Source organism: Beta vulgaris, chromosome 3 (assembly GCF_026745355.1).
Source record: "Beta vulgaris subsp. vulgaris cultivar EL10 chromosome 3, EL10.2, whole genome shotgun sequence".
NCBI classification, from domain to species: domain Eukaryota; kingdom Viridiplantae; phylum Streptophyta; class Magnoliopsida; order Caryophyllales; family Amaranthaceae; genus Beta; species Beta vulgaris.
In genome coordinates, this window is record NC_079204.1 from 35,297,999 (window position 1) to 35,369,823 (window position 71,825).

General features: G+C 36.1%; 1 protein-coding gene and 1 pseudogene across 2 annotated transcripts; both read left to right on the top strand.

Annotated features, from left to right (window-relative positions):
- Positions 1–25,083: 25,083 nt before the first annotated feature.
- LOC130590802 (uncharacterized) lies at positions 25,084–29,421 on the top strand (annotated as a pseudogene).
- An 18,301-nt stretch (positions 29,422–47,722) lies between these two features.
- Positions 47,723–60,043, top strand: LOC104884946 (uncharacterized). 2 transcript variants are annotated; one of them, XM_010669656.4, is made up of 4 exons: positions 47,726–48,005; positions 49,107–49,208; positions 59,107–59,233; positions 59,572–60,043. In XM_010669656.4, exons 1-4 carry the CDS (start codon positions 47,778–47,780, stop codon positions 59,844–59,846), a joined length of 732 nt encoding a protein of 243 aa, XP_010667958.1. In that variant the 5' UTR covers positions 47,726–47,777; the 3' UTR covers positions 59,847–60,043. The 2 variants fall into 2 exon arrangements, with proteins under 2 accessions (XP_048497369.1, XP_010667958.1); XM_048641412.2 differs by lacking the exon at positions 49,107–49,208 and having other exon boundaries at positions 47,723–48,005.
- Positions 60,044–71,825: the final 11,782 nt, after the last annotated feature.

Consider the following 71,825-nt stretch of genomic DNA (forward strand, 5'->3'; position numbering starts at 1 on the left):
TCTATCTTAGGTTACCGTGTGATATAGTTCTCACAAAGGTTGATTTGTTAAGTTGTAAGGAGTCCTAGCTTAGATAAGACTATTCATGCTTATCTTTGTTTAGTCGTGGCTTTGCTTGTTTAGCATAACTAGGAGTCTTGGTTATTTATCTTCTTAGTAGTTGTGTATAATATATATAATATTTATATATATATATATATGTATATATATATATATGTATGTGTATATATATATATATAGTATATATATATATATATATGTTATATTATATATATATATGTATATATATATATATATATATGTATATATATATATATATATATGTATATATATATATATATAATGTATATATATATTATATATATATGTAATATATATATATATATATGTATTATATATATATATATATATATGTATATATTATTAATAATATATTATGTATATATATATATATATGTATATATATATATATATATATGTATATATATATATATATATATGTATATATATATTTTCGTTCTATCATTAATAAAATTCTTTGTGTGTTTTAAATTAACAATTCGAGTGCATTTTTTTGAATTTTTGGTTGTCGTATCAAGATCATAGGATTTGAGGTCTGTGTGTATGCGTATGAGAACTGTTAATTATGTAGTATTCTAAATCTGTTAGAACTCTATGTAATTTAGGAGTTTTAAATTTTAGTTTGTTAAGAGTTTGTTTGTTTCCTAATTCTAGTAGGAATAGGACTCTTACAATCCTAATCCTAGTAAGATTAGAACTCCTAGTTTTTTTAGGAGTATATTAGTTTATGAATTCTAGTTAAGTTAGAAATCCAAATCCTAGTTGGATTAGGATTCCTAATTGGATTAGAATTATAGTTAAGTTAGAATTCTAGTTTTAAAATTTAACAAGGAAAATTTCACAATTTTATGAATCTTTTTCCTCCCACTGTGGTCGCCAAAAAAACTTGTTGGTGCAAATTTAGTTGGATGACCTTGCAAACAAGTTAATGCACACCCAATAGTTAGATACTGAATGTCATGGGAGTCTTAGTCCTTGGGGGTTACCAGTTTTAATTTGATAAAACCTTGCTAACGTACTTTGCTATAGCTTAAAGTAATTAAACTATAACGCCTAATAAATTCAGGCGATGAGTATTAAATACGACAATCAGTGTAATAATTAATCTATTAATTAAAGCTGAATATTCCCACTTATAACACAAACTTCTAGAAAGATTTTATAACACACATAGGGATAAGCCAGGCTGGAAAATTAAAGGATAAACATGAAGATGAATACCTCCATGGATTTCGACTCGAATTGGAGATTGAACAACTTTGCAACTTATACATTCTCTAGTTCTAAACTATTGGCTAACTATAACCCCAGAAGGGGGTTGGCTAAGCTAGGAAATGCTACGTTAGTAGAAAGTAAATTGCACATTTGTTGTGTATGTGTTTGTTATTTTTTCTTCTGATATTCCTTCTTGTATTTATAATGCCAAGGCACGTATAACTTCCTTGCTCTTTGGAGGGAAGTGATTTGAATCATTTATGATTCACAACTGCCATCTTCTGGCGCCATGATAATCACATCCTTTGCCCACGTTCTTCTATACCCTTGTGACCAGATTAACTTCCATCCATGTTTTTATCTTTGACATTGCTTAATCTTCATCTTCAACTGCTGTCTCTTGATTATTCCTCAGAGTTGGGCTTTGCTTTCTAAATTGTTGACAATTGACTTTTGTTGACTATTCATCATGGGCCTTTTGACATAACTGGGCCGTCATTTTGCATGATTATTACACCCTTTGGGGTTTGATTCAATGAATCGTAATAAATGCTAACTAAGATGCAAAAATGGTAGTAACAGTGGTTCATGATTGTTTCATTTTCAAAGGGGATCGCCTAAGCATTCCTTCTCGTTCCATTAGAGAGTTGTTAAATTGGTGAGGGAAGCTCATGGTGGAGGGCTTGCTGGTCACTTTGGAATGAATAAGACTTTGGTTATTCTTTAAGAGCATTTCTATTAGCCAAATATGCAAGGGGATGTTCAAGGAGTTATCTCACGTTGTGCTACATGTCAAAAATCCAAGAGTTCTTATCACCAAGGTTTGTACACTCCTTTACCTATTCCGAATCGTCCTTGGGATGATGTTGCTATGGACTTCATTGTGGGATTGCCTTATACACCAAGGCAAGGATTTTATAATGGTTGTCATCAATAGATTTCTAAAATGGCACATTTTATTGCTTGGAATAAAACGGATGATGCTTCTAAGGTGGCTGATTTTTATTGCAAGGAGATGATCCTCCATGGTGTTCCTAAAACTATTGTAAGTGATAGGGATACTAAATTCATGAGCTACTTTTGGAAGACTTTGTGGAAGCTACTTGGTACTAAGTTATGTTTTAGCACATCACATCACCCCCAAACTGATGGGAAAACTGAAGTTACAAATCGCACTTTGGGCGCCTTACTTCGAGGGATAGTTAGCAAGAGTACCAAGGATTAGGATGTGAAGCTTGCCTATGCTGAATTTGCTTACAATAGGTCACTTACATATGCCACGAGATGTTCTCCATTCGAGGTTGTCTATGGTGTTAATCCTAGAGTGCCTATTGATCTTCTTCTTTTCCCTAATGATGAAGTTTACCATGTTGATGCTAAGGAAAAGGCGCAAGCAATGCTCAAGCTTCATGCACAAGTAAAAGATAGGATTAAGAAGGTGAACGCCAGGTATCAACAAACGCCTAACAAGCATAGAACGCAACATAGTTTCAAGGTTGGTGATTTAGTTTGGTTGCACTTAGGCTCCGTTTGGTAGGGCCTAAAACGTTTTCCCGGAAAACTGTTTTCCTCTATTTTCAGTTTTACATTGTTTGGTTGGCAAAAGAGTGTAAAAGCATTTTCCCTTGGGGTAAAATTACTCTCCCAAGGATGGAAAACCATTTTCCTTTCAAAATGAAGGGAAAACTATTTTCCTTCTCTCTCTTGTACACTCCTCTCACTACCTCCTTACTTTCCCTTTCATTTTCCTTTCATTTCATCATTTTTTTTACATCGAACCAAACAAGGAAAACTAATTTTGGAATTGTGTTTTCCATTGTAAATTGTTTTCCATGAAAATCATTTTACACTGAAAATATTTTACGCCCTACCAAAGGAGCCTTAAGGAAAGAGAGATTTTGTGGCCTTCGCAAGAATAAGCTCATGCCACGCTCAGATGGTCCATTTAAGATTGTGGAGAAGGTTACTGATAACGTCTTCAAGCTTGACTTATCTGGAGACTATAATGTGAGTTCCACTGTGAATATGGGTGATTTTGCTCCTTATATCCTTGATGATGATATGACTCAATTGAGGTCAATTGTTTTCGAAGAAGAGGAGGATGATACAGGGGTGGTTGGAATTTTACTAGCTCTTGTTCATAAGAATGTTGTAAGTAGACCTTGGCTCAATTGATGTACATGGAGGACTCTTCAAGGGGATGACTACCAAGTTGGTAGCATGTTGTAACAGGCTTGTTTTTAAAATGAATTTAGTAAATGCTAGTTATACTTTTTAAGTTAATTATTTTCCTAATATTATTATTTTATTCGGTTAGAATATGAATTATATTGTCGTGTTTGTAATGTATTTACTTAATTAATTTTATGAAGTTATTAATATTAATAATAATATTTTGGATTTTATGTGCGACTAAATTTGGTATTCGACCCAAATAGAAAACCAAAGTTGGATTCCCATCTTTTAATGTTGTCGGTTAATGAGGTATTAGAAACCCCCCCCCCTGAGTTTTGGTTGACATTCTCACCCAAATTAAAAACCCTCTAAACTCCTCTTGCGCCCGATGAAACTCAAAACCCAAAACCCAAATCCCATGTCTCTTTTTGTCCTTGAAGCTCCATTAAACCTCCGTCGAGGTATGTATATCTTGCCAAAGCTTTGTTTCTTCTCGCCGTCGTTGGTCGTTTTCAGCCTGTCGGAGCTGTGCGTGTGGCGCTGCTCGCAAGCCACCACACCGCTACTGTTGTTTCGTCGCTGCCGTTGTTGCGGCCTTGTGTTTCTCTCTCCTCCCTCAAAAATCTCTCTCTCCTCTGTTCATCGACCTTCTCGTCGGCCTCCCCTACTCGTTGTTCCCTCGCCGTTGATGCGTGGTGTGCCTCACCGCAGCTATTGTCGGAATTGTTGTTGTTGACACCGTTGTTCCTTCTCTCTCCTCCGTTGGGTGCTGCTGTTGGTGGTTCTACCATCGGGTGTCGGTTCTGCAAAGCACCATAGGTACTTTCCCACTTTCTTGTGCTCAGTTGTGAGTTATGGTTATGTCTTTGTTGTTGTATTATTGTTGTTGGTGTTACTCCTAGTGGTTGTAAGTGTTGTCTTGGTTGTTGTTGTGGTTGTTGATGATGATGATGAGGATATGTTGTTGTTTTGATGCTTGGCTGTGTACTGTTGTTGTGTTGTTGTGTTGTTGTTGTCAATTCTAAGAGTACCTAAGTACTAATTTGATTATTTGCAATATAAAATCAGTTTGTGGTATCGTTGGGTTTTGTAGCCTTAGTAAACTAGATCAATTTTGCCTACAAATAATTCTTTTAAATCAATTCTTCTTGAAATGAGTAAAGAGAAGTCATGTTAGGTAGGTGTTTCATTTACGTATGTGGTTTACAGTTGAGTATTAGAATTGAAATCTAGGAAATGATGTTATAAGTTCCAAGTTATATTTGTTAAATAACTTTACCAGTAATCTTTATCCTGGTTATAATGGGGAGTACTAATTTAGTAAGTTAGTTTGATTGACTCTTTATCACATGAACTCAATTAGACTAATGGCATTTGCTAGTTTAGTTGAATATATTAGTGTTATTGTCTCCTTGTCAAAGAATTGTAATTAGACTCGTGAGACATTCTTATTTAAGAAAGTTGATTGAGTTAGTTTTATATAATTAAACTAGATGAGAAATACTTGTTATTAGTTAATGATTAAAGAATTGGAATGCTGTGAGCTATTAAGAGTTAATCTATATTTCTTGGTCCTAATGTTAATAGGAAGTTGTTAAACCTTAAATGATATTTATGTTATCACTCAGAATAGTTGTTCGAGTTCATTGCTAATTATGTTATAGAAGTCCTGGTTTTTGGCTTAAATGGCTTTTATTAGTGTTTGAAGGCTACTTGAGTAACAAATTAATATAGTAATGAAATTATGTTATTGGTTTTGTTTATGCAATACATGAAAGTTGTTTTTACTTTGTTGGTGGAAGTTCACTGAATTGTGGAAGGTGGGATACCTAATATATAATTAGAATTCTAATTGTAGGTTATGATTTTGTTAAAGTATATACTATATTAATAAATGGATTGATGTGATAAGTTTGTGATAACTGTTCTACTTGTAACTAGAATGATGTTCTAGAATTGGTTGGGTGTAATTCTATAAATAAAAGATTAGTTATATGAAAATCTGACTAGAGTTATCAATGATACTATGGGGGAAGAATAGTTTGAGTAGACTGCTTAAATGGGTCAGCCTAATTAATAACCTCACATGAAGTTAAAGAAAGGATTAACTAATCACTATAATAATATCAAGGGTATGAAAGCTAGATTACTTAACTATGGAGTAGATTAGTGAAGACGTGTTTGATAAAGTATTTTCATTGGATAACTATAAATAGAATAATATAATAAAGTGATGTTGATTGATTAGAATTTGGAGGACTAAGTTGGTTTATGAGATTACTTAAGTAAGTGCTAGTTTGTGCATTACTTTAAAGTAGTTTGAGTTATATAATTAAATGACTTCTAATTAGAAGGGAGTTTGACTCGTTATACTAAGTAAGAATATAATTCATTATTGGTTGGTATTTATATTAACATTGGAATCGAACTTACGAGAAAACATGACCCATAATTGATTAGGTCTAATCGACCTTTATTCCATGAATCTTGAGTTGTGGAATCTACGTTGGCTCTCCTTAGTTAATTCTAAGAGAGAGACTTATTGTAACTGTTGATGGTGTTTGATAACGGTTATTATCATTGTTGAGGTAGTTGGTAGTTGATAACCAGGAAGTACAAAAGAGTATAAACAATCTATATGGGAAGGTATGTGTTGTATGGAATTGGTTTAGTAACTCTCATTAGTTAATTCTAGCTGAGAGACCATTTGCTATTGTTGTTGGTATTGACCAGATATGCTTGCTTATGAGTTGTGGTAATTTATAAGTTCATGATTGGATTGGGTTGAACTTAAATGCATAAATATATAGATTGAACCCCAATTACGTATGGAAGAACTATGACATGTGATTTATAGTTTTCTAAGGCAAGTCTCCTAGTAAGGTTGGTTGTTAAAAGATGTTAAGAATCTGGATGAGTTCCAAGAATGATTGATTGTGTTATGAATGAAGATGGAAAGAATCAAAAAGGGGAAAGTAGTCTCGTCTGAGTCGACGGATGAGATGACACGAACAGTGCCACATGGACTGTGGACCTTGGGGGCCCCACAGGGAAACCTGCCCATTGCTCTATGGGGCGATAATCGGGAGTTATATCAGGTAATGTGAAACCTGTGGATGGCTGATGAAATCAGCTGAAAAATGTACTCCGGACTAGTCGCGGTTATTGGCCAAAAGTACAGCGAATGGTTGGGTGACAACCCCCACTATCGAAGTGTAAGCTTTGTCTCCTCCGGCGCGTTCTCTTTTCCCCTAATTAAAAGAAAGTTATCTCGAATTATGGAAGTTATATCGATATTGGATTCCCGATAAGGAATCATATGGTGGTAAGTTATTTCGATATTCGATTCCCGATAAGGAATCATATCAGGTCTGTTATGAATGTTTATTTAGTATTTGAATATGAATATTGATATTGGTTTCTAATAAGGAAACATATCATGGTAAGTTGTATTGATGTTGGATTCCCGATAAGGAATTGTATCTAGTTACCCGATAAGAAAATGTTATGATGAAAGTTAATATGTTATTTATTGCCTGGTAAGGGTTTGTGTAGGACAGCATAAAGGAATGATTGATAGAGTATGGAAGCATAGGTTTGGATTCTGATAAGAAATCAATTAAAGGAAGTAAAGTATATTGCTTATATCAAAGTTGGTAAACCCAGATTCCTTATAAGGGATCGTGATACGTTGAGAGGTTAACTAATTAGTTTTTATATGAGATATGTATCTATTACAAGATTGCTTGAAGTCACGTTGTTGGGTTTGCTATTATGTGAATGAGGGGGTAGTAGAAAAGGATCAATAAGATAAAGACATAATAAGTATGTTGTCAACATGAGATGATGTGATGCATGTTATGACACTGTGACTATGTTGACTGTTGAGTTGTTTTCAAGTAAAAGTCACCAAAGCATGTGTTAATCTTATTTAAGGGTTTAGTACTTAGCTTTGCTGATGTGTGTATGTTATTTTGTCATTTCTGTGGCCTGTCACTTTGTGAGTGGCAGTATCCTAAATGTTTCGGGTTGAAGCTGTGAGTAATCTTTTTGGAGTTGAAGCGGTTGTGTTTTGGAAGAATAATTGTAATGTTATACGTAATACCAGAGTGAGGTCGCTTAACTTGTAATTAGAAGTGGGCACGGGCTGTGCCGGGACAGCCCACGTGCCAAGCCCGTGTGCCTCGCGCCACAACGTGTCGTGTCGTGCCGGGCTCGTACCAAGTTGTAAAATCTAAGGCCCATGCACGACCAGGCCCACGTGCCGTGCCGTGCCATCTTGCTTTATACAAATTTTAAATATTATGAAATTTTGACCAAAATAAGCGTGCCAACTTGCGGGCCGGCCCGTCGTGCTCGTGCCGGGTTCGTGCCAAACTTTTAGAATGTTGTTCATGCGTGGCCCACAGCCCAGCACTCGTGCCGGCGTGCCATGTCGTGCTCATAGCGGGCTCGTGTTGGGCCGAGCTCAAATCGTGCCGTGTCGGGCTGGCCCTCGTGCCGGCCCGGTCCATGCCCACCTCTACTTGTAATAGTTAGTTATCAATCTTTTTGTTTTAATTCGTTATATTTAAGAGTCGTTAGTGCTCCTGATTCTCTGTTGGTTGTTGCTCCGCGAAAGGGTTGAGGTTGATGAGCTTTGGGATTCGGAAATATTTTATAAATTGAAATTGCAAACAGGTTTAAATTATTTCTCGCTTTAGAGAGTGTGCTTCGGATTTTCTGTAGAAATTTATGAGAATAGAGTATGAGAATTAGGGCGTAGTAGTAATAGTTAATTTATTTGAATAGAGTTGGGAATTAAGTTTCACACTCTCCGATGTAGTTCGGTGAGTGCGATGGTAATAGTCCAGGTTATCTCGACTAGAGTCTCTTTCGCTGTGACTAATCCTTTGTAAGCTGGTCGGGGAAATCCGGACTGTTACACATGTGCTAACCAACTTAGGTAGCATGGAGTAGGCGTGTGCATGGCATGCTTATGAGAGTTCTAGTTCTGTTAGGACTCAAACTATCTTTATTGCTTTCTAGTTTTATCTATATTAGCAGTCATGGTTTTGCCAACGTTCTTAACACGATGGATTTTACATGATTCAAAAGTGTTAGGAGTCTAGGACTTAGGGACTTGTCCTAAGCCTATTAGTGTTAGGGTTTGCGTTTTCTAGCTTATAAATAGCCTAAGTTGTTCGAATATTTGGTGTAGTGAATGAATAAAATTTTTGTGAGTTTTATATAAAAAAAAAAAAAAAAAAAAAAAACTTAAGTGTGCAAGCACAAACAATCTTGATTGCTGGTGACTTTGCCTTTACGCATCAAAATTCTTAGTTTGTTCATTGGGGTGGCTTTGCCTTTATCATTGAACTTCTAAGAACTATCTTGGTTTCTTGATCTTGTTCGAACATATTACTATATAATACACTTTCTTCCGCAATTCTATTTAATCTATATAGATTAAATACATCATCTAGTATCAAGAGCTTTAGTTACATTCATCACAATAATTCAAGCACATTCATCCACGCAAGATTCAATTTTTTTTCCGGTTTTTGTTCCTCTAAGGTGGAGAAGTATGATCTTAAATTTTAGTTTGTTAAGAGTTTGTTTGTTTCCTAATTCTAGTAGGAATAGGACTCTTACAATCCTAATCCTAGTAAGATTAGAACTCCTAGTTTTTTTAGGAGTATATTAGTTTATGAATTCTAGTTAAGTTAGAAATCCAAATCCTAGTTGGATTAGGATTCCTAATTGGATTAGAATTATAGTTAAGTTAGAATTCTAGTTTTAAAATTTAACAAGGAAAATTTCACAATTTTATGAATCTTTTTCCTCCCACTGTGGTCGCCAAAAAACTTGTTGGTGCAAATTCAGTTGGATGACCTTGCAAACAAGTTAATGCACACCCAATAGTTAGATACTGAATGTCACGGGAGTCTTAGTCCCTGGGGTTACCAGTTTTAATTTGATAAAACCTTGCTAACGTACTTTGCTATAGCTTAAAGTAATTAAACTATAACGCCTAATAAATTCAGGCGATGAGTATTAAATACGACAATCAGTGTAATAATTAATCTATTAATTAAAGCTGAATATTCCCACTTATAACACAAACTTCTAGAAAGATTTTATAACACACATAGGGATAAGCCAGGCTGGAAAATTAAAGGATAAACATGAAGATGAATACCTCCATGGATTTCGACTCGAATTGGAGATTGAACAACTTTGCAACTTAGTACATTCTCTAGTTCTAAACTATTGGCTAACTATAACCCCAGAAGGGGGTTGGCTAAGCTAGGAAATGCTACGCTAGTAGAAAGTAAATTGCACGTTTGTTGTGTATGTGTTTGTTATTTTTCTTCTGATATTCCTTCTTGTATTTATAATGCCAAGGCACGTATAACTTCCTTGCTCTTTGGAGGGAAGTGATTTGAATCATTTATGATTCACAACTGCCATCTTCTGGCGCCATGATAATCACGTCCTTTGCCCACGTTCTTCTATACCCTTGTGACCAGATTAACTTCCATCCATGATTTTATCTTTGACATTGCTTAATCTTCATCTTCAACTGCTGTCTCTTGATTATTCCTCAGAGTTGGGCTTTACTTTCTAAATTGCTGACAATTGACTTTTGTTGACTATTCATCATGGGCCTTTTGACATAACTGGGCCGTCATTTTGCATGATTATTACACCCTTTGGGGTTTGATTCAATGAATCGTAATAAATGCTAACTAAGATGCAAAAATGGTAGTAACAGTGGTTCATGATTGTTTCATTTTCAAAGGGGATCGCCTAAGCATTCCTTCTCGTTCCATTAGAGAGTTGTTAAATTGGTGAGGGAAGCTCATGGCGGAGGGCTTGCTGGTCACTTTGGAATGAATAAGACTTTGGTTATTCTTTAAGAGCATTTCTATTAGCCAAATATGCAAGGGGATGTTCAAGGAGTTATCTCACGTTGTGCTACATGTCAAAAATCCAAGAGTTCTTATCACCAAGGTTTGTACACTCCTTTACCTATTCCGAATCGTCCTTGGAATGATGTTGCTATGGACTTCATTGTGGGATTGCCTTATACACCAAGGCAAGGATTTTATAATGGTTGTCATCAATAGATTACTAAAATGGCACATTTTATTGCTTGGAATAAAACGGATGATGCTTCTAAGGTGGCTGATTTTTATTGCAAGGAGATGATCCTCCATGGTGTTCCTAAAACTATTGTAAGTGATAGGGATACTAAATTCATGAGCTACTTTTGGAAGACTTTGTGGAAGCTACTTGGTACTAAGTTATGTTTTAGCACATCACATCACCCCCAAACTGATGGGAAAACTGAAGTTACAAATCGCACTTTGGGCGCCTTACTTTGAGGGCTAGTTAGCAAGAGTACCAAGGATTAGGATGTGAAGCTTGCCTATGCTGAATTTGCTTACAATAGGTCACTTACATATGCCACGAGATGTTCTCCATTCGAGGTTGTCTATGGTGTTAATCCTAGAGTGCCTATTGATCTTCTTCTTTTCCCTAATGATGAAGTTTACCATGTTGATGCTAAGGAAAAGGCGCAAGCAATGCTCAAGCTTCATGCAAAAGTAAAAGATAGGATTAAGAAGGTGAACGCCAGGTATCAACAAACGCCTAACAAGCATAGAACGCAACATAGTTTCAAGGTTGGTGATTTAGTTTGGTTGCACTTAGGCTCCGTTTGGTAGGGCCTAAAACGTTTTCCTGGAAAACTGTTTTCCTCTATTTTCAGTTTTACATTGTTTGGTTGGCAAAAGAGTGTAAAAGCATTTTCCCTTGGGGTAAAATTACTCTCCCAAGGATGGAAAACCATTTTCCTTTCAAAATGAAGGGAAAACTATTTTCCTTCTCTCTCTTGTACACTCCTCTCACTACCTCCTTACTTTCCCTTTCATTTTCCTTTCATTTCATCATTTTTTTTACATCGAACCAAACAACGGAAAACTAACTTTGGAATTGTGTTTTACATTGTAAATTGTTTTCCATGAAAATCATTTTACACTGAAAATATTTTACGCCCTACCAAACGGAGCCTTAAGGAAAGAGAGATTTTGTGGCCTTCGCAAGAATAAGCTCATGCCACGCTCAGATGGTCCATTTAAGATTGTGGAGAAGGTTACTGATAACGTCTTCAAGCTTGACTTATCTGGAGACTATAATGTGAGTTCCACTGTGAATGTGGGTGATTTTGCTCCTTATATCCTTGATGATGATATGACTCAATTGAGGTCAATTGTTTTCGAAGAAGGGGAGGATGATACAGGGGTGGTTGGAATTTTACTAGCTCTTGTTCATAAGAATGTTGTAAGTAGACCTTGGCTCAATTGATGTACATGGAGGACTCTTCAAGGGGATGACTACCAAGTTGGTAGCATGTTGTAACAGGCTTGTTTTTAAAATGAATTTAGTAAATGCTAGTTATACTTTTTAAGTTAATTATTTTCCTAATATTATTATTTTATTCGGTTAGAATATGAATTATATTGTCGTGTTTGTAATGTATTTACTTAATTAATTTTATGAAGTTATTAATATTAATAATAATATTTTGGATTTTATGTGCGACTAAATTTGGTATTCGACCCAAATAGAAAACCAAAGTTGGATTCCCATCTTTTAATGTTGTCGATTAATGAGGTATTAGAAACCCCCCCCCCCCTGAGTTTTGGTTGACATTCTCACCCAAATTAAAAACCCTCTAAACTCCTCTTGCGCCCGATGAAACTCAAAACCCAAAACCCAAATCCCATGTCTCTTTTTGTCCTTGAAGCTCCATTAAACCTCCGTCGAGGTATGTATATCTTGCCAAAGCTTTGTTTCTTCTCGCCGTCGTCGGTCGTTTTCAGCCTGTCGGAGCTGTGCGTGTGGCGCTGCTCGCAAGCCACCACACCGCTACTGTTGTTTCGTCGCTGCCGTTGTTGCGGCCTTGTGTTTCTCTCTCCTCCCTCAAAAATCTCTCTCTCCTCTGTTCATCGACCTTCTCGTCGGCCTCCCCTACTCGTTGTTCCCTCGCCGTTGATGCGTGGTGTGCCTCACCGCAGCTATTGTCGGAATTGTTGTTGTTGACACCGTTGTTCCTTCTCTCTCCTCCGTTGGGTGCTGCTGTTGGTGATTCTACCATCGGGTGTCGGTTCTGCAAAGCACCATATGTACTTTCCCACTTTCTTGTGCTCAGTTGTGAGTTATGGTTATGTCTTTGTTGTTGTATTATTGTTGTTGTTACAGTTGGTGTTACTCCTAGCGGTTGTAAGTGTTGTCTTGGTTGTTGTTGTGGTTGTTGATGATGATGATGAGGATATGGTGTTGTTTTGATGCTTGGCTGTGTACTGTTGTTGTGTTGTTGTGTTGTTGTTGTTGTTGTCAATTCTAAGAGTACCTAAGTACTAATTTGATTATTTGCAATATAAAATCAGTTTGTGGTATCGTTGGATTTTGTAGCCTTAGTAAACTAGATCAATTTTGCCTACAAATAATTCTTTTAAATCAATTCTTCTTGAAATGAGTAAAGAGAAGTCATGTTAGGTAGGTGTTTCATTTACGTATGTGGTTTGCAGTTGAGTATTAGAATTGAAATCTAGGAAATGATGTTATAAGTTCCAAGTTATATTTGTTAAATAACTTTACCAGTAATCTTTATCCTGGTTATAATGGGGAGTACTAATTGAGTAAGTTAGTTTGATTGACTCTTTATCACATGAACTCAATTAGACTAATGGCATTTGCTAGTTTAGTTGAATATATTAGTGTTATTGTCTCCTTGTCAAAGAATTGTAATTAGACTCGTGAGACATTCTTATTTAAGAAAGTTGATTGAGTTAGTTTTATATAATTAAACTAGATGAGAAATACTTGTTATTAGTTAATGATTAAAGAATTGGAATGTTGTGAGCTATTAAGAGTTAATCTATATTTCTTGGTCCTAATGTTAATAGGAAGTTGTTAAACCTTAAATGATATTTATGTTATCACTCAGAATAGTTATTCGAGTTCATTGTTAATTATGTTATAGAAGTCCTGGTTTTTGGCTTAAATGGCTTTTATTAGTGTTTGAAGGCTACTTGAGTAACAAATTAATATAGTAATGAAATTATGTTATTGGTTTTGTTTATGCAATACATGAAAGTTGTTTTTACTTTGTTGGTGGAAGTTCACTGAATTGTGGAAGGTGGGATACCTAATATATAATTAGAATTCTAATTGTAGGTTATGATTTTGTTAAAGTATATACTATATTAATAAATGGATTGATGTGATAAGTTTGTGATAACTGTTCTACTTGTAACTAGAATGATGTTCTAGAATTGGTTGGGTGTAATTCTATAAATAAAGATTAGTTATATGAAAATCTGACTAGAGTTATCAATGATACTATGGGGGAAGAATAGTTTGAGTAGACTGCTTAAATGGGTCAGCCTAATTAATAACCTCACATGAAGTTAAAGAAAGGATTAACTAATCACTATAATAATATCAAGGGTATGAAAGCTAGATTACTTAACTATGGAGTAGATTAGTGAAGACGTGTTTGATAAAGTATTTTCATTGGATAACTATAAATAGAATAATATAATAAAGTGATGTTGATTGATTAGAATTTGGAGGACTAAGTTGGTTTATGAGATTACTTAAGTAAGTGCTAGTTTGTGCATTACTTTAAAGTAGTTTGAGTTATATAATTAAATGACTTCTAATTAGAAGGGAGTTTGACTCGTTATACTAAGTAAGAATATAATTCATTATTGGTTGGTATTTATATTAACATTGGAATCGAACTTACGAGAAAACATGACCCATAATTGATTAGGTCTAATCGACCTTTATTCCATGAATCTTGAGTTGTGGAATCTACGCTGGCTCTCCTTAGTTAATTCTAAGAGAGAGACTTATTGTAATTGTTGATGGTGTTTGATAACGGTTATTATCATTGTTGAGGTAGTTGGTAGTTGATAACCAGGAAGTACAAAAGAGTATAAACAATCTATATGGGAAGGTATGTGTTGTATGGAATTGGTTTAGTAACTCTCATTAGTTAATTCTAGCTGAGAGACCATTTGCAATTGTTGTTGGTATTGACCAGATATGCTTGCTTATGAGTTGTGGTAATTTATAAGTTCATGATTGGATTGGGTTGAACTTAAATGCATAAATATATAGATTGAACCCCAATTACGTATGGAAGAACTATGACATGTGATTTATAGTTTCTAAGGCAAGTCTCCTAGTAAGGTTGGTTGTTAAAAGATGTTAAGAATCTGGATGAGTTCCAAGAATGATTGATTGTGTTATGAATGAAGATGGAAAGAATCAAAAAGGGGAAAGTAGCCTCGTCTGAGTCGACGGATGAGATGACACGAACAGTGCCACATGGACTGTGGACCTTGGGGGCCCCACAGGGAAACCTGCCCATTGCTCTATGGGGCGATAATCGGGAGTTATATCAGGTAATGTGAAACCTGTGGATGGCTGATGAAATCAGCTGAAAAATGTACTCCGGACTACTCGCGGTTATTGGCCAAAAGTAAAGCGAATGGTTGGGTGACAACCCCCACTATCGGAGTGTAAGCTTTGTCTCCTCCGGCGCGTTCTCTTTTCCCCTAATTAAAAGAAAGTTATCTCGAATTATGGAAGTTATATCGATATTGGATTCCCGATAAGGAATCATATGGTGGTAAGTTATTTCGATATTCGATTCCCGATAAGGAATCATATCAGGTCTGTTATGAATGTTTATTTAGTATTTGAATATGAATATTGATATTGGTTTCTAATAAGGAAACATATCATGGTAAGTTGTATTGATGTTGGATTCCCGATAAGGAATTGTATCTAGTTACCCGATAAGAAAACGTTATGATGAAAGTTAATATGTTATTTATTGCCTGGTAAGGGTTTGTGTAGGACAGCATAAAGGAATGATTGATAGAGTATGGAAGCATAGGTTTGGATTCTGATAAAAAATCAATTAAAGGAAGTAAAGTATATTGCTTATATCAAAGTTGGTAAACCCAGATTCCTTATAAGGGATCGTGATATGTTGAGAGGTTAACTAATTAGTTTTTATATGAGATATGTATCTATTACAATATTGCTTGAATTCACGTTGTTGGGTTTGCTATTATGTGAATGAGGGGGTAGTAGAAAAGGATCAATAAGATAAAGACATAACAAGTATGTTGTCAACATGAGATGATGTGATGCATGTTATGACACTGTGACTATGTTGACTGTTGAGTTGTTTTCAAGTAAAAGTCACCAAAGCATGAGTTAATCTTATTTAAGGGTTTAGTACTCAGCTTTGCTGATGTGTGTATGTTATTTTGTCATTTCTGTGGCCTGTCACTTTGTGAGTGGCAGTATCCTAAATGTTTCGGGTTGAAGCTGTGAGTAATCTTTTTGGAGTTGAAGCAGTTGTGTTTTGGAAGAATAATTGTAATGTTATACGTGATACCAGAGTGAGGTCGCTTAACTTGTAATTAGAGGTGGGCACGGGTTGTGCCGGGACGGCCCACGTGCCAAGCCCGTGTGCCTCGCGCCACAACGTGTCGTGTCGTGCCGGGCTCGTACCAAGTTGTAAAATCTAAGGCCCATGCACGACCAGGTCCACGTGCCGTGCCGTGCCATCTTGCTTTATACAAATTTTAAATATTATGAAATTTTGACCAAAATAAGCGTGCCAACTTGCGGGCCGGCCCGTCGTGCTCGTGCCGGGTTCGTGCCAAACTTTTAGAATGTTGTTCATGCGTGGCCCACAGCCCAGCACTCGTGCCGGCGTGCCATGTCGTGCTCATAGCGGGCTCGTGTTGGGCCGAGCTCAAATCGTGCCGTGTCGGGCTGGCCCTCGTGCCGGCCCGGCCCATGCCCACCTCTACTTGTAATAGTTAGTTATCAATCTTTTTGTTTTAATTCGTTATATTTAAGAGTCGTTAGTGCTCCTGATTCTCTGTTGGTTGTTGCTCCGCGAAAGGGTTGAGGTTGATGAGCTTTGGGATTCGGAAATATTTTATAAATTGAAATTGCAAACAGGTTTAAATTATTTCTCGCTTTAGAGAGTGTGCTTCGGATTTTCTGTAGAAATTTATGAGAATAGAGTATGAGAATTAGGGCGTAGTAGTAATAGTTAATTTATTTGAATAGAGTTGGGAATTAAGTTCCACACTCTCCGATGTAGTTCGGTGAGTGCGATGGTAATAGTCCAGGTTATCTCGACTAGAGTCTCTTTCGCTGTGACTAATCCTTTGTAAGCTGGTCGGGGAAATCCGGACTGTTACACATGTGCTAACCAACTTAGGTAGCATGGAGTAGGCGTGTGCATGGCATGCTTATGAGAGTTCTAGTTCTGTTAGGACTCAAACTATCTTTATTGCTTTCTAGTTTTATCTATATTAGCAGTCATGGTTTTGCCAACGTTCTTAACACGATGGATTTTACATGATTCAAAAGTGTTAGGAGTCTAGGACTTAGGGACTTGTCCTAAGCCTATTAGTGTTAGGGTTTGCGTTTTCTAGCTTATAAATAGCCTAGGTTGTTCGAATATTTGGTGTAGTGAATGAATAAAATTTTTGTGAGTTTTATAAAAAAATAAAAAAAAATAAAAACTTAAGTGTGCAAGCACAAACAATCTTGATTGCTGGTGACTTTGCCTTTACGCATCAAAATTCTTAGTTTGTTCATTGGGGTGGCTTTGCCTTTATCATTGAACTTCTAAGAACTATCTTGTTTCTTGATCTTGTTCGAACATATTACTATATAATACACTTTCTTCCGCAATTCTATTTAATCTATATAGATTAAATACATCATCTAGTATCAAGAGCTTTAGTTACATCCATCACAATAATTCAAGCACATTCATCCACGCAAGATTCAATTTTTTTTCCGGTTTTTGTTCCTCTAAGGTGAAGTATGATCTTAAAGAAACCTTCAAGATCAAATCTTTTTTTTCAAGATTCTTGATTTTTCACAAAATTTCATCGAAGTTCATTGTTCCTAGCTATCGAGTGGTGAAAAAAATTCATCCAAGATCATTAAAAACGTTCAAGAATCGAATCATACACCTAGTTCATCCGTTGCTTGGTGCGCACGTTTCAAGCCTTAATCCAAGTTGTGTGTGGATTTTGCTATGGGGGATGAACAAGGAGACATGGAGGGTCGAGTTCCTAGAGGACTTACCTTTGAACAAGCCCAAACATGCATAGGGATCGACAAATAAAAGACCTCACTACACGCATGAACGAATTGATGTGTATGCTACAACAAGGCAGCATGGGAATCAACGCAATAACACTCCTAGTCCTGTTAGGAGTCCTATAAATACCCCCACGATTTTAGTTTAGATGAGGAAACTAATAATACTAAGCATAGAAGCACTACAAGAAAATAGGTTTTGGGCGACGAATTTGAAACTCAAGGGCAACAAAACTGAATATCGTGGCCCATAGTTGACAACAAGAGCGACGAGTTGAATTTGTTGCCCTAGGGAACACTATTGTGCGACAAAAATGTTTTTTGTTGCCCAAATACATATTAGGGCGACGAACTAAAATTGCGTTGCCCACTACCTTAATAAGGCGACAAAATTACATATTACGTTGCGCTTGTTTAGTGAAGGGCCAGTCCGAATTAAAAATTCGTTGCCCAAACCAAATAGTAAAACGCTAAAAAAATTAAACTCGCTCCAAAAATTTTCCCACAAAAACACGTTCCTTCCCCTCACCCAGAGACTTCAACTGCTCACAACTCTCAACTCTCAACTCACACTCTCTTCGGTTTCACGGTGGTTCAGGGTGCCATCTTCTTCGGTTTTTTCCGGTGATTTGTGATTTCCGACGAGATATTGGACGTCTCTCAGGTGACGACTCCAATTGTGATGGCCAATTAATTTTTTCATTGAATCAAATCGACATATCTCACGTTTCTCAGCATCTTCTTTGATGAATTCTGTAATTATGATCGAAATTTCGGTTTATGGTTGCCTAACCTTTATAAATTTCGCAGGTGGTGATGTGGGTGGCTGCCGGAGATCAACGGTGAGGCTAGCGGCGATTTCGACAGCAAGGTTGGTATCTTTTATTGTTTTATCCTCTTTTCTTGTCAAGCAAAACAGTTCTTTACCTTGAATTATTGTTATGAATTTCGAAATTTCTAGGTCTTCTACTTTCTTTTTCTTTCTCTCTTCTTCATCATCATTCTTTGTATTTTCCTGTTTCAAATTTGCTGTTTGATTTACTGTATTGTTACCAATTTTGAATTTTATTAATAATCATGTACAGGGATGGCTGTTCACAATAGTTAAAAAGGGGGATATTATAGTATGTAGACTCGTTGATATCATTTTTTTGGGTGCTAGGATTTAGTGCTTGACCATTACTATTTCTGTAGACTATTAGAGTGTTTGAGGGCTAGTGCATTACACAACCTTGTGAAGCCCATAAAGGCAACTTTTCTGCCTTAGACAAGATCTTGTGCTTTTGAAAGTGAACTATTTTATTAGATTATACTCCTTAGGTCCCGTAATGAATTTCATACTTGTTATTGGGTTGATGAAGATTTTCTTTTTAAGTGTTATTGTCCAAATTTAAGTTCAAATCAAACTTTATTTCTATCACAATACTCTTTTTTCTCTTTCCATCCCTCGACATTGTCTTTCTTCTCTTTCTCTTTACCACTAACAAGTTGAAATTCTACTTTTATTGTTGGTCAGAATTTATGGCTATATATATTGAAGAGAATCATCTGATCAATTCAAAAAGTATTAATTATATCATGCTTTATTGCTGCTGCTTCTTACATATATTAGATCAGATTTGGTTTAGAGAAGATACCAGACAGTGAATGTAACAATACTTGTATGGATGATGCTATGTGAGAACTGAGAAGTAATGCGAATTAACTAGTTTGATAGCTAGATTTTTAATGAAATAGCGTTGACATGTAGGCCCTGTAAGCAAAGGAAGATAAATAAGGATGATTATTATCTCAAATTCTGCAATAGCTAGATGAAGATACACCGAGAAAATTATTTCTTTTTGAATTGAATGTTTACTTTTTAAAGTGCTCATCCTTCATAGATGTCGTTGTTCTTGTTGTGATTTTTTTTTAATTTAGTTGTCTGCACTACCCCTCTGTAGACACCCCCCTTGCTGCCACCACCCACCTCCAGACACTCTTCCTACTGCCACTACCCACCTCCAGACACTCTCCCTACTACCACTACCCCCTACAGAGACTCCCCCTACTGCGACCACCCCCTTGCGACCCCTCCTTGCTGCAACCACCCCCTGCAACCACTCCCTGCAAACACCCCCCTGCTGCACTACCCCTCTGCAGACACCCCCCCTTGCTGCCACCACCCCCTACTGCTAAAACTAATCTTTTAAATTTACACTATTGCTCGATAGTGCCAAAACTATTTTTTTTTGCATTCAATTACCTAAGCTAGTAAGTTTGGAGATAATTTTTTTTCTAACTAAATGAGAGATATCTTTTGTTTTTCTTTCTTAAGGATTTTTTCTTACTTGATTGAAAGAATGAATACCAATCGAAGTTGGATGAATCATAGTGGGATAAAGGATAGGCGAAAAGCGGAGTATAAAGCAGGGGTCGATGAGTTTCTAGAGTTTGCTTTCAAAGAAAAAAGTGATGAAACAATACTGAAATGTCCCTGTGTGAAATGTAGATTGCTTTTTGCCCAAAATCGAAAAGCAATGCAAATTCACTTACTAGTACATGGTATCGATAATGGTTACAATCCATGGGTGAGTCACGGGGAATCAGTTGAGCTTGAAGGCGAAACAGAGGTGTTTCAGACAACGAGGAAAATGAAATAGAAATGCCTTTGACGTGGCTCCATTAATTTTGAAGCAACAAATGCATGGAATTCAACTACTTCTTCTGTCCCATGATAATGGAAACAATAGAAAGTCAGACAATCTGAATATCCTAAGGAGTTAATGACATTAGTAGAAGACATGGAGGCCGAGTTGTATCCGGGTGTACCACATTCAAAAGATTAGAGTTTATTATCTCATTGCTACACAATAAAGTTAGCAATAAATGGAGTGATAAATCTTTTTCAATGTTATTGAAGACCTTACATAGGGCTTTTAACTATGACAAGAATTTTCCTGCAAATGCTTATGAAGCAAAAAAATACACAAAAGCACTAGGGTTAGATTATGTAAAGATTGATGCTTGTGTTAACCATTGTATTTTGTTTCGAAAGAATTTAATGAAGAAAAATGTCCTAAATGTGTAGCTCCTAGATGGAAGGAGAAAGTCGTGCAAGGTGGTGATGAGTATTCAGATGGCGAGGATGTCCAAAAGACAACTCGAGTTCCTCAACTGATCTTGCGTCATTTCCCCTTAATTCCACGACTACAAAGGATGTTTATATCTTCCAAGTTAGCAAGACATATGCGATGGCATAAAGATGATAAGAAGGATGATGGGATAATGAGACACCCTGCAGATTCAGAAGCATGGAAGTCTTTGGACAAAACATTTCCAGACTTTGCTAAAGATGCACGTAATGTACGATTGGGTTTAGCTAGTGATGGGTTTAATCCTGGAGCTAACATGAGTAGTAGATATAGTATTTGGCCAGTGATGTTGGTGCCGTACAATCTACCCCCTTGGATGTGTATGAAGAGTGATAATAAGATATTATCTTTATTAATTCCTGGCCCTAAATCTCCAGGAGATGATATAGATGTATTTTTGCAACCTCTAGTAGATGAACTTAATGAACTGTGGGAGTTTGGGGTAAAAACGTTTGATGCCTATGCGAAAGAGACTTTTAATATGCGAGCGGTGTTGTTATGGACCATTAATGACTTTCCAGCTTATGCTAATTTGTCTGGTTGGAGTACCAAAGGGCCCTTGCATGCCCTAATTGTCATATAGACACAAAATCTCATTATTTGAAGCGTGGACACAAATATTGCTATACAGAACATCGAAGGTGGCTACCAATCGATCACAAATGGGGGCTTAATAGGAGCTCCTTTGGTGGTAAGGTACAAAGGGGTCCTCCTCCAGTTCCTCTAATGGGGTTTGATGTTTTGGAGCAATTAAATGGATACTCAAATATGGAGTTTGGAAAAGCTTCTAAGGGAAAACGCAAGAGAGGTGAAAGATATATTGCATCAATGGAAAAAACGTAGTGTCTTTTTCCAATTACCTTATTGGAGACATCTCTTGGTTCGACACAACTTGGATGTGATGCATGTGGAAAAGAATGTGTGTGAAAGTATATTAGGCACAATGCTTGATTTACCGGGAAAGAATAAGGACTCTTTAAATGCCCGACTAGACTTAATAGACATGAAAATGCATGATAAGCTACGTCCAAAGTCACTTGGGAATGATAAATGGCAAGTCCCACCAGCACCTTACAACTTGACTTTGAGTGAAAGGAGAAAAATAGTCACATTTCTATCCAAATTAGCTTTTCCAGACGCTTATTCATCAACATTTCAAGGTGTGTCTCCTTGCACGATGGGAAGGTAATGGGAATGAAAACTCATGATTTTCACGTTTTCATGCAAGACTTACTAACACCTGCCTTCCAAGGTGTTTTAGATGAAAATGTTCTAACGCCTTTACAAGAGCTCAGTCTTTTTTTCAAGCAACTGTGTTCTAAAACCTTAAAGGTAGCAGAACTAGAGAAGATGGAAATGAATATAGCAATCACCTTATGTAAGCTGGACGCGTATTCATTCCTGCCTTCTTTGATGTAATGATACATCTCCCGATTCACTTGGCTACTGAAGCTAGAATGGCAGGTCCTGTACATTATCGTTGGATGTATCGCTTTGAAAGGTCAGTTGTTAGTAGTTATGGTTATCATAGGATTGTATACATGTAGTGTGTTTTACTAATATATCTCTTTTAGGGCAATGCGAACGTTCAAATCATTCGTGCGGAACAAAGCTCACCAGAAGCTTCAATTGCTAACGGGTACATTGAAATGGAATGTCTGACATTTTGCTCGAGATATATGTCTAAGATTGAGACGTTACACAATCGTCCAGATCGAAATGATGACATTAACCATCCTCAATCCTGTAACTTGTCTATCTTCTCTAAAATAGGCAAGCCTTTAGGGAAGGCAAGTCTAACAGAAATGACTACTAAGGAGAGACGAGAAGCTCAACTTTACGTCATGTTTAATTGTGATGAAGCAAAACCTTTCTTGACGTAAGTGTGATATTTGTCATGCATAATGATTTTTTTTTCCATTAATAGAACTAATTAGTTGCTTACATTCTTATGTCTAGTGAATATGAGCATGCACCAATTTCTCAAAGGATTGACCTTTGCAAGTGTTTGAAGATAGAGTAAGTGAACACATTAGTTTTATTTTCTGTATCTTTATTTTGTTTCCGTGGTTAACTAATAATGATATGTAGATTACAAATCTATGGAAAGAAGGGATCCAGAGTTACTGAAGAATTGTTGTGTTTAGCACGAGGACGATGAAAGGTGTTGTCACTTTTGATGGATACGTCATTAATGGGTTTAGATTTCACACCAAAAAGCGGCAAAGAAATCGAAAAACACAAAATAGTGGCGTAGTTGTGAAAGGGGACGAGGAAAGTGGGCAAAAGGATTTCTATGGGGTTTTAGAGAAGGTTATTGTGCTAGAGTATGATGCTCTTAAGAACCGAACTAGTCCCAATATCGTTCTGTTTAAGTGTAAGTGGTTTAATGTGTTCGACGAAGGAAAAGGGATTAAAAAGGGTAATTTAGGAGCAGTGCTTATTAATGTAACTCAGAGGTTAAAAACCAATGAGTCATTTGCATTAGCCTCTCAAATTGAGCAAGTCTTCTATGTACCATGTCATAATGAACCACAATGGAGATTTGTTATTAAGGCAAATCCAAGGAACTTCTTTGATTTCCCTAATGACGAAGAAACCGAAGAAATTGAATCATTATGGGAACATGTGTCACATTCTGTAACCAACTACGAAGATGTTCAAGATGAGGATATTCCAATAGTGAGAAATGATGTTGAATATACCTTGGTTGAGGCTCATGTCGAAGAAGATTTGTTGAATGAAGTGGATAATGAACATGAGGAGGATGAAGATGATGAAGAGATCGAAAAAAGTGAGGATGATTTTTCGGACACGGAAGATGAACCTATCTTGCATGATTTTTACAATTCTTTTGAAGACGAGGGGTCTCAAAGTGATAGTTCTACTAATTCATCTACTAGCAATTGAGTAATGGTATATTGTATTGAGATACACTCTAAAAATTATGTTTTAACCTTTACTTTTAAATTTTTAATGTAACCTTTAAGTGTACTTTATTATTACCAATTTACTATTTTGATAATAGCGAATTTTTTTTACATTATTGGTATAAGAGAATAAATTCAGGTGACAATTTTGAGTTTGTCTATAGTTATATACTACGAAATGTCCTAGATAAATGTTTGTAGGTATGCGTCTTCATAGTATGTTGTTTTCTACAATTTTCCTTCACTGTTCATTACTACCTCTCGGTTAGGTAAAGATAGTTTGATACAATGACAAGTCCCTAGTTCTTTCAGTGTTTTTACTGGTTACATGTATCTAGTATAGTAGATAACGTACTTGATCTTTCACTGGGATAGTGATGTGAAATCAAATGCACACCAAGAGGTATTACTAAGCACTAATCTTACTTACAACAAAGGAGAGCTACATGGATTAAAGATTAGTGCTAGTTTGATCATGCTAAGTAATCAAGGAGTGGAAACTAAGCGATGAAGCACGTAGCTACCTTATGGAGTTAGGGAGGTGTGTGCTTAAGGTGTTTTTGTTTAATTAGTGTTAGTTTAGTTCTAATCATGCTTTACTTACACTAATTGTAATAGTTAATCACTTAGCTCCTAAATCAGTTTTTGTAACACTTAACATGTATTTCGGTTTTCCTTTACTTAGCCTAGGATGTATTTGTGCCAAGTTGGATGTCCAAGTAGATGAGCTGCAGCAAATGATGAGTTTCCTTGAAGGGAGAAGTCTTCACTTGAAGGAAACCACCTTATTGGACCTCTAAAGCAAGCTACACATGGGAGAGCAGCTAGGAGAGGCTACGGCAGCCCCTTAGAGAAGCTTTAGCTTTCTTTTGCTTTGTTTAATCTATCTAGTGTGTATTAGCTTAGTTTATGATTGTAACAAGTTGTTTTAGTTATGTACTACATATAAGCAGCTCAAAGCATCAATGAAAATCAGATTATTGAGTTGAAAAACAAGCTTACAAACCGTTGTGTTTAAAGACTTAAAACCGAGTGTTTTATGTTCTAACTATTGCACGAACTACTTGGGAGGTAAAACTACAAGTATTTCAATCCAATTAACAAGATTAGAGAGTGATTCACTAGTTTTGTTAGTTAAAAACCTTTGATTAGAGAAGAGAGTGGAGATTCACTTCTTTAATTGAAACCGAATCATAAGCTTAAAGAGGAGTCTTTTAGATTATGATTCATTCTATCCTAAACACTACTCTTTATTAGAGGTGTGTTTGTTTCAAGTCCTAAACACTACTCTTCATTAGAGGCGTGTTTGTTTCAAGTGGTATCAAGAGCTTAGTTCTGAAATGGGAGACGAATTGAACAATGATGTTAGAAGAGATGCCATACTAGATGCTTTAGCTAGGCAAAACAATGCATTGCAAGAGATGATGACTCAATTAACCATAGAAGTGTTCAAGAAGAAAAACAATGAGGAGGAAAGGAGTTCTAAGGCTGATGATAGAGGATTGAAGATAGAAGTCCCGGAGTTTGATGGAGCTAGTGATCCGGAAACATACCTTGAATGGGAACGATCTTTAGAACGTTTCTTTGATTACAAGGATACTCCACATGAGAGGAAGTATAAGGTTGCTGTTTTGAAGTTAACCAAATATGCATCAATTTGGTTAGATGGCGTGAAGAGACAAAGGATAAAGGAGGACAAATCCAAGATTGCTACATGGGAGAAATTGAAGAAGCAATTAAGGAAGCGTTTTGTGCCAACTAACTACAAACAAAATCAGTATGTTAGGTGGTCCACACTCAAGCAAGGCGCCATGTCCATGGAGGAGTACATCAAGGAGTTTGAGAAGCTTTCCATTGTTTGTGAAATAGAAGAAATGGAGGAGCAAAAGCTAGGTCGATTCCTAGGAGGCCTAAATGAAGATGTACGAGAGAAAGTGGAGGTGTATCCATACCTTACTTTCGATGAAGCTTGCAAGGTGGCTCTTAAAATTGATGGCCAAAAGAAGAAACCAGCTGCAAGTAAGTCTTATTCAAAGCCATTTAGTACTTTCAAAGCTAATCCTAGTACTAGTAACTTTGATAAGAACAAAAAAACCGATTTCACTAAGAAAGATAAAGAGAAGGTTGTAGATGATAAATCTTTAAAAGTGAAATGTTTTAAGTGTCAAGGCTATGGTCACTATCAATCTGCTTGTCCTACTAAAAGAGTCATGACCATAAGAGACATAGAGGAGATAGATGAATTGGAAAAAGAATCTCTTTTAGAGATGGAACATGATAAAACCGAAAGTGAAGAGGAGGATGTATGTAATCCAGAAATGGAGGGTGAAACTTTGGTTCTTAGAAGGTCTTTGTATTCTAATGTTGTGGCTGAAAATGAGGAACAAAGAGAAACCATTTTTCATTCTAAATGCTTAGTGAATAAAAAGCTATGCACTTTGATTATAGATGGAGGTAGTTGTACTAATGTTGCTTCAACTGAACTTGTAAAGAAATTAGAACTACTACTATTAAACATCCACATCCTTATAAGCTAAAATGGCTAGATGATGATAATGAAGTAAGGGTGAAAGAAAGAGTCTTGCTCACGTTTTCTATAGGAAATTATCAAGATGAAATTCTATGTGATGTAATTCCTATGACTGCTTGTCATGTGTTACTTGGTAGACCTTGGCAATTTGATCGAAAAGTTATACATGATGGTGCTACTAATGTGTATAAGGTGAATAAGGATGGAAAAATCAAAACCCTACTACCATTACCCCCTTCTAAAATCCGAAACACAAAGCCTAAACCAAAAGAAAACCTAATGTGTGGAAGTGTGTTTTTAGGGAGAAAAAATTTGAGAGGGAGTTGGAGGCTAATCATGTGTGTATGTGCTGGTTGCTAAGGAGGTGAATGAAGGAATGGAGGTGAAGATCCGAAATTGAGGGAGTTGTTGAGGAGTTTAAGGATGTGTTTCCTAGTGAACTACCACTGGCCTACCCCCTAAACGTGGAATTGAGCATCAAATTGATCTCATTCCCGGAGCACCAATCCCAAATAAACCTTCCTATAGATGCAATCCCAAAGAAAGTGAGGAACTACAAAGCCAAATCAGTGAGTTGATGGAGAGAGGCTACGTGAGGGAGAGTAAGAGTCCTTGTGCTGTTCCGGCGTTGCTTGTGCCAAGAAGGATGGAACTTGGAGGATGTGTATTGATAGTCGTGCAGTGAACAACATAACCATAAAATACAGATTTCCCATCCCTAGATTAGATGACATGTTAGATGAGTTGAGTGGCTCCAAGTGTTTTCAAAGATTGATTTGAGGAGTGGATATCATCAAATATGCATGAGAGAAGGAGATGAGTGGAAGACGGCTTTCAAGACAAAGTATGGTTTGTATGAGTGGCTGGTTATGCCATTTGGTCTCACAAATGCCCCTAGTACTTTCATGAGATTGATGAATGAAGTACTTAGGCCATTTTTGGGAAAGTTCGTGGTTGTTTACTTGGATGAATTCTTGTTTATAGTTCTAACCATGATGCTCATTTGAATCATTTGCAACAATTGTTCGAGGTTCTAAGGGAGCAAAAGCTCTATGGCAAGATTGAGAAGTGTACATTCATGCAAAGGGAGATTGGCTTCCTTGGTTTCATTATTTCAGATGAAGGTGTGAAGGTAGATCCATCCAAAGTGGAGGCTATCTCTTCTTGGCCGGTTCCTAAGACCATCACTGAGGTGAGATCTTTTCATGGTTTAGCTTCATTTTATAGGAGATTTATAAATAATTTCAGTACTTTATTAGCTCCTATAACTGAATGCACTAAACATGGAAGATTTGAATGGAGTGATGCAGCTCAAAAGGCGTTTGAACTTGTAAAAGAAAAGATGTGTAATACGCCCATTCTAGCTTTACCTGATTTTACTAAACCTTTTGAAGTTGAGTGTGATGCAAGTGGAACAGGTATTGGAGCTGTTTTGATTCAATGTGGAAGCCTATTGCTTATTTTAGTGAGAAGCTTAATCAAGCCAAATTGAACTATTCTACCTATGATAAAGAGTTTTATGCTATGGTTAGAGCTCTTAATCATTGGAGTCATTATTTAAGACCACAAGCTTTTGTTCTTCATTCTGATCATGAATCTTTGAAATATATTCATGGACAACATAAGCTTAGTGCTCGTCATGCTAAATGGGTAGAATTCTTACAATCATTCAATTTTGTTGCTAAGTATAAGCTGGAAAAGCTAACATTGTAGCAGATGCACTATCAAGGAGACATGTATTGCTTACTATGGTGGATTCCAAGGTACTTGGGTTGAATTGATCAAAGAGTTCTATGTTCTTGATGAGGAGATGCGTGACCTGTTCGTGGCTACCAAAGATGGTCCAAAAGACCATTATCATCAAATGGAGGGGTTCTTATTCAAAGGGAACAAGCTATGTGTTCCTAAGTGTCCTGTTCGTGACTTGTTGATTAGAGAAGCTCATGGAGGTGGTTTGGCTGGTCATTTTGGTGTAAGCAAGACTATGGAGCTATTACAAGAGCACTTTTCATGGCCTCATATGATCAAAGAAGTACATGCTGTTTTGGCTCGTTGTGGTGTTTGTCAAAGGGCAAAGAGTACATTCCATAAGGGGTTATACACTCCTTTACCTGTGCCAGAGAGACCATGGGAAGATGTTAGCATGGATTTCATTGTAGCACTTCCTAGAACACAAAGAGGGAAAGATTCCATCATGGTGGTGGTGGATAGATTCTCAAAAATGGCACACTTTGTGCCTTGCCATAAAACAGAAGATGCTATTAATGTTTCATGTTTGTATTTCAGGGAAATTGTACGTTTGCATGGAGTACCAAGAACTATTGTCTCAGATAGAGATAGTAAGTTTTTGAGTCACTTTTGGAGATCCCTATGGAGGATGATGGGTACTAAGTTGCTATTTAGTACTTCACACCACCCTCAAACTGATGGTCAGACGGAGGTGACAAATCGAACTCTAGGCACCTTATTAAGGGGCTTAGTAAGCAAGACAGGAAAGGATTGGGACGTGAAGCTATGCCATGCTGAATTTGCATACAATAGGACTCCCACTTTTGCAACTAAACACTCACCATTCGAAGTTGTATATGGGGTAAATCCTTATGTGCCTATTGATCTTATTTCCTTACCTAAAGACTCTTATGTTCATGGAGATGCTAGGCAACAAGCTGAAGCTATGGTGAAGGTTCACAAGGAGGTACGCACCAACATAGAGAAGGCTAATGAGATGTATAAGAGGAAAGCAAACAAGGGCCGAAAGTCTAAGGTGTTTGAACGGAGATCTAGTGTGGATTCATCTAAGGAAGGAAGATTTCCAAGCAAAAGGAAGCATAAACTCATGCCTAGAGCTGAAGGACCTTTCAAAGTTCTTGAACGTTATGGAGACAATGCATACAAGATAGACCTTCCCGGAGATTATGGCGTGGCAGCAACATTCAATGTAGGTGACTTATCTCCATACTTAGAAGATGAAGATGTGCTAGAATTGAGGACAATTCCTTTTGAAGAAGGGGAGGATGATGTGAAATCAAATGCACACCAAGAGGTATTACTAAGCACTAATCTTACTTACAACAAAGGAGAGCTACATGGATTAAAGATTAGTGCTAGTTTGATCATGCTAAGTAATCAAGGAATGGAAACTAAGTGATGAAGCACGTAGCTACCTTAGGGAGTTAGGGAGGTGTGTGCTTAAGTTGTTTTTGTTTAATTAGTGTTAGTTTAGTTCTAATCATGCTTTACTTACACTAATTGTAATAGTTAATCACTTAGCTCCTAAAATCAGTTTTTGTAAACACTTAACATGTATTTCGGTTTTCCTTTACTTAGCTTAGGATGTATTTGTGCCAAGTTGGATGTCCAAGTAGATGAGCTGCAGCAAATGATGAGTTTCCTTGAAGGGAGAAGTCTTCACTTGAAGGAAACCACCTTATTGGACCTCTAAAGCAAGCTACACATGGGAGAGCAGCTAGGAGAGGCTACGGCAGCCCCTTAGAGAAGCTTTAGCTTTCTTTTGCTTTGTTTAATCTATCTAGTGTGTATTAGCTTAGTTTGTGATTGTAAAGTTGTTTTAGTTATGTACTACATATAAGCAGCTCAAAGCATCAATGAAAATCAGATTATTGAGTTGAAAAACAAGCTTACAAACCGTTGTGTTTAAAGACTTAAAACCGAGTGTTTTATGTTCTAACTATTGCACGAACTACTTGGGAGGTAAAACTACAAGTATTTCAATCCAATTAACAAGATTAGAGAGTGATTCACTAGTTTTGTTAGTTAAAAACCTTTGATTAGAGAAGAGAGTGGAGATTCACTTCTTAATTGAAACCGAATCATAAGCTTAAAGAGGAGTCTTTTAGATTATGATTCATTCTATCCTAAACACTACTCTTCATTAGAGGTGTGTTTGTTTCAAGTCCTAAACACTACTCTTCATTAGAGGCATGTTTGTTTCAGATAGAAGAGTGAGAAAGACCTTTCCATCACCAGATGTCTTACTCTTACCCTTACCCTTTAAGGCTTCCTCTGCTTTCTTGAGAGCTCTCTCTCGAATTGCCCTGGCATCTCTTGAGAAGTCTGTCTCAGTTTCGAGAGTGGTTGTTGCTTTGCTATCATTCTGTACCTGAATCTCTTTAGAAGACTCATACTGAAACAGAACATTCTTTGAGTCCTTGGTTGATTCAGCAGAAGCTGATCGTTTAGATGTCCCGGAAGAAAAGTATAATTTGTTGTTACTAGTATTTAATCATAGATGGTATTTAATCATCAGCTTGCCCTACCTTGAGGAACTTTCATACTTGTTGTCAAAAGTCCTGTTGTACGGCTTGACTCTTCTTGGTTTTGTGCAGCTTTTCTGTCCTCAGAACCATCTAGCATACCTCATCAGAAAACAGTATGGCAGCAGCTCCACCCCTCCACCTTTTCCGTTCAGTATTCAAACCATAATTAAAATGTGCAATTTTGAGCTCTAAGCCTCTAACCTTCTTGCAAATTGCTTAATGTAGCTAAGTTCTCAAATTCAGCTATGAATTCCTTAACATATAAGGACTTGCGTTTATGTTCCATCCTCTTTTCCTTTCAGATGCACTTTACAACTCTGCTGGTTTTGTTTTACATTGACTTAAAAATGTACATGTGGATGAGAGAACTTTTGGTATGTGTTTCCTCCATGTCCGTCTTTTTTTTAATCTGTTGGCTTGATGCATATTTTCGCAACCTATTACTCTGATTTAAAAATGCTAGTACAAACATATGTTTTTGTTCCTTGTTTTTTTTTTTTGGCAGATCCTATGAAACCTGTCAAACAGGTCGGTCTCGTTTCCTCTGTCAGTCATTAGCTGAATCCCCGCTGCCCTGTCCCAGTCTATGAAAACTAACTGTTATTTGTTTGGATATAGAGCTCCGGTGGAAGGAATCAATGGATTTGTGATGATAGAGGAATTAGTATTGACCAAACGAATAATCCAAGTATTGTTCAAGATTCATATATAGATGTGGTCTGGTGGAGATTATGTGGTACCAAAACTTACGCAGTGTATCGCATTTCAAGTGTTGCATAATTATCGAGTGTTGATCCTGTACATTGATTGAAAGACCTCCTACAACCGGTCATATATTTGTTGTCGAAATCCGAAAACAGCTTTAATAAATGCCTCCATTCCCCAACATTTGTTTGTTCCAACTCATGGATATACTTTCAAATGGTCTTTTGTGACCCTGTGATGCATCTCATCAGATCTAGTGACTCAGGCCTTGGATTTGTTTTAAAGTGTATAAATGCCTTCAAATTTGGCTACTTTGGGGATATTATGGAAATTTTTCACACCTTATTAAGTCAAATCTCGAGTGGTTAAGACCTTTTACATTGACTTAAAAATGTACCTGTGGAAGTATTCAGATTCTCTAAGACCACCTGACCATGAGGACTGGAAAGTGGAAACTATGATCTATAATTACTTGGCATATAAACTATTGATTTTGGAATCAGGAATGGCTCATGTTCATTCCGATACCTGATGCTTGTCTGCTGATGTCTGAAGTGTTTCGGTTTGAACAACTATATACATGCACTTTTCCATCCTCTTTTTCTTTCAGATGCATTTTGCAGCTCTGCTGGTCTGTTTTTCTTCCTTTTATGCTCCTGTTCTGATATGTTGTATGCAATATTGACCTGCTGCATTCTACATTCATAAATGTCATATTGGCAAATGTACCGTGCAAATATTGACCATGCTGCATTTCTACATTCATAAACTTCACGGGATACAGTCACAGGATAGTGCATATAGTTAAGCGGGACCTTGGATGATGTCATAACAAATTAGCATTTGTTGAATTTCATTGGTTTCACACGATTGACTTCATAGTTCTGTGATTCATTCAGGAAAAAGTTCTTTGTCGAGTCTGCTTTGAGAGAGAAATTAGCATTATGCTGCTCCCTTGTAGACATCGGATCCTGTGCAGGTGTGTTTTATTTCTTTCTTTCTTTCTTATGTGTGTTCTTTTTTCATAAAGAAGTTTAAATGCGGGTGCCATTTTTCTGCTCGTTTTTGTGTCTTCTTGAGCTTAAGTACCCTCTTGCATTCATTCATTGAAATATTCTCAATTTGGTGCAGTGTCTGCAGTGACTCCAAAATCAATTTATGAATCTCTTAACAAAGTGGTGTGCACGGTGCACCATAATCATATGTTCTTGAACAGATAATTAAACTTGTATAGTTGTATGGAACAAGTTAGAATCTGATTCCCTAAAGCAATTTTTATCCTCCTCTAACCCCACCACCCATCCCCCAAACCCTCCACAATAAGGAATAAAGTGATAAAAAAAAAGATTCTGCTACAAACAAATTAAGAAGCAAGAAAACAAAATTTGTTATTCTATGATATGTACAGTCGCCATTATAAACTGAAGAATCACATATTGGATAAACGAGTCCTTCTAAGGCTCTCCAATGGAGACATTTTACATTTCTGCATAGACATGCCATCCTAGAAAAAATTGCAATACCAGTTACAAAACAATCTCAAATAATTAGCATAATAGACATATAGCTTCGTAGAGTTTCTTAATGTTGTTATGAATATCTCAAACTATATTTTTAACAGAAGTACCATCTCATGGGAAGGAGTAATTTCAAACTTTGAATTACAATTTAGGAGGAAGAGAGAAGAGGGAGTGAGTATGAGAGACCTTTGCACCATAAGCAGCTCTCAGCTGCAATCTGAAACCAAGGTGGAGTGAACCTTGAACCAGTGTATTCTGCTCATTCAAATAATAATGGGCAGAGAAGTTCCTTGTCAACAAGCTGAGTTCAGGCCTGTAGGTTTCACTCTTCTTGTTATTCTGGTTTAATTAGCATAGATGCCTTGTCAAATGCCAATTGGAGATACTACTATGCTCAAGGTATACTACTAGTGTAGGGCATTTATAACCTCTCAACTGAATATTGACACGTGACAGGCATAAATTCAGAAATTATTTGAGATTGTTATTAGCTATCGCTAACTTATTTTTATTTATAGGAAAATGGCAATTGTCCCGACATCATCGGAACAAACTCAACCTGATGATGAACCACCAAAGCTTACTTACCGTGAGCAACGAAGACTTGATCAAGATGAGCTTCGACAAAAATTTCCTGATCGTAAGAGGCGTGGGCCTACTAGGGGAATGAAATATTACACTAAAAGGCCAAGAAATTCAGAAGAAAAAGTAACAGTCAGTTTCATGGATGAGGTTCGACGTGTGATTGGTGAAAAGGCAGATGAATTTTTATGTGATTGTAGCAAGTGGGTAAAGGAGTTTTGTCCCCTAAATACTAAGTATGTCTATGTTTAATTACTCTATTTTGTTATTTATAGTGTTCTTTATGCGTAAAACTCATCTCTAAGCTCTGTAATGAATGAAATTATTTGATAGGAATTGGGCTAAAATGGACCCAGATAAGAAGCAAAGGTTATATGACAAGATCTTGGTAAGTCATTGATGAATTATTTACACTTCTAACAAGATTCCTCTCGTAACATAGAATGATGCTTGCTGGAATTTAATTCGTATATCATTTATGGTGTTAGGGAAAGTATAATTTACCTGAAAAGGTTGGTGGAGAGGGTATTGTTGATGCATTGAGCTTTCAATGTTCATCTTTATATAGACATTGGAGATTTAGGCTGAAGGAAAAATTTTATAGAGGCTACACAAAGTCACAAGCAAGACGCAACAGACCCTTGACTATTGATGAAGACCAATGGGATTGGTTGATTGACAATCATTGGAGTACTGAAAAACAAGAGGCAACCCATACAGTTTTCTTGTAAACCAGGTTAATGTTTGAAACAACAGCAGCTATGGCATCATTTTTTGTGTTCAGCAATATGAACTTGATTCCTCTTCTAAACTTTGTCCTTCTAGTCGTTACCTTGCCATGCCTTATGATCTTTTGTACCACAACCATAACAGCTAGAAAAATTTATCTCAGATTTTCGAAACCTTTCAGAATTAACAGACTTAGAGGTTTTCAATTTTGTTGAGCAATCCATAAACTGAAGTTATGAAATCTGAAATTACAATTTTTAAACTTGCTTCAAATTGTAAGGAAAACTGACTGTAAAATCAGAAAATAATATGAAATGAAAGCTGAATATTAATATGAAGAAGAGAGGAAAATGTTGATGTTGTGACGTGTTTAGAACACTGCCTTTGAAGCAAATTTCACCCCGACAAAGGTACAATCGGATATTGTATTTGCTCCCCAAGATTTTACACAGCCCCTTCGATCTGTGCACTCAAATAGAAGGGTTGGAACTCATGAATTTGCCCAGAATTAGAAGGTGGACAAAAGAGAATAGAGAAGTAGAAAAGAATGCAGTAGACTATACAAGAAAATTACAATTCATATATCTTGCAGTTGAAAGGTCACTAGAGAGGAATCTTAGTTATATATGTGTTTACATAATGTTAAAGGACAGTGTTTAAGTCTAAGATCTCATGAACCAGAGCAATACTGGGAAAAAAAAAATACACATGGTTATAATAGATCTGTAAAAGGAAAACAATCAAGTGCAAATTATAAAAAATGGGTAAACATGATTAGGTAAGTATGCCATTCAGTGACTCAAAGTTATATTTTATATCAGGATAGGAATACTCTGAGGTAAAATGAAATACTTGGTTTTGGGGTGAGTCATATGCATATTCACCTTCATTTCATCTCATATATTATATAGAACCATATTATATAGAAACATATAATATGGTAGGTTGACTATTCATGTCACAAATAGAGCAATAAGAAGATGTATTTGTGATCAAAGCATGGTTTATAGTTTATAGAGTTTTGATATGCTTCTAGTTTACATTTCTTTGGTAAATTTCATGTGCTAGGCATAAAAATAAGGATTGGACTACTTGTTGGGAACCGATTGCTGAAAAACATTATGAAGAACTGAAAAAACTTCATGAAACTCAGATTCAGGAGCATGGTGAGGATAATCTCAATGTGAAAGATGCTTACATTAAAGCTTTGAAATGTAAATCTGGGTATGTGAGAGGACTTGGTCCTGGAGCTCGACCACCAAAAAAAGGTAGAACTGGAGAGAACAATGAACGATTGTCTACCCAAGTTGACACTCTTGCTGCATCAAACGAGGAACTTAAAGCATCAAATGAACATCTAAAAGCATCTAATGAAGAGCTTAAAGCATCTAATGAAGAGTTCAAGGCATCCAATGAAGAGCTTAGAGCTGAATTTTCTAAATTGAACAAAGAAGCTATTGAACGTGAAAAGAAAATGAGAGAAGATATGCTGAAAATGTTTGAAGACATGAGGTATAAGTTTTTTAGCTTATTCATTATTATACTTGGTATTATTAATGTCGAACATTTTCATTGTTTAAATCATCTTCTTATTTAGTTTCAAGCTAATTAAAGACAAAATATCTAGATTAGTTTTTACACCGGCATTGATGACCTTCGATGAGGATTAGAAGTGAAAATAAGTTTTCAGGGGAAGCCTATCAGAAATTACAAACATGAGGACAATTGACACATTCTTTGTATAGTTGGGTTAAATATGTGTATTCTTCATTGTATTCTTTAGTGAATCATTATAGAGAGGGGCCATAAAATAATGAAAAGATAGGGAAATCTGCATTCTTTTCTGGTTGCTCTTCCTAAATGTATTCCTATCTGTCTTGATCACCCCCTGTCACTCACTTACTACTGATTTTTCCTTTGATCGAGTCTTGTTTTACTACTTCGTTTGAAGTCTAGGCACACCATCTTTGTTCTGAGTGTTATTGCTATATATCTTGTACAGTAGAAGCACTCTCAAGTCTTGCCATTTTGGGTTTGTTGTAATATCATTGCATCATGATTTAGCACTGTTCCATCAAGTAATTTGAAAAAAAAATTATCATGCTTTAGAGTATAGACTTCAGCTCATTATTATGGCATTCTACATTTTCCTTTTACAGATCTATCATAATTGTTTTATTTTATCAGGAACAATGGTTCATGACTTATTATAACGTTTTTTTTTATGGGTATCTAATTATAACGTTTTTTTTTATGGGTATCTAATTATAACGTTTTTTATTTTATCAGGAACAATAGGTCGTGACTATTTTCCGGAATTAGCAGAGGGGAGCTATTATAAGGCTTAGACTATGTGAATTTCTTCGTAGATTATGGGTACTGCTAATTAGTTTTTTTAAGATTTACTTTGAATTATAAGTTACATTGAATATCAAATTTGAAGATTATTTTGTTTTACTCCGATTATATACAATTTGTTATTCCACGAATACATCTTCTATTATCTCATACTTTAATTCATAGTCCATACTAATTTGGGCAACAAAATAGAGTTCGTACATTGTCATTTTAATTTAGCGTTTGATTGAAAAATATGTACAACAATTCGTAGCCTAAAGCATTTTGGGCGACGAAACTGGTGTTGCCCAAGACATCATGTCATGTAATACTACAAGATATAATGGGCGACAAAAAACAATAATTGTTGCACAAAGTTCAGTAATATTGGGCAACGACGTAAGAACTCGTTGCACAAAAGACCATTATGGGCAACGACATAAGAAACTCGTTGCCTAACTATCCTCATAAATGTGCAACGGATACGGACTCGTAGCACAAAAGACCATTATGGGCAACGAATGTAACTCGATGCCCAAGATGTGGTTTGTGCAACGACCACAATTTTCGACGCACAAAATACAATGGGCGTCGAGCCTAAGACGACGAAATTGGCGCGCAAAAATTTCGTTGCCCAAACCATTGTGCAACGAACTTGTCCCATTGGGCGACGAATATTTTTGTTGCCCAAAACCTATTTTCTTGTATAAGGCCACCAAGGAAGGATGATCGTGGATTAAGGCTCCACATGCCTGAGTTTGATGGAACCATGAAACCCGAAAAAATTCTTGGAATGGTTGCAAAGAATGGAACGAGTCTTTGACTACAAGGACTATGATCATGCAAAGAGATTTAAAGTAGATATCCTAAAGTTGATATGCTAGCTTATGGTATAAAAATTTAAAGACCAAGAGGCGCAAGGATGGCAAGCCTAGCCTGCGTTCATGGGACAAATTGAAGGCAAGAATGAAGAAATGTTTTATTCCTTCTGATTTCACACAAGACATGTTTCGAAAATTACAAGTACTTTAACAAACTTCTTTGAGTGTTGAAGAATATGTTGTGGAATGTGAGAGAATTAACATGCTATGTGATGTGGACGAAAAGGCCAAGCACAAGATAACCCGGTTTATCTCTGGTTTGGATAAGAAGATTGCTAAGAAGGTCGATCTCCAACCCTATTGGAGTTTCGAGGAGGTTGTTCAAGTTGCTATGAGGGCTGAGAAGTATGCCAAGGCCAAGAAAAACTCGACCTCTAAACCTTTTGTGAAGAGTTATGACAAATAGGAGGAGGCAAGAAGGAAGAGGCTAGTGGTTCCACACCTACACCTAAGTTTGACAAATTCAAAGGTGACAAGGGGAAGACCTCCACACCCTTAGCTACTGAAGAAAGGAGCATTTGTTTTAAATGCAAGGGTTATGGCCACATCTTGAAGGACTGTCCCAACAATAGGGTCATGACTTTGAGAGACATATAAGAGATTGACGAAGACTATGCAAGGGGTAGCTTCGAAGAAGAGGAGTTTGATGGTGATCAAACTAAGGACATGAAGATGAGCAAGCTTATGAGGTTGATTCAGAAGAGGAACTAGTCAATGAAGGCAAGCAACTCATTGTTCGACGCATGTTACATACACATTTAACTCCTTTGTGCGACACTTAAAGGGACAAGATCTTTTTCACTCGTTGCTTAGTGAAACAAAGGGTATGTGACTTGATCATTGATAATGGTAGTTATGCTAATAACGTTGTGTCTACCACCCTCATTATGGACAATTGAAGTGGCCTACCTCTACTCATCCACGCCCCTACATGCTGATTTGGCTTAGTGATGACAATGGCATCAAGGTAACAAAACAAGTAATAATCATGTTCGAAATTGGCAAGTTTAAGGATGAGGTTTTGTGTGATGTTTGCAACATGGATGCTTGTCATATCCTGTTAAGAAGACCATGGCAATATGATTGTTTTGTGAAGTATGATGGACGTTCCAAAATGTATGTATTGCCATTGTGGTAGGTAAAATATCAGCATTGAAACCTTTGACATCCTTACCTACACCAAAATGATCATTGTTGGTGAGTGATAAGGAGATTGAGAGGGAGTTAGAATGGGAAAGTGAGGGTTATGTTTTGGTTGCAAAAGAAGTTGAAGAGGAGCAGCAAGGGTATAAGATTCCTAAACACCTCAAGAGTGTACTTGATGAGTACGGTGATGTGTTCTCTTAAGATCTACCTCCAGGATTACCACCAATCCGAGGAATAGAGCACCATATTGACCTAGTTCCAGGAGCATCCCTTCCTAACAAAGCTGCTTATAGATGTAATCCTCAAGAGACACAATAATTGCAAAGGCAAATTGAAGAATTGATGTCTAGGGGTTATGTTCGAGAGAGTATGAACCCATGTGTCGTTCTTGCCTTGTTGGTGCCTAAGAAAGATGTTACTTGACGCATGTGCATTGATAGTAGGGTTGTTAACAACATCATTGTGAAGTATCGCTTTCCCATTCCTAGATTGGATGACTTACTTGATGAGTTACATGGCTCTACTATTTTCTCTAAGATTGATTTAAGGAGTGGCTACCATCAAATCAGAACGAGAGAAGAGGATGAGTGAAAAACCGCCTTCAAAACTAAGATGGGTTATATGAATGGCTTGCCATGCCATTTGGGCTTACTAATGCACCTAGCACTTTCATGAGATCGATGAATGAGGTGTTGAAACCCTTCTTAGGCAAGTGTGTGGTGGTTTATCTTGATGACATCCTTGTTTAGAGCCGAAGTGCTGTGGAGCATCTAACTCGCCTTAGGGAGGTCTTTGAGGTGTTGTGCAAACAGAAACTATATAGGAAGCTAGAGATCAAGTGTTATTTTCTAGTTCCTAGTGTTACATTCTTGGGCTACATTGTTTCTAAGGATGGCGTTTCAATTGATCCTTCGAAAGTTGAGACAATAAAAAGTTGGCTTGTTCCTTCCACCATTTCGGAGGTACGTTCCTTTCATGGTTTAGTTTTTTTTATAGAAGATTTATACGCAACATTAGTAGTGTTGTAGATCCTATGACTGAATGTTTCAAGCAAGGGAAATTTACATGGACTAAGGCAGCCCTACAGGTGTTTGATAGCATCAAAAAATTATTGTGTAATGTGCCCATTCTTGCACTCCTTGATTTTTGACAACCTTTTGAAGTTGAGTGTGATGCTAGTGGGGTTGGCATTGGAGCTGTTTTAATCCAAAAGAAACGTCCCATTGCATATTTTAGTGAGAAGTTGGGTGGTACTAAGCTCAATTACTCTAAATGTGACAAATATGCAATAGTTTGTGCACTTGATTATTGGAGTCATTACCTTCATGCAAGTCACTTTGTGCTTTATCCTGATCATGAGGCATTAACATATATACATGGGCAGCAAAAGCTAAGCCCTAGACGTGCCAATTAGGTTGAGTTTTTGCAATGTTTTAACTTCTCCTCTAAGTACAAGGAAGGCAAGGCAAATGTGGTGGCAGATGCTTTGTCTAGGAGGCATTCTCTACTTGGAGTGTTGAGTTCGAGACTCCTTGGGTTCGAATTGGTGAAGGAATACTACAAGGAGGATGGGAAGATTAAGGAGATATTGGAGGAGTGTTCCAAGAGATCACATGGTGCTTATGTGGTTCATGATGGTTTCATTTTCAAAGGGGATCGCCTATGCATTCCTTCCTGTTCCATTAGAGAGTTGTTGGCGAGGGAAGCTCATGGTGGAGGACTTGCTGGTCACTTTGGAATGAATAAGACTTTGGCTATTCTTTAACAGCAATTCTACTGGCCAAAAATGCAAGGGGAAGTTCAAGGTGTTATCTCATGTTGTGCTACATGTCAAAAATCTAAGAGTTCTTATCACCAAAGTTTGTACACTCCTTTACCTGTTCCGGATTGTCCTTGGGATGATGTTGCTATGGATTTCATTGTGGGATTGCCTAGAACACAATGAGGCAAGGATTCTATAATGGTTGTCATTGATAGATTTTCTAAAATGGCATATTTTATTGCTTGTCATAAAATGGATGATGCTTCTAAGGTGGTTGATTTGTATTGCAAGAAGATAATTCGTCTCTGTGGTGTTCCTAAAACTATTAATTGTACATGATAGGGATATTAAATTCATGAGCTACTTTTGAAAGACTTTGTGGAAGATACTTGGTACTAAGCTATGTTTTAGCATATCACATCACCCTCAAACTGATGGGCAAACTGAAGTTACAAATCGCACTTTGGGCGCCTTACTTCGAGGGCTACTTAGCAAGAGTACCAAGGATTGGGATGTGAAGCTTGCTTATGCTAAATTTGCTTATAATAGGTTACCTACATGTGCCACGAGATGTTCTCCATTCGAGGTTGTCTATGGTGCTAATCCTAGAGTGCCTATTGATCTTCTTCTTTTCCCTAATTATCAAGTTTACCATGTTGATGCTAAGGAAAAGGCGCAAGCAATGCTCAAGCTTTATGCACAAGTAATAGCTGGGATTGAGAAGGTGAACGCAAGGTACCAACAAATGGCTAACAAGCATAGAACGCAACATGTTTTCAAGGTTGGTGATTTGGTTTGGTTACACTTAAGGAAAGAGAGATTTCTTGGTCTTCGCAAGAATAAGCTCATGCCACGCTCAGATGGTCCATTTAAGATTGTGGAGAAGGTTAATGATAATGCCTTCAAGCTTGACTTACCTGGAGACTACAATGTGAGTTCCACTGTAAATGTGGGTGATTTTGCTCCTTATATCCGTGATGATGATATTGGTCAATTGAGGTCAATTGTTTTCAAAGAAGAGGAGGATGATACAGGAGTGGTTGATGCACTTTTACTAGCTCTTACTCATAAGAATGTTTTAAGTAGACCTTGGCTTAATTGATTTATATGGAGGACTTTTCATGGGGATGACTACCTAGGTGGTAGCATGTGCTAACCAACATAGGTAGCATGGAGTAGGCGTATGCATGGCATGCTTATGAGAGTTCTAGTTCTGTTAGGACTCAAACTATCTTTATTGCTTTCTAATTTTATTTGTATTAGGAGTCATGGTTTTGCCTATGTTTTTAAAACGATGGATTTTACATGATTCAAAAGTGTTAGGAGTCTAGGACTTAGGGACTTGTCCTAAGCCTATTAGGGTTAGGGTTTGCGTTTTCTAGCGTATAAATAGCGTAGGTTGTTCGAATATTTGGTGTAGTAAATGAATGAAAGTTTTATGCGTTTTATTAAAAACTTAGTTGTGCAAACACAAACAATCTTGATTGCTGGTGGCTTTGCTTTTACGCGTCAAAATTCTTAGCTTGGTCATTGTGGTGGCTTTGCCTTTATCATTGAGCTTGTAAGAACTATCTTGGTTTTTTGATCTTGTTCGAACATATTACTATATAATACATGTTCTTCCGCAATTTTATTTAATCTACATAGATTAAATACATCATATATAATATTATAACATATGAAGAGTCATTTTACTCTTTTACTCATTAGAGTGGTTTCACGCAGTTGATTAGTCGAAATGATAGTTGACTAAGAGCATACACTAAACATAACCATAAACACTATAATTCTTTTATTTAGTTTTTCGTTTTCATCCACATATTTATCGCACACACACACACATATGTGTACATATGTCGATCTTAATAATTTTCATAATATGATTACATAACAAAATCAAAATTACACGACCAGGAGTTAACCGAAGTTGATTTGACGTTTAATAGTGAACGGATCCGGTGCTTCACAATAATAGAACTAAGGTCATTAGTGATTCAACCCGAGTACACTTGACTCCACCCAAGCGTACATGAAATCTAAATACGACCTGCGCAAACCCGGTCAAAAAATATCCACGGGTGATCATACTCGGGAACGAATCAACTTGTAAATGGAACGCTCAGACTTGTCCGGCACCCGTCAATCCCATGATTCAAATGCGATCGACCCAGTTGGACAAAACCTAACCAATCATGATATGAGGTATTAACTGTCAAAATCCTAAACTGTCTGGATCTGACTTGGTTCGTCGTGGGTATATCCAGAACCTATTTGAGAATCTGTTTTGACACTACTACCTAAAAATAGGCATATCAACAGGTAGGGTGTGAAATGGATCCTCTAGACTACAAACCTATTTTATTGTAGGTCATCCAACAAGCAAAACACGACTAAGGGCCTGTTCTTCCCAGCTTATTTTCAGTTCAGTTCAGCTCCAATCAGTTCAGTTCAGTTCAGCTCCAATCAGTTTAGTTCAGTTCAATTCAATTCAATTCAGTTCAATTCGGTTCAGTTCAGCTCCATTCTTTTATAACCATTTTGTTAAATATTATTATTATGTTGGTATAATTTATTTTACTAATTACTCTTACTATTATTATTATTATTATTTTTTATTTTATTTTATTTTATTTTTATACCATTATTATTAAGTAGTATTATTATTGTTGTTATTATTATTATTGTTGTTGTTGTTGTTTCTATATATCATTTTGTTTATTATAGCTTTACTCATTATTATTACTATTATTATTGTGAAAGTATTGGGTCAGACCGTCTGACCAATGCATATTGTCAGACGGGCTGAGCCCAAAACTCCGCCGCCACCGCTGACTTATAGAATCACCATTTCCGACGACTGCCTCGGCGAGAGAAAGCTGGAGAGGACACCATTGTTTGAGGAGAAGGTGCTATTCTCACGGGAATCGCCATAGCTGCCGCCATGGAAGAAGGAGAGGAGAGAGATCATTGTTTTAGAAAAAAAAAAAACATGGACAAAGAAGGATGGTCGCACACCAGCAGAATACTCTTGCAACAACAGCAGCGTCATGAATGCTAGGATGGTTTCCCAGAGATCTTTCTCATTAACAACAACAGCATCGTCAAGTGGGAAATCACTAAAATGGTTGTTCAATTTATTCACTATAGTAATATCTGCCATAGACGATTAAACAAGATTTTTGGTATTTGTCTTATTAGTACCCACTTGAAATCATAAACTATAACGATTAGTTATATAGATGAGTGAATGTCATATGTCAACATGTATGGTTAGTAATGGGGCCACGCACAGATTACCAGTTTTACTTCAACTTTACTCTTAGTGTTTGGATGTAATGTGCAACCATCCTTTTTTGTCTATGGTGTTTGCTGTTGTTGCGTAAGTATTCTAATGGTGGGAGAGAAGAAGAATTGGACATCATTGTTTTCAGTTAATGCTTATAATGTTTCAGTTGATGTCTTTTTTATTTCAGTTGATGTCTTTAACTTGTTTTTTACAGTTTCAGTTAATTGATTTATTATTTCAGTTTATTGGTCTATTCTTTCAGTTGGAGGTAACTTACTTTTATTTGGAGGTAAGTTACTTTCATTTGGAGGTAACTTACTTTCATTTGGAGGTAAGTTACTTTCATTTAGAGGTAACTGTAATCCCCCACAATTTTAAAGAATTTTCATAAATATATTAAAGTATTTATGTAGTTATATTTAAATCCAAATGAGTTTGGAAAATGATTGGACTTTTAAAAAGGGTTGACTATTTTAAAAGTCAACTGAAATTATTTTTCATAACTTAATAAAATTTGAAATATTTTAATTAAGCATGTTTTAATAAGAGTTTTAATTATTAAAAGTATATTTGAAAAGGAAGCTTAATGGAATCAAAAGCCCAAAAGTGATAAAAAGGGAAAGAGCTATTTGATGACTAAAGTCCTAAAGAGCCTATCTTATTAGTCATCAAAGTTTCATTAATTAAAATCTCTTTTCCTAAGCCCAAAAGTAAAAGCCTCTATATAAATATCATAAAAAACCCCAAATTTTACCCTACACACTTTATTTCTTTCTCCTCCTTCTACGTGATTCTTCACTTTCACTCGGCACACTTTCTCTCTCCTCTTTGTGCGTTGTTCTTCGGTTCTCTCCTCAAAAGTTCGTTTCTTCTTCTTCAAGTAACGTTTCTTGTTCAACAAGAAACGTCACAAATCTTTGTTTGAGCCAAGGAAACTTGCTGCCGCCGGTTCTTTTCGGTTTTGCTGCTGTCCGGCGCCCCTCCTCTCCATTGTTGTGGTTGTTTTTTTTCTTTCTTCCTCTTCAAGATTCCATTAAAGCACTAGTTTTTATGTTATTTTATTAATGATTAGCATGTTTATGATTTGAATTACTATTTTATATGCCTAAAAATATTTCGGTCATTATGTTTATTAGTATAATAAATTCCAGATTTTATATGTTAAGTTTATTTTAGTTTTTATCATGAAATTTATAGTTTTTAGGGTTTTTAATTACTAGAAACTATAGATATAAAGTATAAATCATGAGATTTGGTTACTACATAATTTTATATGTAATGAATATATTTTCAGAAGATTTATTAAATTTTATAAATGCTGTAATTTCAGAAAATAAGTATTTTAAGAGTTTTAAATGATTTTTAATCACTAGAATAGTTGTAATATACTAGGGATTAAAAATAACGAAAGTTCGGTGCGTAAAAACGATTTTAAAACACGTTTGAGGGGGTTTTAATCGTTTTAAAGTTGCTGTAAATTTTTGGTTCGAGATATTTATTTCATTATTTCATTTTCTAGGCGGAGATTTCGTAGTAGGAGACTTTTAGCGAGTAAAAGTGGCCTACCGATTTGTTTATACAAGGTACGTACATCGTCTACGTGCTATACGATTTAGAAGCATGCTCTAAGAGTATTTTATTTATTAGTATCATGTATAGGACTCTATTTGTTCATATATATGATTACTGGAATTGTTTTACATGTTATTTGCCTGTGTGCTACATGTAAACTGAAGTGTTTATGATTATAAATGTTTGTATGGAAGATTGATGCAAGCAGGATAAGTCAAGTTTATTTATTAATTCGTGAGTGTTAATGTAAGTTAGAGTGAATCATGTTTTACATGGATTCTTGAGTATTGTTATTATCTTATAAGGACCGTGGATCTTATTTGGTAAGTGACAAGTTATACCTATATAAAGGTAAAGTTTATTGTTGGCTAGGTTCAACAAGTAAGTTGGTAAAGGTTAAAAAGGAAGTAAAGGAGTCGTGGTTGATAAGTTGTGATCACTTGTTAATCCAAAGATAAAAAGGAATTCTGTTATGATTGTGTGATTATTAGTTATGTGTTATTTGCTTGGTTGTTGTGTCAACACAAGTAATGAATTATATTCAACGTAAAGTGAAACGAGAATAGGTTATAGACTTTGAACTGGTGCACGTCTGGAGTTGGACATAAGGGTTGGAGTTATGGTGAGCGTGCCATAGTTTTTGTAGGAATGGATTGATCACCATCCCTCTTTATTTTAAAGGTTCCTCGATATCGCAGGTCACTCTGAAATGCGGAGTCGCGCCCGCATTTCATCTTAGTAGGCAAGACAACTCGTCCTAATAACTATTCCATTTAAGTGATAAAAAGTTGGTTTAAGTTTAGTTCAGTAAAAGTTGTCTGCAGATTATTATATACTTATGTTATTATTTGTTCCTGCATGTTATTTTGTAGTATCATGTTTAGGATTACTTATGTCTGATATGTAGTACTCAGCTTTGCTGATTACGTGCTTGTTGTGTTTGTGATCATGGCTTTGCCTATTGATCCTGTGGTGATCCTTCGGGGGAGCAGAGTCAAGACAGCATTGACATTACAGGTTCCCAGATGCATCTCATTAGGAATCGGGAATGGAGAGACTCTTGTATTACTAGTATCATTTAAGTTGTTTTCGTAGGAACTTATGTTTTCAGACAATAGTTAAGTTGGTGTGTTCTTAGTTTTGACATTGTTATTGATTTCATAAGTTTTAATAAAGTTGTTTTAGAAAGTTGTTTTCCGTTGCAAAATTCTGGGTAAGCCGAAACGTTATCACACGGGCGATAATGCCTGGGTAATTCTCTAAGTTTTATATTATAAAGTTATTTCTAGAAAGAGAGAATTATCGGGGTGTTACAGTAACTTACTTTCATTTGGAGGCAACTTACTTTCATTTGGAGGTAAGTTACTTTCATTTAGAGGTAACTTACTTTCATTTAATTGGAGGTAACTTACTTTCATTTCGAGGTAAGTTACTTTCATATAGACCTAACTTACTTTCATTTAGACGTAAGTTACTTTCATTTAGACCTAAGTTACTTTCATTTAGACTAACTGAAAAAAAAATTAGGACTAACTGAAAAAAATGAAGACTAACTGAAAAAAAATGAAGACTAACTGAAAAAAAATTAAGACTAACTGAAAAAAATTACTTTCATTTGGAGGCAACTTACTTTCATTTGGAGGTAAGTTACTTTCATTTAGAGGTAACTTACTTTCATTTGGAGGTAACTTACTTTCATTTAGAGGTAAGTTACTTTCATTTAGACCTAACTTACTTTCATTTAGACCTAAGCTACTTTCATTTAGACCTAAGCTACTTTCATTTAGACCTAAGTTACTTTCATTTAGAGGTAACTTACTTTCATTTAGACTAACTGAAAAAAATGAATACAAACTGAAAAGAATTTAGGACTAACTGAAAAAAAATTAAGACTAACTAAAAAAATTAAGACTAACTGAAAAAAATTAAGACTACCTGATGTCGTCCGACCAGTTTATTGTGTTAGACGAGTCTGACACAATACCTTCTCATTATTATTAGGAGGAACATGGTTCAGGTCAAAGCACAAATAAACCCACGTTTTTTAGCCCATAAACCAATCAAATCGCGTCAAGACGGTTTATGATGTAATTTTCGCGGTCCAACCCAATCATTATTTTTATTATTAAATATTATTATATTATTAAATTTAATTATTAAAATAATAATATTAATTTACTTCTTAGATATTATTGTTATTATACATCATCATCAACTATTAATATATTAATACAAATAATATAAAATAATTATTATTAATTATCATTATTATCATTAATTATTATTATTATTATTAATTTATGATTATTAATATTATATATTTATAACTATTTAAAAATATCCAAAATACTATTATTATTCATTATTATTACCTATCATTATAATTATTATTTAATATTCATATTATTATTGTTGAAATATTATTTATATATTTATTACATTCAATTCAATTTAATTTAATTTAATTCAATTCAATTCAATTCAATTCAATTCAATTCAATTCAGTTCAGTTCAGCTCCCATCAGTTCAGTTCAGTTAAATTCACTTTAATTCCAATCAGTTCAGTTCATTTCAGCTCCAATCAGTTCAGTTTAACTGTTTTATGCCAGGTTGATCGTATTAAAATGGAGAATCATCCAATAAGCAAAACACGACTAGATGAAAGACGGCAATGTAGATGTACAACCTAACCTGACTTTTGATTGTTATGAAAATGAACCAAAAAGAGGGGTTGGTGGAGAGCTTTGTAATAGTGCACAACATTGCAAAGCGACACAACGTCGGCACTTTGGCCCGCAGCGCCACCGCATTTGGCGTATCAGAGTTAATACTTGTTGGGCGCAGGGACTTCAATTCTTTCGGCAACCATGGCTCCATCTCTCACCTTCACTTCCGCCATTTTCACTCTCTCATTGAAGCTCGCAACTTCCTCAAGGTAAACTTTACCTTACTCTCTTTCTCATATCGCAGGGAGAAGAAAAGGACACCCAGGAAACAATTATATGAATCATCCCCATTTTTACTCATCTTCTCAAAGTAATCTCAACTTTCGAGAGGAGTTTTTAGAATAATCCAAATCGTCGTTTTTATTGCCTTAGTTAATCCATTTTGGGGTGTTATGTATGATGATAAAGGTCGGATCACTCTGAAAAAGTTTCGTGAAGTTGGGATTACCATGGAATGATCGGAAGTTAGAGATTATCTTGGATTAGGGCTGAGAAAAGTTGACCCAACACGGGAACCCGACCCGAACTAAGCCGAAATAAGGGGGTTGGGGTTGAAGTTTCCGACCCGTTTAATTGAATGGCTCGACATGAACCTGACCTGAAAACTAAATGGGTTACGTTCGGGTTGGAAATTTCAACCCGAAAATAAGCCGCCTAACCCTTCAAAATAAATTATAAGGCTAGACTCACGAAGAGAGAGAGAAAGGGAAAGTTGGAAGAAGAAACTTATAAATTAGCCTAACTCGTATAATGGAAAATGGAAGTCATTGTTGGAGTTTTAAGTGCTAAAGAAATATAAGAAAGGACATGAAGACTATAGAGTAGGACACGATAAATTATTGATGAAAGTTATTAGAGCTGAATGCCCCTAATTAATTATATACTTCTTTCTCACATAATTCTCACCATAGAGAACTTGCCCCTTATTCTTGAATCTTGGAAGAAATTTTTAAAAATCAGGTTAAACGGGTCGGGTTTACGTCAACCCGTTTATAAACAGGTTGTGTTTGGATTAGAATTTTTGACCTGTTTAGGTACACGGGTTGGTTTCGGGTTTGGGGGTTGTGACCCTTTTATTAGACAGGTCGACCTGAATTTAACCTAACCCGACCTGCTTTACCAGCCCTATCTTTGACCACCAGGTACTATTTAGCACACATATGTCAAATGCTATGGAGAGCAAATAGCTAAGTAGGTATTATTTAGCACATACGAGAGATAGTTGGTATTATTAAGAGCCAATTATCCTTATTTATATTGATTTTTGATTTATTTGAGTTGATTGGGTTTTTTTGGTGTTTGATTTTTAGGAGAGAGGTTGTGATATATGCGGGGTAGAGATTACGAATAATGCTGCACCTGTGAATCAACATCCTTTTAGCAGGAGCACTGCATTTTTACTTGGCAATGAGGTTAATATCTTCAATAAACTTTTGTTTGATTTTTTGATACATATCAAGATAATATCTTGTTCAACTTCTCAGAGATCTTAATCTTGTTTATGAAATGCTTGTTTGGGTAGATTGGTTATGCTAAGCTATTAAAATACCAAATTAATAAGTTGATATATATGACAATGGTCGATAAGCTGTTAGCTGGTATTGCGATAACTTGATACAGGAATTACCAATAGGTGTTGTATACTATTGTTGGGGTGCGCTTGGTCTGACTTTTTGAGATATTCATCCCCTTAGCCAACTGAGCAAGCAGAACAGAACCTTTTAAGTGAGTTTTGTTCCCCCACTGAACGATGTTCGTTATTCTTGAAAGAATTCAAGCTAAATGAGTTTGTTCATTTATGAGCTGTGAGAAGTTTAGAGAGAATAAGTGTTTGAGAGGAAATGAAATCTATTTTCCTTAGACTGATTTACAAGCTAAGAGAAGTTTTTATACAAGGGAGCTAACTAATTCTAACTAACATGCCAGCGTGGCAACTACATAACAGAAATAGAAACAAACTTCTATTTATTACAGCAACAGTGATAGTATAATAACTAATATCCCACCTCAAGGTGGGGATGGACGAGGAGCAGATGTGCCCAGCTTGGGGAGAAGGAGCTTCAATTATGGAGAAGGTGAAACCTTGGTAAATCAATCTGCAAGTTGAGACTTGGTAGGTAAATAAGCTAACTGAAGTAAACCTTGAAGCACCTTGTCCTTTGTAGTGTGACAATCTATGTCAATATGTTTAGTTCTCTCGTGAAAAACATGATTTTTTGCTCATTTTAACAACAGGAGAAAAAGTCTCCTTATAGTCCACTCCATATTTCTGGTTAAAACCGTTTGAAACCAGCCTAGCCTTACATCTTTCCAATGTTCCATCAGACTTCAGTTAACCTTAAAGACCCATTTGTTGTCAATGGGTTTCTTTCTATCAGGAAGCTTAACAAGCTACCAGGTATTGTTAGCATGAAGAGCAACAATTTCTTTATTCATTGCTTCAATCCAAAGAGGATTATGCTTGCCCGAAGCTCTGTTCCTATTACACAAGAAAGAGGCATCTTTCACTAATATGAATATCTTTTCGGTCTCAATTTTCGTATTTCAATAATATAAGTCGGAAATTTTGTATCTTTTGACATGTCCCCAGTAAACTGCCTCGTATGGAAATGCCAAAGCGAAATAGTAGAGCCGTAGAGGCTTCAGCATAGGAGGAAGGTTCAATAATATCAACTGATGAAAGCTTTGTGATAATCAGGAATGTCATCAAAAGCCACTAGATTGCACCAGTGAGAAGAGATGGTAGTAGAGTCAACAAAAGAAAATTACAAACATAATCTTGGTTAGATAAGGAGGTTTTATATGTCTTGTAGGTCTGGTTGGAGGAGTAAGAGCTATTCCAGGTGCATGTTGAGATATAGGATTAGTTACAAGAGAAAGATCAAGAAGAGTAGAAGAGGTTGAAGAAGGAGAAGTAGATGTTTCCTACATTACTCTGACACCCTCTTGCACCCCACGTGTCGCGTGTCGACTCGACACAACGCGCGACACGCCTGGAAATGGGCGTCGATACGCCTATCAGACACTCATTTGGCAAAAGTGAGAAAAAAGTGAGAAAGAAATGTAGAAAGAAAAGGGGGAAAAATCAGATCTAGGGTTTTTTTCTCAAAATTTCCGAACTCTCTAACCTGAGAAACTAAGTCTAAGTCACCCACCGTCGTCGACCGCCATCTCCGGCAACTCCTCCTTTGCGTTTTGTGCTTCTTCGCATTTGGTGGAGATTTGTGCCATGAAAGGAGAAGTCCTTCTTGCTGTAGAAGATGATGCGTGGTTTTTATTTTTTGCTGTAGGTGACCTAAGTGTACTGAACTATATTTTTACATAAAAGGAGACGGAGTACACTTTTTGACAGCTCTACCTTCTTTTTTTTAAAAAAAAAAAAAGCAAAAGGTGACAACTTTCTACTTTCTCTTTTTGTGTACTTGTTAGCTTTCTTCACTCCTTTTTTTTTCCAATCTTTGACTTTTCAAGCCTTTTAATAACAATTTAGTTATTAAATCAAATCTTTTTTTTTTTAATTTCATAATTTTTTAAATATATTAGTTATTACAATTTAACTTTTTTTATCAATAGAAGGTGTCGGGAAATTTTTCCCGACACTTTCAATGAAATACGTGTCTATAATATTGGTCAAGACACTCTCTTGACCGTGTCGGAGTATCATCTACACACATCACACAATCACCCCAAAATCTATCAGGAATTGAAAATAAAGAATTCTAGATGTGACCAATAGATGCCTATGTTTGGAGTATCACTACAACTTGTTTGATGAAGAATGCCTTGTCTCTGATATAATACTTTCATGCTATGAAGCACGGGTACTTCCTCGGAGTGCCGTTTCTCGTACCTGGACGAGTACTGAACGGGTACGGGACGGATACGCCGAAAAAAAGTCCCCTTGACGACTCTTGAGTGGTGGGGACGTTGGGTCCTACTGCCAGGGTGGTTGATGGGGAGCTTTTGGGGACGGATCTTGAAGCGTTAAGATGTTCCCCTCTGCTTCTTCCTCTCTTTTTCTCAGTCAACTTTCAGTGAGAGCTTTTGCTAGCCATGGCCGGAAACTTAGTGAAGAGCTCGACAATGGATAATCAAATGTAAAGTAAAAAGGAGAGTGAGGGGTTCTGTCACGTGTGTGGTAGTTTTATAAAGAGGAGAGAGAAAGGGGGAGTGGGGACAGAAAGCTGGTCATTATGTTTTATTTTTTAGAAAAAATAAGAGTAAGGGAGTAGTGGGGCACAGTTAGGGGGGTTGGAAACAACTGGCACCGTGGCACGTAGGGTCGTTGTAGGCACTTAAATACTTCTACCGTGGTGGGTTTATTTTTTAGTTTTCTTTGGAAAGAGGACACGAGAAATATTAGCTTGGGGATTGGATGAGTCCAAAAAAAATTATTTTTCAATGACTAATAATTTTACAATACTTTTTTTTATTATTAGTTTATATTTTTATATTTATGTCATTTGATATTGTTCTACATAAATTAAATGGAGATTATATTATTAGAAATTTAAGGTAATATTATTTATCTATTTTTTTTGCCGAATCCAAGCCGGACCCGTTTTTGAAAATTTTAGTTTTGCCGTTTTCTGTTTCCGTACCTCTATCCGTATCAGTGCTACCTAGCTTTTATGTCACCTTCACACAGTTCTTTGGCATTATCAGATCTAATGCAAAGAATTTTGGAAGAGAATTATGTCTCAAACATACTTTGCAAAATTTATCATAACAACCACATCATCAGATTTGTGTTTAAGCAAGTGTATCCATGTGAATATGGAAAAATCATCTACGATAATTAAGAATTGATTACAGCCAGTATAGGATTTAACCTTGTAAGGACCCCACACATCAATGTGGAGCAGTTGAAAAGGTGAGGTAGTAATTAGTATGTGTGCTATTAAGAGGAAAAGATAGCCTAGGTTGTTTGGAAATGGGACAAACCTAGAAAATACTATCCTCAATACAATCTTTCACAATACAATCAGGTATTATCAACTTTATTTGTGAAAGTGGGAGATGAACTAACCTCAAATGCCATAAGCTGACTTTATTAACAGCAGCAACAAACATATTAACAGTAGAAGAAGTAGCAGCTTTAGTGAAGCATCATCAGCAGAGGATGCATTAGCAGCAGGCATAGAAGAGACTTGAGTCTGTGGCTTATCTTCAACACACTATAACCCATTTGTCAAGCTACCAAGAAGAATGGGCTGCTTGTTTTGAGATGGATCCTCAATAAAACACTGAACACTGTCTCTGAGAGAATGAAACTTCACAATCAAGATCCTTGCATAATTGGTTCACAGAAATCAAATTGAATATAAAATCTGGAACATATAAGACTATGTGAAGAGTAATATTGCTGTTTAGAATGACTGTGCCAATATGAGCAACAATGATCTGCTACCATCTGGTATGGTGATATAATTGTGATTTCCAGTTAGAATTTCATATTCAGAAAACCAAGTCAGCTGTGAGCAAATATGGTCAGTGGCTCCACTATCCAAGAGCCATTTATTATTAGAAGCAGACAATAGACATAATGTATCTGCTAACATGGCGTCGGAAGCAGATTCACCTTAGTTGAATTGAGTACCAGAATGATGGATGGTTTGTGAGCATTCCCATTCAGCATACCCATCAACTGATTGTATTGAGCGAGAGTAATATTGTTCTTTGAATAGGAAGAGTCATCAGCACCAGGTTGAGTTAAAATAGTAGAAGCAACTCTCTTGTCCTTAAAGCCTTTAGAACCAGGTGGATACCCATTGAGCTTAAGGCACCTTTCATTACTATGGCCAGGCACTTTACAATGAATGCAGTAATAGTTTGCACCAGGTCTTTTATTTTATTACCAGAGAAGGAACCAGTGTTGCTAGGTGTAAAAGATTTCTGAGAAGATCCTTGATTATACCTCTGAAAGTTACCAAAAGGTTTATATCTATTGTTACGATATCTCTGATTATAAGCAAAGAATGGAAGAGATTCAGTCTGAGTGTGGATGTTGTAGCAATCTCTTTATGCCTTTCTTCTGAGAGAAAAGCCTATTGGCTTGTGTGATCTTAGGTAGAGGTTGTAGCATCAATACAATCAATCATCCATCATTCTGGTACTCTTTCCAAATCTTCTTCTAATTCTTTCCAAATGTCTGACGCATTCACTAAGAACAGAGCAATCTTAGCTATTGTTTTCTTAAGATTGAATATCAACCAAGAACACACTGAATCATTGCATCTCTCCTGACCTTTCAAATTAGATGAAGTAGGATCTGGTTTTGGAATATCACCAGTACCAAAGCCAAGCTCACTTTTAGCAGAAAGAGTGAGAATCATAGCTCTTTTCCAATTGGAAAAACCTTCTACATTGAATGTTACAGATACTAATTTATTACAATTAGCTTCACATGGATGTATGTAGTAGATACTTGTAGGGATTTTGATTTGGAGGCAAAGTTTGAGAATCATATTCAGGCATGATTAAAGAATGAAGATGAAGACTTGAGGTTTAGATTTATGAGTTTTGGATGAAGAGAGAATAATCTTTGATTCACCAGATTACAATCAACAAACACTTAATGTGCAAATTTGAGAGAATGAAAATTATGAATCAATTAACAATATTGATTCAGATAAGACCTCAACAGAATAAAAAAATTCTCAGAAGAATTTCAGACAGAATTTTAAGAAAAATTCAGGACAAGATTAGAAAATTGAAGAGAATTTTAGAAGATTAGAAAATTCAAGAAGAGTTTAGAGAAATTTCAGATGATCAACGAATTCAGAGAGATTTCACAGATTTACAAATTAAGATTCAGCAATTTCAGAGAATATTCAGATAAGAGAATGCAATTGTCAGAGATATTTCAGAGATTACTTGCAAATTTCAGAAGATTTTCGGAGAAATATTACCAGAAATGTTGAAATGATGAACTGCAGAGAAGAAGATACTTGAATTTTGTAGAAAATGATCGAAAACATCTCAGCAAGCTCTAATACCATGAAAGAATTCAAGCTAAATCAGTTTGTTCATCCATGAATTGGGAGAAATTTAGAGAGAATAAGTGTTTGAGAGGAAATGAAATATATTGTCCTTGACTGATTTACAAGGTAAGAGAAGTTTATATACAAGGGAGCTAACTAAATCTAACTAACATGCCAGTGTGGCAACTACATAACAGAAGTAGAAACAAACTTGTATTTGTTACAGCAGCAGTGATAATATTTGCAATGCACCGGATTAGGCCACCTGTCAAGCTCACCTATGCGAGACGCAAGAAAGGGGATGATCACAAGAAGGATTAGAGTTTGTTATTTTCGGTTAGGGGTAATGATTGTAAATAGGTGAATGGAGAGGAAAGTAGTCTGCCAATTCTGTTAGAGAAAAGATGAGGTGTCCTCTGGTTGTTATGGCAGGGGATGGAAATAAAAAGGGAAGTAGAAGAGAGAGAAGACTATCCAGAAAAGTATTGAGTAGTGTATTGGGAGAGTGTGAGCCTCTCGAAAGCTCACTGTTGTTTGTTTTTCCTCATTTTGCTAATTACTCAATCTATCCTCTCTTCTCTCTGTTTGTGTGTTCTTCATCTGTTTATGTTACTAACTGACCGGAGGTAGTGAAATCATTACAAGTGGTATCAGAGCACCGATCATGGCACCGGTAAACGCTTCGCATAGGTTGGATATGGTGGAGGAGAGATTGGCTAACCTTGACCAGTCGATCGCAGCAAAGGTGGATGCCGCGGTGCATAGAGCCATCGCAGCGGCAATCTCGGCTATGCGCGGCACCTTGTCGGAGCAAATTATGGAGGGGCACGCTGAGGTGTCCAAGAAATTGGGGGAAGATATGGAAGCGGTGGTGGTTCGTTTGGAAGAGAGGTTGGGTAGAACCAGAGAGAATCAAGGGTTGGAGGTTAATCAATTGAGGGAAAATCAATTGAAGTTACAAGAGGAGGTGCGTACGGTGGTAACGAACCTCCAAAACCAGATTCAAACAAAGGGTAACTCGAATTTCACTGAGATGGCGGCGATGGGTGGTTTGAACGAAGGAAATGAAGGGTATGGGGCTTTTCAAGCCACGGAATCGGGGTTTGTAGGAAGTCAGGGTGGTGGACCACACCGGGGAAATGATAATTCACAAGGAATAGATTGAACTTAAATGTCATTACCTTCTTTATTCATAATAGCCGAAATATATAAGTACACACAGTCCTATTTCTGATGCAACTAGGAAAGCTTATAAGGATAACAACAAATAACAAATTAACTAACATATACTTGGAAACCAAGCATCCTCCACACGCCTAACTTGAACAAAGCACACGGCTAAGTTAACGTTACTCCTACTCTTATTCTAACTACTAAAACAAGAAATGAAACTTAAAATCTCAAATAGGAAAAACCCCCTTTCAAGTAAAAGGTAAAAACCTATTGACAAAAGATTTCTAAAGCAAGTAAAATACTTAGTTTCCTAACAGAATTAGGAAACTACATAGCTTGTTCTAATAGAACTAGCACTTGTAGTAGAGAAGCTTCCTCGCACACATCAATTTTACTCATGTAAGAGGAAGCTATTTCCTTGCAGTTGATAGCTTTCTTGAAATCTTTCACAGAATCCTTCAAGCGGACTATTTGTGAAACCGGATTAATGCGTATAAAGTGGGAGCTAAGTAAATAAGGGCTCGTTGATGCTTATCACTTAAGCTGGGGAATTGTCATGGTGGTTTCTACTACTTGGTAAAATTCCCAGAGTTTAGTCTAAATGGCTGAAGTTTCCTTGTATTTTCTTGTGAGTTGGATCCTCTTTGTCTTCCCTCACCTTACACAGGTTGTGCATGTTGTTAGCGAGTACATTTTCCTTCAAAAAAAAAAAAAAAAGATTTGGAACAAAGTTGTCATTTTCTGCTCATTCTGTAGACTGAATGTATCTTCTGTGTACTAATTTACGAGTAGCTTCTGTGCTATGTGTTGCTTATATTTAGTTAATTTTTTCATGTTTTGAATTAAACTTGAAGCTGCCTTCTACTCTTTTCAAGTCAGAACAACAAATCCAATATGCAGCTTGCCATTTGTGTGGTCAGAGAGGTCCTCTGATCTGCAGTAAGATGAATAATTAGTGTATTTTTGTTTATGTTTTTTTAATGATAAAGGTAAGCAATATCATTATGCTCAAAATAAAAGCATGTCTATGAGGCCGGAGCCCTAATAAATTCCCTTAGTATCCGTTACAACTTATATTGAACAAGTATTACAAAAGCTATCAAGCTTCAAATCAATCTGCATCATCTACGGTGGTATTTCTAGGCATCAATTCACAGCATGAACATGAGTTTTAGTATGGTCTTGGACGAGTTCAACAGTAGCCTTGATGGAAAGAATCTTCAGATTCCAGTTACCTTCATCTTCGTCGCAAAGTCTCCAAACTTGAAAAACACGTGCATTAGTTGCCCAGATGATTAACACCCTTGCTCAATTTTCCGGACCTGCTTTTAGCTATCCACTTACTTACAAATCTTTTCATACCGCAAATTGGAATTGATGATATTAAGCCAAACCTTGGTGGTAGCACCATTTTTCTGCCAAAATGACACTAAAAAGCAACTCAGACTGAAGATGCACAAATGATACACTTGTCATTGTCACTGACTCCCAGTTACAAGTAACCTGGCTTTTGTATTAGCCTTTCTAAAGCATTAAACTAGTATATAAAAGTGTACCTTGGGACATTTAATCTTGATGTGGAAGCAAGCGGTATTTCTTCCTTTTGCAGACTTCTAGTACTCTTAGGATGTGTTGGAGTAGCCGAATTCTGTTAGGATCATTTTGCTTTATAATTCTAGTAGTATTAGGAGTTTTGCTTACATGTTCTTACTATTCTACATAGAATAGGTTTTTCTTGTTTTAAGCACATTAGGAGTTTTTATTCTAGTATATTTAGATAAATAAAACCGAGTAGGATTAGGATTAGGAAAACCGGTTGATTAAGCTTATCTTTTCACATTGTTCATTAATAAGATACAGAGAGTTTTGCATAAAAATTGACCAAGTCTTTAGGTCGAGCGAGAGCTAACTATTTGGTTTTCAAGTAATAAACCAAAATCAAACAAACGAGATGTGTTTGATCATATTCTTGACCGCGACTCAAGATTAATCTATCCCTTTTATTCGTTTTATTTCGGTTAGTTCCACAAAAACACCCAAAATGCAAGTGAACGCAAGCAGAAACACATCAAATTTGCACCATACCCATCTTTGCCAATTGGACACTTTCCATATCCCCCCTAAGCCAAGTATAAGTTGACCTTGTAACAAAGGTGGGAAACCCAAGAGTTTCTGCGTAACCCAATTAGAATCATGCCCTTAGATGTCGAATACCCACTTCACCCATATACAAGCAGTCTTGTCAGCTACATTTCAGATATATATGGCGATAGAAGCAAAATGCCACACAACAAATGGAAACCAAGCCCCCAGCTTTTTTTTTTTGTTTATAAATCAAATCCTAAGCAACCAATGGAACTCTAGTACTTAGGGGCTAGGGCCTTCCCATCATATGTAAACTGCCTACAAATAGCAGTTGTTTTCTAGGCAGCTTACCAAGTTGTAATGGCTCTAAGGAAATAAGGAATATCACCTTTATCAAATAAGAGCAAATCATCCACAAAACATAAGTTGTTTAGCTTGAAACTACCACGCCTTTGATGAAAATCAAATTTAGGCTTCTGAGCCTCATAATTTAACAATCTTGACAAATATTCAATGTATATCACAAATAGCAAAGGATATGAAGGGTCACCCAAATAGAATCGTTGCAAAATCCCAAGTAGTTTGTGCACAGTAGCAGAAGCTTTAAGTGTGCAGAACTCTTCGAAATCTGACAGAATTTTGATGCAAATGTTTTTGCTTGCTGCGATCTGGTTACTGCATTAATGACCTTAAAAATTTTGAGACAAGATAGATATCCTTGTTAGCTTTCCAATGAACCAAAAAAATCATGAATCTGACTAGTAACGCGCCCACACGAGGTGTTTTACCGGACTAGCTCTGATACCATTGGTTTACAATTGTGTCGAATGTGGCTGGTAATTTCGTCATCTTTGAAGACTTCTGTATTGAAATGAAAGTTGTTCTTGTTCTGCATGAGGTTGTCAGAGGCTTCCAGAGCTGTGTAGATTTCTATGGTATCCATTTTCATATTTAGAAATGAAAGTTATTTTTGGGGCTGAGGTAATGTCCATGTACATTGAATAGTAAAGGATTTGAGAAACTTGGGTCTCATTACTACTTTCTGATATATCTGACCAATTTCTTGCAGGGAACTGGCCTCTCAGTGAAGGAATGTGAGATATGTGACTTCTTTGTGTACATTCCACAATATGGAAGTGGGACTGCCTCTTTAAATGTTACTATAGCAGCTTCTATCGTACTTCATCACTTTGGAGGTAAATGCTTGAGTTTGATCTGAAATCCAAAAATTTCCTAATTAGTTGATTGTATTTACATATATAATCATTGATGTAAGCAGTCGATATCTTAAATCTGTCTTGTTTGTCTGGTTTCGTGTATGTTCGATGGGGAACAGTTTTAGTAATCATACATAGGCACGACAATCTAAACTTCTGTTATATTGAAACTTTTCTGGGGATGCAAATTGTCAAAATAATGAACTTAACATGAAGTATGTATTTTATGCCTATCATGTCTTGTTAGCTCGGTTACATTAGTTTCTATGAACATCATTCTGGTGACTGCAGCATATACCTGACTTAACCTTTTTCAGTCTGGGCTGGATTTACTGAGAGGACTCGTGATGGAAACAAATTTGTTGTGGCTGAGAAGCCTACAAGACAATCAAGGCGTGGTTGTAGTACAGAAACAGATGATGCTATTGTAGAGGAGCGTCGTCTGAAGAGGGAAGATGCTGCTAATAGATTTTTTGATGAACGTGGTGATGGTGATGCATGTACCAACCTTTTGGATACCTTATTTGACAAGTTGGAGGATAACAAAACGGATTTTAGTGTGTCAGGTGAGACGTCCATAAGCAGCGGCTAGCTAGCTTTTTGTAATGTAATTGAGTAGCTGTTTTTGGCTATAACAATGGCTGAGATAATCCATATGTATTTTTGGGCGATGGATTTTTTAGTTCAGGTTATGTTATCAGGTATCTTGAAAATATACGATGTATTCACTGTACCTCGAAGTGGTTCAGATGTTAGCATAGTTAAGTAAATCTTGCAAGTTGAACATCACTTTCGGAGAACTACTGCAAAGTGCCAAAACATATGTTGCATTACCTTCCAATTACAAATGTTTTGCCAGTGCCGTTTAGTAAACATTTACTTTTGCCATATAAAAAAACTAATATGAACCCGGTGCACACTAATTAGTGTGCACCCGATTCATATCACGTGAGTTTATGATAGTGTATATTGATATGATATAGTGTATGTTAAAATGATATAGTGTATGTTAAAATGATATAGTGTACAATAAAATGATATAGTGTATGTTACATTGATATAGTGTATGTCAAAATGATATAGTGTATGTTAGTATGTTACAGTGATAAAGTGATATAGTGTATGTTAAAGTGATATAGTGTATGTTAAAGTGATATAGTGTCTGTTACAATGATATAGTGTATGTTAAAGTGATATAGTGTGTGTTAAAGTGATATAGTGTGTGTTAAAATGATATAGTGTATGTTAAAGTGATATGATGTATGTTAAAAGTGATATAGTGTATGTTAAAGTGATATATGGTGTGTTAAAGTGATATAGTGTATGTTATAATGATATAGTGTATGTTAAAATGATATAGTGTATGTTAAAGTGATATAACAGGTCAGGTGCCTGGACCTGGTCCACACTATTTTTAGTGTGTACCGGGTCCACGCAAGTCGGATTGTTTGCCATTTACTCCCCTAGTCTCAACTTATATTGTTGGAATTTCTTAAAATGTTCTTCTTGTCTCTACTTTTGAAATAATTCTTTATTATAAAATGTTATCATCAAACAAATTTTATGCCTATTTTGACGTCATTTTACATGGAAAGTTGGCATATAGCTCACATTTAATATTTATCCTTACTTTTTGTATGGAAAGTTGTAGCCACATTTAATATTTATACTTTCTAATGCAAATATTTAATTTTTTCAATGCTAAGTACTACAAATAATTTAAGCAAATGATACTTCTCTTAATTCTTGTACAAAATGAGAAACAAGCACCTATAAATTCTGACCGAGGGAGTACTTGTTTTATAGAATGTGTTTCAATTTTTGTATAAATGATAATTTTGTATCTTTTGAATTGCAAAGCTATTTTTAGTTCTTGTTTTTTGGTTGTTAGATTAGTGATAGGTCTTAGCTTGTTGTGGCTTCAACTAATTGTGGTTCCATTGAAAAGATTTGTGATCTTATTCATTTTTAGTGGTGTTTGTCTCCCAAAACCTCCCACCGGCGGGTTTTAAGAAGTTGTCTTCAGTTGGGCCTAGGGAGATGGGGTGTTGTCGTGGCAAAGCATTCTTGAGTTTCTTCGTGCTCCCTTTTCTTCTATTTTATTGTATTCGAGGCTTGTTGTGACCATCATTTGGGATGCTTTAGGTGGTGTCTCTCGTGTAGGCACCTCATAGTTTTCTTCTCTTGATCAACAAAAAAAATTGCAAACCTATTGAGTATTGACTAACTTTATTAACAAAACCATGCTCGTACCAGAAAAAAATGTGAAGACCATTTTGCTTTCCTAAAGATATTTGAATCAATTTTTTTTTCAAAAAATACGAAGTATCGAGTTTTTGGATACTTGTTTATTGTCTTATTTGGTCCTTGACTTGGTTTGAAAAAACCAGGCCGGATATCCAGCCAATAAAAATGGAAAAAAAATAATTTTACTTCCCTGCTTTTAGCTTGCAGGATCGGCGGGTCAACGGGTTAGGTATCGTGTTTTAAACACACCTAGATTTCAAATGTGTGTTTTCAAGGATCAAGAGGTTGTTTGGATGGGAACGAGTCATGTTATTATTACTACTTTGATAATCTAATTTTTCATTATTTTACTTTTATTTGTCTCTTAATTGTTGTGTCCAATAGGGTGGTTAAAAGAGGCATATCTGAGCGAAAAGAGGCTTAGGCGTACTTTTGAAAAGCCATTTCAAAGAAAGAAAGAATTTTGAAAATGGGGTTTCCCCACAACTTGAAGTTGATGCCATGACAAGCAAACAATAGAATTCAGATTTTTGGATCCTTTAATATAAGACGCTTAATATACTTTATGCACCCTCTTACGACCCTAAAGGTTGTGGTGGTGGTTGACGGAAGGTAGGGTTATTATGGAGGAGGGGAGCAAAGAAAAACATGGGGTGGAAGGAGAGAAAATAACAAAGGAAAATAAAGTAAAGAGTATAACAATGATGAAAAGTAGATTTTTTGGTTAAAAAATGGCATTATGGTACTACCACATTTAAAAAATTCGGTCATAAAAAGTGTTTTGATGCCAAAAATTTAAAAGTCTTTTGGTGTCAAGAAATTTAAAAGTGTTTTCGAATAATTTTTTAGTTTAAATAGTGCGCGCCTATGGATAGTTAAGGATATGTACTAAATCATAAGAAGTCAAAATTAAGTAGGTACTTGCTATAAAAAGGTTTCTCGACACTAAAATTTACCTATTGAATTGAGATTACAATTTCCTTTTTCTATCTCCTTCTTTTGTCCTTTGTTCACTCACATCATCATCACCAAAGTCTTTAAGATATATTTCATATGTTTCATAATACTTGCTTCACTTCCTAGAATGAAAATGTCACATTACTTGATACATACCATAAATTGACTTTTTTTTACCTTTAAACTTTCTTAAATACTCTTAAAATGTTGGTACTCTCCCATTTTCTCCGTTAAAATACCCATATTTGTTTCCTTAATAAATGTTTTTCAATACAAAAAGTGATGGTTCCCCATTTTCTTTCTATACTTCGATTCTCTTGAGAAGTCCCCACTTTCTCTATATAACAAGTATTTGGTGGTCTCCACTTTCTTTGTATATACTTCTCTTAAGAAATCTTCACATTCTCTGTGTAACAAGTTATTTGAACCAAAGGAAGTACTCTACAACTCAATTTTTTTTATTACACTCCTTTTTTTTAAAAAAAAACTATCTTGTGATGTTTGCTCTATTGTTGTTGAAATTTTGGATATTCTGTATGAGAATCTCAAAATAAGTGATATATCTATGTTGGAAACATCCAAGGTAACTCGAAGGAAGCTTGCTGCCCATGTGGTGCCTCCCGTGCGAAAGGGCTACACCGTGCATCCTGTGCGATGCCTTTACACATGTTTGTTGATATGCAAACTGCCAGGCCGAGAGAGTAAGTCGCCCGAATAGAGAGTAAGTCGCTCGAGCAACTCTAGCCAAGATAAATATAAGGCACGCCACTTTGAATTAACTAAAGGTCCTAAGGTCACCACTTAACTTGCTAAGTTAAGCTAGCAAAGGTGAATTCAAGTGTTTCCAATGAAACGAAAATGAAGACAAGTTAAAACTCACGTTTTCAGTCATAAAAATCTATGTCCTTCTCATTCATCCCGTGTCCCTTTTATAGTATAAGCTAAGTATTACAACTAATTTTTTTTGATAATTAAAATAAAGAAAAGAAAGCCACGTAATTAGGGTTACTAATCACACTTAAAAACGGCTAGAAACTACTAATTAAGCATGGCTGAAAATAAGTAACTAACACCTAAAAACTAGGCGCCTAACTTCAGCTTTGATGCACGCCAACTTGAAGAGTGGTAGATGCTCCATGTTGCACATCCAAGGCTCCTATATTCAAGGGAGTTGTTGGTGATACTTGGCTGCCACATCACACGTCCCATGCTAGTAGGAACTAGCCCTTCATGCACGTTCTTTTCCTTCGAACAACCAACAAGCATGACTTGAAGATCAATGGAACACCATTACATCCTATGCTAAGGACTTGAAGATCAATGGAACAACCAACAAGCATGACTTGAAGATCATGTTAGGATTGAAGGTGATGATGTAGTAGGTGATGAAAATGACAACGGAGATAATAGTGACAATGAGGATGAAGAGTTTTGTGATCGATTAAGTGAGATGTTGGAAGGGGCTCGTGACCATTTTAATGAGTGGCCATGAGTGTTTGACAGTTTGTCTGAAGCTGCTGGGAAACCCCTTTATCCAAGGTGTACAAAATACACTCAATTGAGTGGGGCTTTAACTCTTTTCAACATAAAAGCGAAACATAATTTAACTGATGTAGGCTTCACAGAACTCTTAGAAGCTTTACAAGATATGTTTCTTGAGGGTAATTTGTTACCAAAATCTACCTACTATGCCAAAAAATTAATGTGTCCTTTGGGTTCGGAATATGAGCGGATCGATGCATGTCCGAATGATTGCATTTTGTATCGAAATGAGTATGCGGACCTTTATGAATGCCCGAGGTATGGTAAGTCCCGCTACAAATTGCCGGATGGGGTTGAGCCCAGACCGGGCAATACTGGTCCTTCTGCAAAAGTGTTGTGGTATCTTCCAGTTGTATGGAAATCAGATTTGTGTTCAATGATATGCAGGCCTGAGGAGGCAAAGAACAATTTGACTTCTTGAGGCATAGTATATGCAACTGAAAACTTCCCATCACAGCAAAGTATGATATCATCAGCAAAAATCATATGAGTGAGTTTGATATGTCTACATCTGCGATGATATGAGAACAAGGGATGATCTTCCAATGTCCTCATTATTCTTGTCAGATAGTCCATACAAATGACAAACAGAAGGAGAGAGATAGGATCCTCCTGTCTCAGCCCTGTCTTGGAACTAAAGTATCCATGTAATGACCCATTTACCATAAGAGTGAACTTAGGTGTACTAACACAAGTCATAACAAGTTTGATAAACTTATTTGGGAACTTTAATGCCATTCGCATGTCTTTAAGAAAATCCCAGTCAAGTGTATCATAGGCTTTCTTCAAATCAAGTTTCATAATACAACTTGGTTTGACATTCTTCCTTCCATAATGTCTAACCAAGTCATGACAAACCATAATATTATGTGCAATAAATCTATCTTTTACAAACGCACCTTGATTCTCAGTAATAATATCTGGGAGAACCTGACTCAGCCTATTGCATAACATTTTTGTAACACATATAAAGTGTATTATAGCAGGCAATGGGCCTAAATTCTGTTACAGACTTTGGACATGAAATCTTTGGGATGAGAGTTAAGATGGTAGAATTCAATTATGCGAGCAGCTTACCAGAATGAAGTATATCTACGACTACCTGAGTAATCTCCTCTCCAATGATATGCCATGCATCCCTGAAGAATTATCCACCAAAGCCATCTAGTCTAGGGCTTTTATTACCTGCAATAGAAAAGAGGGCATGTTTCACCTCCAGAGCAGTATAGGGTCTTTCCAATAACTGAATGTGATCTGTAGTTAAACTAGGGCCCTTTTCAATCACAACCCTTTTAACTCTAATTCTATTTATCGTAGCACATCCCAATAAACTCTCATAATAGTCAAGAAAAGCTTCATTCACATCATGCACATTATCCTTCCAGTTACCATCTTTATCAGCAATGGCATATACTGTGTTTCTGATTCTTCTAGCTTTAATTGATTGATGAAACAAGGATGTATTTTCATCTTCATCCTTGCATCAACTCACCTTCATTTTTCTCTAATTCTGAGTGGCGTTTAGGTGGTAGAGGTTCGAGTAATAGTCGCTTTGGTCCCATCAGCACAAAATACTCATTTGTTTTACCATTGTGAAGGACATGTCTATCACTTTGCCATGGTCTACAAAGCAATAACGAGCAAGCTGTCATAGGTAGTGCATCACACCAACTTTGAAGCTAACCAAAGCTTGTTTTCGCACCCATAATCCTCCATCGTCATTCAACCAGCTAAACTTGTATGCATTAGGATGTTTTCTTTTTGGTAATTGCAAAGCATCAACTATAGTCAAAGAGCAAGCGTTAGTACATGAACCACTATCAATTATAAAAGGGAAAACCTGATTTTTAATCATGCAATTTAAATGAAATAGATTGTTTCTTTGAACATCTCCTTGCTCTTCATAAGGTTTTGCACGCAAAGATCTTCTAAAAACCAGTACTAAACTCGCACTTTTCGGTTTACACTTAGCTTGATTACTCCAAAATTCGGCACTAGACATATCAAATACTTGTGTTTAATTCGCCACCACTTGTTCTTCCTCTTTTATTTTGTTCTCTTCATGCAGCAAAAAATTGCAGTACTCATCTCGTTATCAAGATTCAAGACACAATTTTGACAATTTCAAGTAATGTGTCCTAACCTTTGGCACTCGTAACACACCACCTTCTTAATAGGAGTTTCCTTAGAACCACCAACAAGTAACTTACCTCTCAAAACATCCACAACTTCTTGTGTAGTGGTTTTCGAACACTCACCTTCTTTAGATGCAATAGGATTTTCAGTTTCGGATTTTATGATCTTAAACCCTCCAAAGGACGAACCTATGTGTATTTATCCCAACTTACATGCTAACGAGCATACTTCATCAAAAGTGGTTAAGGGTTGAAGTTCCACAAAATTACGCAAGTTTTTAGTTAAACCAAGCACAAATTTAGCAATCTTTTGTTCTTCTTGGTCCCGACAATCACAAGCAATATAAAGTCGTTGAAATTCTTTAATATACTTCTCAACACTCATAGTTCCTTGAGTAAAGAATTCAGTTTTAAGAACAAGTCTTGTTTAAGTGTTGGCACAAACCGTTTCTTTAACTTAGCTTTTAATTCGATCCACGTTTCAAGTGGTTGTTTAGCTTCAGTTTCACACCTAGATTGAAGTGATTCAAACCAAAAAAAAACATACCTTGTAAGCTTAAGCGTGGCATAGGAAAAACGTGTGTGATCTTCAAGTTGTTTGTGTTCAAACAAAAATTTCATTCTCCTTTACCAATCCAAGTATGTCTCCGCATCTTCATCACCATCATAGAATGGTAGGTCCGAAAGTTTCAATTCTTCTTCTCTCCTTCAATTATTCACACTAGAATTAGAAGTAGTAGGTCGTGCGATTCTTAATTCATGCATGTCACGCTTCAATTCAAGCATGTTTGCATTGGTAACAGTTGGCATCTCCATGAGATCTGTGAGTTATTTTGCTAGGGATTTAATCACATCCATGTCTTTCGGCATGTTTAAGGATGTATAGCCTTCCCTCTGAGTTATATCCCAGCAGCCACACAAATTTGATATGATTTTGGAAGGCTATTCTAGACTCTTGAATGAAAGTTGGATTCTTTTAGTGTTTATGATGGTGTAGTTTGAATATGACTAGTAAAAGTACTCTAAATTGATTAGTAACAATGGATATGGAGTTATTAATTCCTAACAAAGGATTAACAACAACTAGGGTTTGCATTAACTGCTTAGACTTTGGATTCACTCTGAAAATTTTAATTCACAAGGAATAGGTTAAACTCAATCATACTCGGACCTTTACATGGTTAGGTGTCTTTATTTATAGGAGAATAAGCAAGAAAACCTTGCTCCCCAAGTACATCAAACCACACGGCCCTCTAGTAGTAAATAAGGAAAGTATTCTCTCTCAATTCTAGCCTAGAATCTAGCTAGAACTTGGGAAAAAAAATCTTAAGGAAATATGGCAAATCTTTCCTTAAATAAAACTAATCCACACGGCTACAAGGGATCCCTTCTACGTCACTTCACACTTTTAATTTTAAGGAAACTTTTCTAATTTACAACTTATGATAACTAGGACTTTAATGAACCGAAACAATCTAACATTTTTGGACCTTATTACAACTGAACTGCAAATTAAAAAACATATTTTTAGTTACATGTAAGACCTCTACTTTAGGAGTAAAGTAAAACCATGTAACGACCTAAGAAAGCATTTAAAGATATCTTGGTGGAGTCATCCATTCACGCATCATACTCCCCTTCTTCAAAAGAACTTGGCCTCAAGTTTGATCAGCAAAGCAAGGTAATAAGTCATATGAAGGAAATGTAGCACACACTCCATGATGCAGGAGCATCTACTATGAACTAAGGTCTTCTCATTCAACATGACAATCAAGAGCAAATGGTGAAAGAAGTTCAGTTCATAAGCTTAACAAGCACAATTTTTCCTAAAACACTTTTAACCACCTTGATTAGGCTAATCTTTTGTTAATCTCCCTTTAAGCAAGGCTAATTAATGCTAATGATACTCTAATCATTAGTATGTATTGTTAATCTAGTTTAGTTAGTGATTAATTAACTTAATTAGGGTAATTAGTTAAGCCATTTATTGATTAAGGTAAAGCTGTTTTTGTTCATTAATCATCCGATTTTTGTAAGGCCTTAAAGGAAGCTTAATCCTGAAAATTCAAGGCCACCTCATGCCTAAATGTGACCTCGTGGATGACTAGCAAGGCCATATGAAGTTCACATGGGCATGGAAGCTGCAAGAAATGAGAAAGGAGAGCTTCATGGTGAAAGATGCCAAGCTGCAGCAACCCCACGTCCCAGCAGCCGTCTTTTCTTCTGCTTTGGGCAATGCTTTTCCCTTCTGCAAATGCCTTGAAATTGTGAATATATTTTGTTTAAGATGTGTACTTTTATTACCTATAGGCTAATTTTCTGTTTTGCAACGTCCTATAGGGTTGCTTAGCTAATCATTAGAAGGTGTGCTGAAATAGTTTTCTTTTCTGTTTCTCTTACAAATAACGTCATTTTGGGCTGAGTTTTTAACATGTTGTATCCTTATATGTCTAGTTTGTAATTTTTTTTGAAGCAAATCATTCCAGTGAATATTGAAACTTTTTTGCTAAGTTTACTAAGTTGTATGCCTAGTGTACTTTTTGGTCAGTTTCGACCAACTCTTAAATCTCTGTAATTTTGATCATCTAAACGTTGAATTAGTGATTGAAACTAAAAGTCGACTTAAACTAGAAGCTTATTGTTATAGTTTTAGTGTTGATTGGTGGTACATTGGATTGTGGAAGTGGTGGTTGCTCGTTTATTCGAACCGGTTTGATGGAATTGTTCTATCCTTTGTTCCTTTTAATTTCGAATGCTCTTGTTGTCTACGTCTTTATGTATCATTTTTGTATCAGAGCTTAAGGTTATTTAAGAGCATTCAAATCATACTATAAACATCCTAAATACATTCCTTAAACCCAAACACAACCCCCCCCCCCCCAAAACAGAACCTATTCTAAGCCCAAACACCTTCTTTTCTTTCTTTCTAGCCATAATTCATTGTGGTTGTATTAACCATGAGTGAAGGTGAAGAAAATCAGTTTAGGAGAGGCATGAATATGAATGAAGCAAGGTTGGTTGGAGTAAAGAATCAAATGGCCACCTTGTCTGAGCAAATGGCTAATATGATGGTTGTTCTGAGAGATGTGGGGTTAAAAGGGCAAGTGAGAAGAGGAAATGAGGATGATGAAGATGTGGCTTATGATACTAGTGAGGAAGTTGTCTCTGAAGCTTACAAGACAAGGAGAAAGCACAAACCAAAGATCAAGAGTTAGATAAAACTCAAGAAGAAGGTGAATGAGAAGTTTTACCTTCCACTTATATTTTTGATTTATATAACCAACTATCTGATTTATCTCAGGATCATAAAGGTGTCAAAAATTACATTCATCAATTTGAGAAATCGATGATGAAATTAGATGTTTGAGAAAGAGAGGAGCAAACTATGGCACGTTTCTTAGGTGGTTTGGAGAAGGACATTCAAAGGAAGTTGGAACTACAACCTTATTCTACCTTGGATGAACTTTTAAAGCTAGCTTTGAAGGTGGAAAAACATCAAAAGGAGAAGAAGAAGGTGTTTGTTAAGGGAACTTCTTACACCAAGGGAAGTTCGAATGTGAAGCCATCTTATGCATCTCCTTACACTCCAAAAGGGGATACTTCGAAGGCCATTGATAAAGTGATATGATTACTAAACCAAGAAGCCTAATAATCAAGTATGAATATGAATCTCGAAGCAAGAACTTCAAGAAAGAACTTCGAATAACAAGCATAAAAGTCGAACAAGGGATATGACTCTAATCAAGATCACTCCTGAAACTTGAATAAAGACTCTAAACACTCTTAAAAACACTCCTGAATTTAAGATGTTTAACACTAAGAATTCAACACTCCTGTAGAATTATTAATGGTTTCAATAATTGTTAAGCTATCAAGCAAACAATCAAGAAGATGTATAAAACACAAAATTAAACTATATTATTATTGAATAATTCGGCCCCTATATATAGGGTACAACCTATACTAATCCAACTAGAACTAGATAAAAGATCTATGCTAATCTAACTAGGAAAACATAAACTTATCCTATTCTAACTAGTACTAATCACACGCCTAAAGATAACATGTACAAGTCACATGTTTATCTTGTAAAACATAAATCTATCTATAACATAGCAATCCTAACAGAACTAGGATTCTATGTAGCAAACAAGAAGTAATCATGACGGAATTAGGATTCCTCTTTGTTCTATCCCACGCCTCCTTCCATGTCCCATGTCACCACACAAGCCAATACTTGGTTCTTATTCTTAATTTCGAACCCTAAAGTGTCCATGATCAAGTCAATAGGCTCATGGCTAACAAGTGCCTTTGCATCCATATCATTCCCCCCCTCCACAAAAGAATTTGCCCTCAAATTCTCATCATCATAGTAAGGAGATAGATCACCCACATTGAAAGTAGCACTCACATTCCCAAACTCATCTGGCAAGTCTATCTTGTAAGCACTATCTCCAATGACTCCAATTACCTCAAATGGACCATCAACTCGAGGCATGAGCTTATTGTTCCTCTTGCTAGGGAATCTTTCCTTCCTCAAATGTATCTATATTTTTGCGTTGAAAATTTAGAGTCATTATTATCTATATGGGGTTACATGTAAAATTTACATAGATCATAAAAGTCTTAAGTATATTTTCACCCAGAAAGATATAAACATGAGACAACGAAGGTGGTTAGAATTTATAAAGGATTATGAGCTGGATATTCAATATTACTCTAGAGAGGCTCTTAGTCGGAATAATTACATCAAGCTTAACTGACTCACCACTTAGCTTGTTACCTAAAGAGAACTTCATAAGTTAAAAATTAAGTTGATTGTAGGTGATCTGGAAGGATATTTAACAGACCTAGAGATTAAACCAACCATGAGTGAAGAAAATAAGGAGGTTTAGAAAACATAACCACAATTAGAGAAGATTCGTGAAAGAGTGTTGATTGGAAAAGAACTGGTTTTGTGAAACAAGAAGATGGGTCAGTTTGTTTTCAAGGACGATTTTGTGTAGTGAACCAGTTAGATTTCAAAAGAAGAATCATGAATGAAGCACATAATACCCTTTACTCTGTACATCCAGCCATCTAAGTGGAAATAAGATGTATAAATATCTTGGTGGTATGTTTCTTGGAGTAACATGAAACATGAAATACAGAATTCATTGCCAAATGTCTGACTTGCTAACAAGTTAAAATAGAATATCAATCCTTTGGACCCACTTAGAAATGGGAGTCGATAGCGTTGGATTTTGTTATGGCGGTACCAATAACACCTCAAGGGATGAATTCTATATGGTAATAGTGGATAACTGTAATCCCCTATAATTTTATGAATTTTATACTTCCTGCGTTTTTTACATGTTATACTTTTCAAATCATGGACACCTAGATAATTTTTGGAGAGGAGCTAGAGAGATATAGACAAAGAAAACAAAAGGGTTCCATGTGAACATATGATAGGAGAGAGATAGAGAGAAGTTACTACCCAAAATAAAAGTGTAACATCTAATTTGAAACTTCCTAATATATATATATATATATATGTATATATATATATATATATATATATATATATATGTATATATATATATATATATATATATAATATATATATGTATATTATATAATATATATATATGTATATTATATATATATGTATATATATATATATACAGAATATATATATATATATATGT

Bases quoted from the DNA above. Each gene is read 5' to 3' on its own strand.
- LOC104884946 (XM_010669656.4), top strand. From the start codon at position 47,778: ATGAAAATGAACCAAAAAGAGGGGTTGGTGGAGAGCTTTGTAATAGTG. The intron at 49,209-59,106 runs GTTAATATCTTC...AATTTCTTGCAG, and splicing joins CATTTTTACTTGGCAATGAG to GGAACTGGCCTCTCAGTGAA. The intron at 59,234-59,571 runs GTAAATGCTTGA...AACCTTTTTCAG, and splicing joins CGTACTTCATCACTTTGGAG to TCTGGGCTGGATTTACTGAG.